The sequence below is a fragment of the Antechinus flavipes genome, chromosome 4 (genome assembly GCF_016432865.1).
Source record: "Antechinus flavipes isolate AdamAnt ecotype Samford, QLD, Australia chromosome 4, AdamAnt_v2, whole genome shotgun sequence".
In the NCBI taxonomy this organism is placed as follows: Eukaryota; Metazoa; Chordata; class Mammalia; order Dasyuromorphia; family Dasyuridae; genus Antechinus; species Antechinus flavipes.
In genome coordinates, this window is record NC_067401.1 from 181163002 (window position 1) to 181235090 (window position 72089).

At 33.7% G+C, this 72089-nt stretch overlaps 1 protein-coding gene across 1 annotated transcript; it reads right to left on the minus strand.

The window, feature by feature from the left end:
• Nucleotides 1–22760: 22760 nt before the first annotated feature.
• On the minus strand, nt 22761–43664 carry LOC127560796 (E3 ubiquitin-protein ligase TRIM58-like). The gene is given in 7 exon segments (XM_051995668.1): nt 22761–23365; nt 28521–28621; nt 28755–28777; nt 33352–33579; nt 34579–34674; nt 43166–43618; nt 43620–43664. Coding segments are annotated over 7 exon segments (1476 nt in total). The 3' UTR covers nt 22761–22835.
• Nucleotides 43665–72089: the final 28425 nt, after the last annotated feature.

Below are 72089 nucleotides of genomic sequence, written 5' to 3' on the forward strand. Positions count from 1 at the left end.
CAGATTCTAGGAGTGAAAGAATTCACTCATTCCTGAATATTAGTTGCAAAATGAAAGTTTATTGTTAGAAATCAATTTAACCAGAGACTGACTTCTATAGTGGCAGATCTATGGAAAATAGAGTTTTGCATTGAGAATTCAGTTCTCAGTGGACAGAAAACCCTGACAGCTGAGTGAGCCACCAAGGTCCATCTGCAAAGACTTTAGCTGATGGAAGCTCATTATATTGAGTGCCTTGGTAGGAGTTGGGAAGCCCTAATAGATCAGAACCAGTGGGGGCTGGACAACCAGAGAAGATCAGAATCAGGGGGGGTTGGGAGAGCCTAAGTTGGCTCAGATCCAGTGAGGGCTGGGACAAGTCCGGATCTCCTATTGAAATTCAAAGGGATGCTTTTGACCAGGATTTGTAATTGAATTAAAGGCCCTAGCATTCAAGAAAGACAACTTTGAGGAGGATGTGCCTCAGTCAGGAGGGGCTGGGAAACTGAAAGGAATCACAGATCAATAGGAAACACAGTTTCTTAAAGGGACCACAACCCGCTTCAATATTACTGAATGTATTCTAGTCAAGTGCACAAAACCAGTCAGTTTTACTGGTTGTTTACATAAATTAGAAAGTTCTTTGGCAACCTGCAGATAACAATAGAGATCTGCATTAGATTCCCTTTACAAGGATTCTATATCAGGTTCTGGAAACTAGGGAATTGGAAATGGTTGCTACCTCAGGAAGACTGATTCCAATTAGACAAGAGAAAGAATGATCCAAACTTTACAGAAAAAGAAATTGGGAAGTGTTCTTTATATTCTCAGTAGACTGATTAATGTTTCAATTAGTAAAATGAGTTGTGTGTTTTTGAATGCCCACAGGAAAAATAAAAATATAATAATCCACATAACATTCCTTTGTGATAGTCCAGTTAGGATAATTGTCATTTTACAAACTAAAAAACTGATGCTTAAATAAGTTAAACAAATTGCCCTGAAGAACAAAACTTACAAATGGTGAACTTGGGACTTAAAGGTCAGTGCTCTTTGCAACACACCTTTTAGGTTTAAGATTACAACATTAATCTGCCATCTGCAATGTAATTTTGCATTATGTCCTTGTCTTCAAATAATTTAGAATTGATAGGAATTAATTAGTTTAATTAATTAATTTAGAAATAATTAAGAAATAACAAAATAAAGAAATAAAAAAGTATAGAACAAATTAATTCAAAAAGGAAGACAATAAGTTAATTAAAATAATATATAGAAATAAAATGTCATTAAAGTTTAAAGGAGGGGAATAATCAGAAGAAGAATTATTATTTGGATAGCACTTTGTAGATTTTAAAGCTTTTTATGAACATAATCTCATCAGGTACTCAAAATTGTTCAGAAGTAGAAGTATGAATTTAGTAATTTCTTAAAGTCTCATCTCTGAAGGTACAAGGAGAAGGTTTATGTATTTAATTTTACTGTTATTAAGAGAGAAAAACTGAATATATAGGGAAACAATAGGCAACAGTAATAGAGAAGGGAAGAAATGGAGAGTGAGATAGGGAAAAGAAAAAAAGGAGAAGAGAAAGATGCAAAAGAAGAGGGATAGTGAAAGGAAAGCTAATGTGAGCTATAAGAAAAAAACACCAAACAAAAAGATTCAGGAAAGGTAAGTGTAACGTTCTTAGTTTGGTTTTTTGGAGGTCTTGGAGCAGCCTTTGTTTCAGTTTAGTAATCACCATAAGAATGGCCAGATGTTAAAGTCCAAATCCTTGTCTCCTTCAAGGTCTTGTCTCCTTACCAAAGGCTTCAGCTAGCTTTCTTAGAGGCCTTGGAGTCTTGGTTTCCGTGGAGACATAAAGAAAGAGAGCCTGCCACCAAGGCAGGGTGAGATGGAATGAATGAATCTGAGTCTCAGGGCTTGTCTTCTCTAGCTCTGAATGAATCTGGGTGAGGCTCCCAATTTATATGCTCTATACTGAGTATAAACCAATCATTATATCACTAGGATACCATTATTTGTTATATGATTAAATCAATCATACTGAACTTAGAGAACTATTAAGCACCATGCTAAATTAGATAACCATTGTTTCATCAATTCCACTGAACATCTTGTAAGAATCCTTGTTTCAGAGTTCTGGCCCATAACATCTCCCTCTTTCTTTTGTTTTAGAACAGAGGTGATCATACCCTCTCTTACTTCTCAAGGAGGTGAGAACCCCAAAAAGGAGGTGATCATGCCTTCCCATACTCCTCAAAAAAGGGGTGAAAACACCAAAAAAGGAGGTAATCACACCCTCCCTGACATCTCAGGAAGGGAGATGAAAACCAAAAGAAAATGGAGAATCAAATCAGATTAGCAGGTTTCTGAAGGATCTCACTTGAAACAGATATACATAAATCCATCAACATGGGAGTTATTACATAAGCACATAGCAATAGGTTAATAGTGATGTAACAAACAACATGAATCAACATGTGAAATTATATATGTCTATAAGTCCTAGAGATAGTCCAAAACCAATCTATTATGCATTAATTCATGTGTCAGAGAATCCAATGATTCCTGCAAATTTTGAAGTCCTGTAGCTATCACTATGAACTGTGTCAATATAAGATTTGTGTCATTGAGCCACTAACTCATATCCAACCAGAGACACTATGTCCTTCATACCAGAAATAACTCAAAGAAATCATACAGTAAAACAAGTCCTGGCTTTGGAGTCAGGAGTATCTGTGTTCAAATTCTACTTCTAATACAACCTATATAATCTTGGATAAATTGCTTTAACTCCCCTAGGCCAGTTTCCTTATCTATATAATATGGGGTTTGGCATAGCTGGTCTACATCTATGATACTGTCAGCATAACTGCACTATGATAAACTTAAGTGAAATATGAGAAACTAGGTGGAGCTTTCAAAATTTCGAGATGCCAAGAATCATGACAAATTCTTTGTGACAGAAAATAATTCTTAAAAATTCAGTTGCACATTGATAGCTAAAAGAACAAAAATATAAATTGTAATAATTTGATATAAATTAAATATAAATTACAATATAATTAATCATTAATGTTAGAATATAATACAAATATTAAATATTGGTATTAATTAAAATTATAAATTTTTAAAAAGGTAATATTTTAAAACAACTTACAGATACAAAGCAATGACAGAAGAAAAATTATTATACTTTGTCTTCTGGAGTTGGGAATTAAAAACTCTGTTCCCTCTTACACATCTCTGACTACATGTGCCACTGAAAAAGCATGGCTGTTAACCCAATGTGTATGACAATTGACTCATGAAAGTCAAAAAAATGTTAATGATACAGCTACAATCCTTAAAAATCTACAGGAATCATTGGATTCCCTGACGTGAAGTAATGGACAATAGATTGGTTTTGGACTACCTCTTGGCTGCTGAAGGAGGTGTATGTGTGATTGTTATTTATATACCCTCCTTCTAGAACTTATGGGCATGTATAATTCCTCATGTTGATTCACGTTGTTTGTTACATCACTACTAGTCTGTGTTATATTACTATATGCTTGTGTGATTACCTTCCATGATGATGGACTTATGTATACCTGTTTCAAGTAAGACCCTTTATCCAGAGGAAACCTACTAACAATATCTGGTTTGGTGTTCTCACCTCCTTGAGAAGTCAGAGAGGACATGATCACCTCTTTTTTATTTCTCTTCCTGAGAAATCAGGGAGGGTGTGAACCTGTGTTCTAAAACAAAAGAAAGTGAGAGATGTAGAGCCTGGAACTCTGGAGAAGTATACTTGAAATTCAATTTCAAATTTCAAATTCAAAAAAATACAAATTTAAACTTCAAATTCAATTTCAATCTAATTCAATTGAAATTTCAAGTATACTTGAAATAAGAATACTTACAACAAGATGTTAACTCAGTAAAATTAATGAGATAATGGTTCTCTAGTTTACATATACTTAGTATGGTGAGGTAATGGTTTCTCTAGTTCACACATACTCAGTATGCTGTAATGATGTAATTGTAATAGAGTATTTAAGGACTGAGAGAACTGGGGTCAGAATCAGTCAGTCAGAGTGAATAGACTGTGAAGGAGGCAGACTGTGAAGGAGACAAAGACTTTAGACTCTCTTTCTGACCATCCTCATGGTGACTATCCTGCCGAGACCAAGGCCTATCCAGAGAACCTCCAGAAAGCTAGCCAGGACATCACACATAAATCCTAGAAGGAGGGTATATAAATAAAATTCACACATACATCTCATTCAGCAGCCAAGAGATAGTCTAAAACCAATCTATGGTTCATTACTTCATTTGTCAGGGAATCCAATGATTCCTGCAGATTTTGAAGCCCTGCAAAGTCTTATCACGTCTCAGGGAATGCAATGATTCCTGTAGATTTTGAAGTCCTGAGACTTCCGATCAAGATGGTGGAGAGGACACACACACATCTAATCTAAGCCCTTCCTTGCCTTCCAACTACTTTTCTTCATGTTATGGCTTTGGAATTAGTGTTTGATTGAAAAAACCCATGAATACATTACCACCAGAAGATATCCTGGAAATTCACCAGATAAGGTCTGTTTTTGCTCCTGGGTGGGGACAGTTAGACCAAGCATAGACCATAGACAGGCAGCAAGAGCATGGAAGGCGGCTCACACTGAGCAGAGCAGAGGAAGGCATTGAAAAATTTGTGGGGAGAACTTTACCCAGTTTAAACTACTTTTCCCTGGCAGCAAGCCAGTAGATCAGCAGAGAAGTTATAAACACAGGAGGTAAAGGATTCAATCCCAAAACACTGGGGTCTCTTGCAACCTGACTACACCCACAACAACACCCAGAGTGACTCAGCACACTCTCAGTGCTTCAGAGAGTGGCTGCTGTGCAGGCAGTGCAGCCACTACTGTTCCACTGCTACCTCACTGTTACCTCCTGTAGTCTGTAGAAGAAGTTTGGTAACACCACATTGTCCCAAAAGCAGACCTCATTTGCTTGTTTTTGTTTGTTTTCTTTTATTCATTTTTGTCAACAGGAGTAAAAAAATTAAAGTGAATTCTAACTACAGACAGCTTTTATATGGATAGAGAGCAGACTTCAAACCCTGAGGAGACTAAAAACAGAGTGTCTCCAGATGAACCCCCAAAGAGGGTTTTGATCTGGTCCCTACCACAGAAGACTCTCATAGAAGAAATTAAAAAGACTCTTACAAGAGAGCTAGAATAAAAATGGGGAAAGGAAAGGGAAGCTTGGCAAGAGGGTCTGGATAAGTCATCCCACTCACTTAAAGATAGAGTGGATAAAGAAATCAAATTCCTGAAAAATAGAATTAGTGAATTGGAAAAGGTAAACAATTCCAAGGAAAACAGAATTAGTGAATTGGAAAAAGAAAACAGCTGTCTAAAAAGTAAAATTGGTGAAATGGAAAAAAATTCCATAGAACAAAATAACTCATTTAAAAACTCAATTGGACAATTACAAAAAGAAATAAAAAGGTAAATGAAGAAAATAATTCATTAAAAATCAGAATTGAACAAATGGAAATGAATGACTTGAGGAGACACCAAAAATCAGTCAAGCAAAACCAAAAAAAAATGAAACAATGGGAAAAAATGTTAAATACCCACTTGGGAAAACAACAGACCTGGAAAATAGATCTAGAAGAGATAATCTGAGAATTATTGTACTTCCTGAAAATTATGAAGAAAAAAAGAGCTTAGACACTATTTTTTAGGAAATCATCAAAGATGATTATAGATGTTATAGAAACAGAAGGTAAAATAAACATTGAAAAAATTCATCAGTCACCTAATAAAAGAGACCCTAAAATCAAAACTCTAAGAAATATTGTGGCTAAATTCCAGAACTATCAGACTAAGGGAAAAAATACTACAAGAAGCTAGAAAAAAATAATTCAAATATAGAGGAGCCATAATAAGGATTACTCAGGATTTAGCAGCATCCACATTAAAGGATCAAAGGGCCTGGAATCAGATATTCCTAAGGGATAAGGAACTTGGTTTGCAGCCAAGAATAACTTAGCCAGTCAAAATGAGCATTTTTTCCCAGGGAGGAAGATGAAATGAAATAGGTGAATTTCATGCATTTCTGATGAAAAAACCAGAACTAAACAAAAAGTTTGATATCCAAATATAGGACTCAAGAGAAATAAAAAGATAAAAAGAAATCTTGGTAATTACTTTTCTGTTATGAATATACATAAAGAACACATGTATCATTTGGTTTTATAGTTATAATATAAAAAAGAAACTAAAGGTGGAAAGGAAATTGTACCAGAAAAGGGATAAAGTGGGGGAAGTACCAAAGAGGCAATTATATCTGAGGGAAAGAAAGGCGAGGGATGAATAGAGTGTATATCTTACTCTCATCAGAACTGGCTTAAAGAGAAAAATATTAGACATATTCCACTTACAGAGAAACTTGTCCTACCTCCTTGAAAAGTAGGAAGGGAAAAGTGAAAATGGAAGGAGTAAGCTAAACAGAAGGAATACAAAAATTGTGAGGAAAAGGGGTAAGAAAAGGGGAAGAACTCTAAGGTGAGAGGAGGGACCCTAAAAAGGTAGGGCTGTGAGAGGCAAGTGGTGCTCACAAGTTTAATACTCGAGAGGCGGTAAGGAGAAAAATATAAGCAGGGGTTAACAAGATGGCAAGAAATACAGAATTAGTCATTTTAACCATAAATGTCAATAAGGTAAACTCCCCAATAACATGGAGGCAGAAAGCAGACTGGATTGAAAGCCAGAATCCTACAATATGCTGTTTACAGGAAACACACTTGAAGCAGGACGATACATACAGAATAAAGGTAAAAGGCTAGAGTAGAATCTCCTATGCTTCAGGTAAAGTCAAAAAAAGCAGGGGTAGCCATCCTGATCTCAGATCAAGCAAAAGCAAAATTTGATCTAATTAAAAGAGATAAGGAAGGTACTATATCTTGCTAAAGAATAGCATAGCTAATGAAGCAATATCAATATTAAACAGAAATGCACCAAGTGATGTAGCATCTAAATTCTGAAAAGAGAAATTAAGAGAGCTGTAAGAAGAAATAAGACAGCAAAACTATAATAGTGGGAAATCTCAACCTTGCACTCTCAGAATTAGATAAATCAAACCACAAAATAAATAAGAAAGAAGTCAAAGAAATAAATAGAATACTAGAAAAGTTAGGTATGATAGATTTTTGGAGAAAACTAAATGGAGACAGAAAGGAGTACACTTTCTTCTCAGCAGTTCATGGAACCTATACAAAAACTGACCATATATTAGGACATAAAAAACCTCAAATTCAAATGCAGAAAGGCAGAAATAGTAAATACATTCTTTTCAGATCACAATGCAATGAAAATTGCATTCAATAAAAAGCCAGGGGAAAATAGACCAAAAAATAATTGGAAACTAAATAATCTCATCCTAAAGAATGATTGGGTGAAACAGCAAATCATAGACATAACTTCACCCAAGAAAATGACAATGAGATGTCATACCAAAATGTATGGGATGCAGCCAAAGCCCTAAAAAGGGAAAATCTTATAACTCTAGAGGGCTACTTGCATAAAATAGAGAGAGAAGTCAATGAATTGGGCTTGCAACTAAAAATGCTAGAAAAGGAACAAATTAAAAACTTCCAGTCAAACCCTAAACTTGAAATTCTAAAAATAAAAGGAGAGATTAATAAAATTGAAAGTAAAAAAAAAATTATTGAATTAATTAATAAAATTAAGAGTTGGTTCTATGAAAAAATCAACAAAACAAATAAACCTTTAGTAAATCTGATTTTAAAGAGGAAAGAAAAAAATCAAATTGTTAGTCTTAAAAATGAAAAGGGAGAACTCACCACTAATGAAGAGGAAATTAGAGCAAAAAATAGAAGGTTCTTTGTCCAACTTTATGCCAATAAATTTGATAACTTAAATGAAATGGAAAAATATCTTCAAAAATATAGCTTGCCCAGATTAACAGAGGAAGAAGTAAATTGGTTAAACAGTCCCATCTTAGAAAAAGAAAGAAAACAAGCTATCAATTAACTCCCTAAGAAAAAATCCCCAAGACCAGATGGATTTACATGTTAATTCTACCAAACATTTAAAGAACAATTAACTCCAATGCTATATAAACTATTTGAAAAAATATGAATTGAAGGAGTACTAACAAATTCCTTTTATGACACAGATACGGTACTGATACCTTAAACCAGGTCGATTGAAAACAGAGAAAGAAATCTCTCTAATGAATATTGATACTAAAATCTTAAGTGAAATATTAGCAAAAAGATTACAGAAAATTATCCCCAGGATAATACACTATGATCAAGTAGGATTTGTACCAGGAATGCAGGGCTGGTTCAATATTAGGAAAACTATTAGCATAATTGACTATATCAATAACCAAATTAACAAAAATCATATGATCATCTCAATAGATGAAGAAAAAGTATTTCATGAAATCCAACATTTATTCCTAATAAAAACACTTGAGAGGACAGGAATAAATGGACTTTTCTTTAAAATAGTCAGGAGCGAGAAGTTAAAAGAGTTGCAAGAAGAAATAGATAGCAAAACTATAATAGTGGGAGATCTCAATCTTGCACTCTCAGATTTAGATAAATCAAATCACAAAACAAATAAGAAAGAAATTAAAGAGGTAAATAGAATATGAGAAAAATTAGGTATGATAGATCTCTGGAGAAAACTGAATGGTGACAGAAAGGAGTATACTTTCTTTTCAGCAGTTCATGGAACCTACACAAAAATTGACCATATATTAGGACATAAAGACCTCAAAATTAAATGCAGGAAGGCAGAAATAGTAAATGCTTTCTTTTCAGATCACAATGCAATAAAAACTACATTCAACAAAAAGTTAGGTGTAAATACACCAAAAAGTAATTGGAAACTAAATAATCTCATCTTAAAGAATGATTGGGTGAAACAGCAAATTATAGACACAATTAATAATTTCACTCAAGATAATGACAACAGTGAGACATCATACCAAAATTTATGGGATGCAGCCAAAGTGATAATAAGGGGAAATTTTATATCCTTAGAGGCTTACTTGAATAAAATAGAGAAAGAGAAGATCAATGAATTGGGCCTGCAATTTAAAAAGCTAGAAAAAGACCAAATTAAAAACCCCCAATCAATTGTTAAACTTGAAATTCTAAAATTAAAAGGAGAAATGAATAACATAGAAAGTAAAAAAAAAATTATTGAACTAATAAATAAAACTGAGAGTTGGTTTTATGAAAAAACCAATAAAATTGATAAACATTTGGTAAATCTGATTAGAAAAAGGAGAGAGGGAAATCAAATTAGTAGTCTTAAAAATGAAAAAGGAGAACTTTCCACAGATGAAGAGGAAATTAAAGAAATAATAAGGGGTTACTTTGCCCAACTTTATGCCAATAAATTTGATAACCTAAGCGAAATGGATGACTACCTCCAAAAATATAGGCTTCTCAGATTATCAGAGGAGAAAGTCAATTGCTTAAATAGTCCCATTTCAGAAAAAGAAATAGAAGAAGCTATTAATCAACTCCCTAAAAAAAAAATCCCTGGGACCAGATGGATTCACATGTGAATTCTACCAAACATTCAAAGAATAATTAGCCCCAATGCTTTATAAACTATTTGAAAAAATAGGGAATGAAGGAGTCCTACCAAATTCCTTTTATGACACAGACATGGTACTGATACCTAAACCAGGTAGGTTGAAAACAGAGAAAGAAAATTATAGACCAATCTCCCTAATGAATATTGATGTTAAAATCTTAAATAAGATATTAGCAAAAAACTACAGAAAATCATCCCCAGGATAATATACCATGATCAAGTAGGTTTTATGGAATGCAGGGCTGGTTCAATATTAGGAAAACTATCAGTATAATTGCCCATATTAATAATCAAATTAACAAAAATCATATGATCATCTCAATAGATGCAGAAAAAGCATTTGATAAAATCCAACATCCATTCCTATGAAAAACTCTTGAGAGTATAGGAATAAATGGACTTTTCCTTAAAATAACCAGTAGTATCTATTTAAAACCAGCAATAAGCATCATATGTAACAGGGACAAACTTCAACCATTCCCAATAAGATCAGGAGTGAAACAAGGTTGCCCACTATCACCATTACTATTTAATATTGTATTAGAAATGCTAGCTTTGGCAATAAGAGTTGAGAAAGAGATTAAAGGAATAAAAACAGGCAATGAAGAAACCAAATTATCACTCTGCTGATGATATGATGGTATACTTAGAGAACCCCAGAGACTCTTCTAAAAAGTTATTAGAAACAATCCACACCTTCAGCAAAGTTGCAGGATACAAAATAAACCCACATAAGTCATCAGCATTCTTATATATCACTAACAAAACCAACAGTTAGAGTTACAAAAAGAAATTCCATTTAAAGTAACTACTGATTGTCTAAAATATTTAGGAATCTATCTGCCAAGGGAAAATCAGAAACTTTATGAGCAAAACTACAAAACACTTTACACACAAATTAAATCTGATTTAACCACCTGGAAAAATATTAAATGCTCTTGGATTGGGTGAGCAAATATAATAAAGATGACAATAATCTATTTATTTAGCCCTATACCAATCAGACTCCCAAAAAACTACTTTGATGACCTAGAAAAAATAGCAACAAAGTTCATATGGAAAAAGAAAAAGGTCAAGAATTTCAAGGGAATTAATGAAAAAAAAAATCAAATGAAGGTGGCTTCGCTGTACCAGATCTAAAATTATATTATAAAGCAGCAGTTACTAAAACTATCTGGTATTGGCTAAGAAATAGACTAGTTGATCAATGAAATAGGTTAGGTTCAAAGGACAAAACAGCCAATAACTTTAATAATCTAGTGTTTGACAAACCCAAAGACCCCAGTTTTTGGGATAAGAATGCATTATTTGACAAAAATTGCTGGGAAAATTGGAAATTAGTATGGCAGAAACTAGACATTGACCCACACTTAACACCGTACACCAAGATAAGGTCAAAATGGGTACATGACCTAGGCATAAAGAATGAGATAATAAATAAATTGGAAGAGCATAGCATAGTTTACCTCTCAGACCTGTGGAAGAGGGAAGAATTTATGACCAAAGAAGAACTAGAGATCACTATTGAACACAAAATAGAAAATTTTGTTTATATCAAATTGAAAAGTTTTTGTACAAACAAAACAAATGCAGACAAGGTTAGAAGGGAAACAATAAACTGGGAAAACATTTTTACAATCAAAGGTTCTGATAAAGGCTTCCTTTCCAAATATATAGAGAATTGACTCTAATTTATTCTCCAATTGATAAATGGTCAAAGGATATGAACAGACAATTCTCAGATGAAGAAATTGAAACTATTTATAGCCATATGAAAATATGCTCCAAATCATTACTAATCAGAGAAATGCAAATTAAGACAACTCTGAGATACACTTCATACCTGTCAGATTGGCTAGAGTGACAGGGAAAGATAATGCACAATGTTGGAGGGGATGTGGGAAAACAAGGATACTGATACATTGTTGGTGGAATTGTGAACACATCCAGCCATTCTGGAGAGCAATTTGGAACTATGCTCAAAAAGTTATCAAACTGTGCATACCTTTTGATCCAGCAGTGTTTCTACTGGGCTTATACCCAAAGAGATATTAAAGAAGGGAAAGGGACCTGTATGTGCCAAAATGTTTGTGGAAGCCCTGTTTGTAGTGGCTAGAAGCTGGAAAATGAAAGGATGTCCATGAATTGGAGAATGGTTGAGTAAATTGTGGTATATGAATGTTATGGAATATTATTGTTCTGTAAGGAATGACCAGCAGGATGAATACAGAGAGGACTGGCGAGACTTACATGAACTGATGCTGAGTGAAATGAGCAGAACCAGGAAATCATTATATACCTCAACAACAATACTGTTTGAGGATGTATTCTGATGGAAGTGGATCTGGCATGTGTTCTATCAATAAAAAAGTTATTAAAAAAAGAAAAAAGGAATGACCAGCAGGATGAATACAGAGAGGACTGGAGAGACTTACATGAACTGATTCTAAATAAAATGAGCAGAACCAGGAGATCATTATATACCTCAACAAGGATCCTGTTTGAGGATGTAGTCTGATGGAAGTGGATCTCTTAGTAAAGAGAGGTAATTCAGTTTCAATTGATCAAAGATGGACAGAAGCAGCTACACCCAAAGAAAGGACACTGGGAAATGAATATAAACTGCTTGCATTTTTGTTTTTCTTCCCGGGTTATTTATACCTTCTGAATCCAATTCTCCCTGTGCAACAAGAAAACTCTGCACACAGTTCTGCACACATATATTGTATCTAGGATATATTGTAACCTATTCAACATGTAAAGGACTGCTTGCCATCTGGGGGAGGGGGTGAAGGGAGGGAAGGGAAAAATTGGAACAGAAGTGAGTGCAAAGGATAATGCTGTAAAAAATTACCCTGGTATGGGTTCTGTCAATAAAAAGTTATTTAAAGAATAAAAAAAAAATAGTCAGGAGCATCTATTTAAAACTGTCAGTAAGCATCATATGTAATGGGCATAAACTGGAATTATTCCCAGTCAGATCAGGAGTGAAACAAGGTGGCCCACTATCACTATTATTATTCAATATTGTATTAGAAATGTTAGCTTTGACAATAAGAGTTGAGAAAGAGATTAAAGGAATTAGAGTAGGTAATGAGGAAACCCCAAATTATCACTCTTTGCAGATGATATGATGGTATGTTTAGAGAATCCCAGAGATTCTACTGAAAAGCTATTAGAAATAATCCACAAGTTTAACAAGTTTGCAGGATACAAAATAAATCCACATAAATCATCATCATTTCTATGTACCACTAACAAAATCCAACAAGAGATACAAAGAGAAATGCCATTTAAAATAATTGTCAATAGTATAAAATATTTGGGAATTGATCTTCCAAATGAAAGTCAGAAATTATATGCGCAAAACTACAAAACACTTTTCACACAAGTAAAATCAGATTTAAATAATTGGAAAAATAATAAGTACTGTTGGATAGGCTGAGAGAATATAATAAAGATGACAATACTCCCTAAACTAATCTACTTATTTAGTGCTATACCAATCAGACTCCCAAGAAACTATTTTAATGACCTAGAAAAAATAACAACAAAATTCATCTGGAAGAACAAAAGGTCGAGAATTTCAAGTAATTAATGAAAAAAAAATCAAATGAAGGCGGCCTAGCTATACCTGATCTAAAACTATATTATAAAGCAGCAGTCACCAAAACCATTTGGTATTGGCTAACAACTAGACTAGTTGATCAATGGAATAGGTTAGGTTCATAGGACTAAATAGTCAATAAGTACAGCAATCTAGTATGTGACAAGCCCAAAGATCCCAACTCTGGGGATAAGAATTCACTATTGGACAAAAACTGCAGGGAAAACTGGAAATTAGTATGGCAGAAACTAGGCACAGACCCACACTTAAAACCATACACCAAAAAAAGATCAAAATGGGCCCATGATTTTGGCATAAAGAATGATATTATAAATAAAAATAGAGGATCATAGGATAATTTACCTCTCAGATGTGTGGAGGAGGAAGGAATTTGTGACCAAAGAAGAAGTAGAGATCATTGTTGATTACAAAATAGAAAATTTTGATATTAAGTTAAAAAGTCTTTGTATAAACAAAACTAATGCAAACAAAAAATAGAAGGGAAGCAATAAACTGAGAAAACATTTTTACAGTTAAAAGCTCTGATAAAGGCCTCATTTCCAAAATGTATAGAGATTTGACTCCAATTTATAAGAAATCAAGCCATTTTTCCAACTGGTAAATGGTCAAAGGATATGAACAATTTTCAGATGATGAAATTGAAACTATTTCTCTTCATATGTTCCAAATCACTATTGATCAGAGAAATGCAAATTAAGACAACTCTGAGATAACACTACATACCTGTCAAATTGGCTAAGATGACAGGAAAAGATAATGACAAATCTTGGAGGGGATGTGGGAAAAATGGCACACTGATGCATTGTTGGTAGAGTTATGAACAAATCCATCCATTCTGGAGAGCAATAGAGCAGTTTGGAATTATGTTTAAAACATTATCAAACTTGTGCATACCCTTTCATCCAGCAGTGTTACTACTGGACTTATATCCCAAAGAAATATTAAAGAAGGGAAAAGGACCTGTATGTGCCAAAATACTTGTGGAAGCCCTTTTTGTAGTGGCTAGAAACTGTAAAATAAATGGATGCCATCAATTGGAGAATGGTTGGGTAAATTGTGATTTATGAATGTTATGGAATATTATTGTTCTGTAAGAAATGACCAGTAGGATAAATACAGAGAGGCTTGGAGAGACTTACATGAATTGATGCTGAGTGAAATGAGCAGAACCAGGAGAACATTATACACTTCAACAACAATATACTATATGAAGATGTATTCTGGTGGAAGTGGATAGATTTGATAAAGAGAAGATCTAATTCAGTTCCAATTGATCAATGATGGACAGAATCAGCTACACTTAGAGAAGGAACACTGGGAAATGAATGTGGACTATTTGCATTTTTGTTTTTCTTCCCAGGTTTTTACCTTCTGAATCCAATTTTTCTTCTGTAACGGATCTGCACACATATATTGCATCTAAGATCTGCTTTAACATGTTCAACATGTATGAAACTGCCTGCCATCTAGGGGAGGGGATGAAGGGAGGAAAGGGAAAAGTTGGAACAGAAGTGAGTGCAAGGGACAATGTTGAAAAATTACCCATGCATATATTCTGTCAATAAAAAGCTAGATATAATAATAATTTTTTTAAAAAACAGATTTTGAAGTCCTTCAGAAGTCTCATTGATAATTTTTGATGTTCAGGAATCAATTGCCATAATTGCCATATTTTTTCAGTGATAGGCACAGTCAGCAATGGAACCATCTCATATTTCCTGGGTCTTTCCCTTTGTTTCAAAGGTCTTTTTCATCTCTCTATGATGGACAAGGCAAATATGGCTCATTGGCACCCATCTGATTCCTTCTCTATTTGTAGAGACACAAGTAAATCCTCTCCCCCAAGCAGTTAGCCTATCTGATCCCTTCCAGTCACCACTTTCTGGATCTCTCCACATCACCTGGCAATTATCTAAAGATAATGGAGCTGCTCCCACTGGACACTGCCCTTCCAGCAGGTTACAAAACCTGTCTGGTAGAGCCAGTTCATCTTTATCAAAAATCAAAAAATAATAGTAATAAAGAGCTAAATTTAAAAGTTCTCTAGGGTTACTTGTGGCTCCCCCATTCTCTATCTCTTTTTTTTTTTTTTTTTTTTTTGGAGGAGTGTCTTGAAGTCTTTGTTTTTCCTCTGTACTATTGCCTGTTCTTGAGGATTAAAAAGTATGCCAGTGGTGTGTAAAATCTGATATTGTGCACAAAAGTGTGCAAAATGTTTAGAGGTATATACAGATCCATTATCTGTTTTTATTGCTTGTGGCACACCCATAATTACAAAAGCTTGTATGAGGAATTTGGTAACCATTCAGGTTGTCTCGTTTGCTGCTGGTATTGCAAAAGTAAATCCTGAAAAGGTGTCTGCTACAACATGGACAAAAGACAGACTACCAAAAGATTTACAATGGGTCACATTCATTTACCAAATTTCAGAAGGTCTGAAACCACGGAGGTTCTTCCCTGGAGGGACATAGGAGCATGGAAAGGAAGGCAAGCTGTACAGCTTTTTACTATGCTCCTAGCTTCCTCTTTTGTTATCCCAAATTACAAATATAAATTGCAAATAGCAGCCTGATGATATTTATAATGAGATTCTTGGGCTGCCTCAAATAAAAGAGTATTGGCTAACATGGTAAGAAGGCTATCTGCCTTTGAATTTCCATAAAAAGTAGGACTTGGAAGTCCACTATGAGAGTGGACATGCAAGATATAAATCTTACCATGATGCTTTCTTACTTGCTCTTGAAATTCCTTAAAGAGCTGATATATATTGGAAGCTACACATTTTATTTGGGCTGTGGCAATTCTTTGTACCACACCTGCTGAATAGATCGAATCAGATATTATATTTACATCTCTTGGATAATAAATAAGAGCTAGCATGATTGCAAACAATTCATTTTGCTGAGTGGACTGAAAAGGAGTTCTGACTACTCTTTTTATAGTTGTCATGAGAGTATACATCACAACTGTTATGTTTGGATGCATCTGTAAAGATAGTTGGTCCTTTAAGATGAAGGAACCTTAGAAACCTTTTCTTCAAAAATCCATTATTAAATATGTAATAGCCAGGTTATCATTAATGGAGACCTGTGTATAAAATTTGGAGCTGTGGCCAATAAAATTTGTCACTCTGGTATGGTTTCACAGCATTCATTAATTTGTGCATTGGCATAAAAGGTATATATCTTGTCAGGACTTATCCCAAATAATTATACTACTCGCTTAATGGCCTTTAATAAAATTCTAGCCACAAGCACTGGGTAAGGAGTAAGGTGTTGTTCTGGTTGTGCTGGGAGGTTTACCCATTCTATCACACTGTGTCCTTGATGAAGGACTGCTACGTATGCCTCTTTTGAAGCAAAAACTGATATTTCCAGGGTTTTTGAGTAACTTTTTCAACCACACTTGATAAAACCAGTTCAACTTCTCTCAAAGCCTCTTGAGCTTGTTTTGTAAGCTGGCAGGATGAGTTTAAAGCGGTGTCTCCCCTTAAAATGTCATATAATGGTTATAATTGATATATAGATAAGCCTAAGACTGAACACATCCACTGGATATCTCCTATCAATTTCTTAAAGTCATTTAAGGTGTTCAACTTCTCTATTCTTAAAGTTTTTGTACTGTGAACATCTTAGGATATACTTCATATGCTAAATATTGAAAAGGAGTGTGTCTGAATTTTTTCTGGAGCAATATGCAATTTGTAGTCCCTTAGTGCTTCTATGATTTTTTATAGACATGCTTCTAACATTTGCTCCTCAGGTGCACACCCCAAGATATCATCCATGTAATGTAACACATAACTTTTTGAAATGTTTTTCTTACTGGAATAAGAGCAGCAGCAACATACATTTGACACATAGTAAGGCTATTTTTCATTCCCTGTGGCAAAACTATCCATTCATATCTTTTGTAAGGCTCAGCTAAATTAATGTTAGATACTGAAAAGGCAAATATTTTCATATCCTCCTTATCCAGAGGGATAAGATATTCTAGAGTAGAAACAATCCTTAATATCTACAACCCAAAGTGTCTATTCTCTAGGTAGTTGAGTAAGAACTGGAAGTCCAGTCTGAAGAGTTCCCATAGTTTCCATCTGTTCATTTACTTTTTAAAAATCAGTCAACACCCTCCATTTTCCAGATTTCCTTTTTACAACAAATACAGGGGAATTCTAAGGACTTAGAGAAAGTTGGAAGTGTCCTTGGTCAAGTTGCTCTTGTAATATATCTAATAAGGCCTGAATTTTTTCACTTTCTAAGGGTCACTGTTCTACCCATACCTGTGTACCAATTTTCCATTGAATGGGAACAGGTGAAAGTGCAGGCAGGCCTTCAACAGCAGCCCTGCCTAAAAAGCCAAAGTACTCAATTGTAATCCTAACTGTTGTAAGATGCTTCTTCTCCATAGATTGCTAGGGATTTTTTTCTACTACAAAAGGAGTAAAAAACTCCTGTTTCACCTTCAAATATCCATCTCAAAGGTGGTAGCACTAATTTCAGCTGCTATTGATTCTCCTATGCCAGACATATAGGTGTCTGCCTTAATCTGTGGCCAATGACTGGGCCATTGTCACCTCTAATGACTATGATCTGCACCTGTGTCTACCTATCCTTTCAGTATGCCATTTACATAGATAGTGAGCATAGGATGGTCAGTTCCAGAATATTCCTGGATTCTGTTGCTAGGAGTCAAAATCTGGGTAAATATCACCAGATTGCTTATTAGGTGTAGGCATCAGTAAACCTGATGGTACTACTTCTCTTGGGTGATAAATCACACATTGTCTACCTGTATTAGTGACTGGAAGATTAGCTACACATTCCCCAGTTTCCCAAATCAGTATATGGATAGACACTGTTTTGTAAGCACTCTCAGGAGGTGAAATGGTGAAGCCTACTGTCCCTAGAGGAAAGGGATCCATAGGCTGGACAGGGACAGATCTCACCTCTCCAGGGGATCTATTCTTGCCAATTGTAATCTCTTTCTCACATCAGGTTGCTTCTCAGCTGATTGATCCTGTTGGAGTACTGAACTTCTAAAGATTCTCTAGGTGTAATATCAGCAGTCATTATGTCCTAAGTATTTTTTGCCTGAGGTCTAATTTCCTTTTCCCTGAGTCAATCTACATTCTGATGCCCAATGGAAGTCTCTGTTGAATTTTAGACATAAGGTCTTGGGTCTTGTTCTCCCACCCTATCTTCTATGCCAACATAGAGCTTTCAGATACCCTACTTTACCACATTGAAAGCATTGATGAGTCTCTCTGGAAGTCCCTTGCCAAACGAGACTTTGTCTTCCTATGTTCATCATAGTCTGGTATTTGTGCCCACATGTGGCACAACGTCTTATGATTTCCTCTAAAGAAGCATCCTTGTGTACTCCTAGTATAATTATTTTACAAACCTCATTAAGCATTTTCTCTAACAAGTTGTCTTATAATTTCTCTTGCTGCATTTTCACCACTATTGGTGAACTATTTCTTATGACAGCTGTGAAATCAGCAAACGGTTCATTTGGATCTTGTGCTATTTTCGTGAAGGTTTCCCTTCTATCTTGTCATCCTGGGAGGGTGCCCCATGCTTTGATAGCAGCACAAGCAATTTGCTTATATGCTGCTACAGGGTAATTAATTTGTGCTAAAGCGTCTGCATAAGAACTTAAATCTGTTAGTTGATCAAAGGTGACTGGTATATTAACTCCAGGTTGTCTATTTTGTTGGGCTTGAAACAGAGTTCACTATACTCAGAAAGTCACAAGTTTTGTCCAGGTTCTAAACATGTATTTACTATAGATTTCTGATCCCTAGGGGTTAAAATTTCATAAACCAAATTCTCTAATACCATCTTAACATAAGATGATGTAGACCCATAAAAAATGCAAGACTTTTTCAGATCTTTGATAATTTCCACCTTAAAAGGAGTGTATCTTCTGATTTAACCAGAAGAGTCAAGCTTTTCAATGACAGTGTATGCTTGTATTTTTAAATCAGATATATCCTGTCCTTCTTCCTTAGCTTTAATTAATGACTCTTGTAATGGTGACATGGGGGGGTGGGCAAAACTGCTTTATGGGTGGTACTCCCACTCCTCCTTCTCCCTCCACATGCAAAGGCAAAATTGAAGGGAAAGGGTCATGAAATGGGCAATGCTTTAAGGGCATCTGCTGAGAAGCACCACACCCCTTAAGTTCATCAGCACTGTACTTAACTCCTTTCTTGTCTAATTCTTCATGCTTTTCAGCTGCTTTATCAGTACCATCTCCCTCCTGCTCTTTCTCCTTTTTCCTTATTTTAAAACTTGTGAGATTCCTTAAAGCCAATTGTATTATGTTGATGTTTCCTTAGGAATTGAATCAGGAGCATTATCATTGTAATATTCAATTAGTAGCTCTCCCATCAATTTCCACTTATCTGGCTTTAAATTTTTCTTCCTTAGAGAACCAAGGAGATGTGTACTCTAATATTTCTAAGAGTCCAATAATCTGCTTCTTTATTACCCTAACTAAGCTTGCTACACACTTCACTTGGGGTGAAGAAGGCTCTTTTCTTAGTATTTGCCCCATTTCATCTGAGAAAAAAATCAAAGTGACTAGTTTAGCCCTTACCAAAGTTTCCTGCTTGTCTATTTTTGTACTCACACTAATTCCAGGTCACCGGGACTTCTCCACTGAGTTTATGATCTGTCAGTCAAACTGCTGAGTGTGGGTTCTTACATCCAGAACCTCAAAATGTAGTGTGCTTTTTTCTGCCCCACATTGGACACCAAAATGTAATGTCCGGGCTAGCTTTCTGGAGTTCCTCCAGATGGGCCTTGGTCTCAACAGGATAGTCACCATGAGAATGGTCAGGAATAGAATCTAATGTCTTTATTGTTTCCTTCACAGTCTGTTCACTCTGACTGTGTCCCTAGTTCTCTCAGCCCTTAAATATCCTCTTACAATTACATCGTTATAGCATACTGATTACATCCCCATACTAAGTACTAAGTATATGTAAACTAGAGAACCATTATCTCATCAATTCCACTCAATTAAGACCTTGTTGTAAATATCCTTGGTTCAAGAATACTTCTCCAGCGTTCTGGTCCTCTACACTTACAAACATGTATAATTCCTCCTGTTGATTCATATTGTTTGTTACTAGCTTCTGTTATATTACTATATGCTTGTGTAATACCTTCCATGCTGATGGATTTATGTATACCTGTTTCAAGTAAGACCCTTTATCCAGAGGAGACCTTCTGGTTTGGTGTTCTCACCTCCTTGAGAAGTCAGGGAGGGAGTGATCACCTTCTTTTTGATGTTTTCACTTCTCTTCCTGAGAAGTCAGGGAGATTGTGATCACCTATGTTCTAAAACAAAAGAAAGTGAGAGAGGTAGAGGGCTGGAACTCTGGAGAGGTATATTTGAAACAAGGACACTTACAACAAGGTGTTAACTCAGTGTGATTGATGAAATGATGGCTCTCTAGTTTACATATAGTTACTACTTAATATAATTATGTAATGGTTCTCTAGCTCACACATAGTATGCTGTAATGATATAATTGGAATAGGGTGGAGACACAGTCAGTCAGAGTGAACAGACTGTGAAGGAGACAATAAAGACTTTAGACTCTATTCCTAACCATCCTCGTGGTGACTATCCTGCTGAGACCAATGCCTGTATGGAAGACTTCCAGAAAGCTAGCCCAGACATTACATTTCTTGAAATGTGATATTTGGGTTCTTGTTTAGTCATGTTTTTCAAGTAATCTAATGACTTGTGAACTTTTTCTTATCAAACTGGTTTCCATGTAAGTTGTTTTTATGACTTATTCTTAAGCAGACTTTTGAATATATATACAATGTGCATATACATGTATATGCATAGATTTATATATGTAGACATACAAATACATATAAGTAGGCAGAGAGACATAGAGGTATATGTGTGTATGTGTGTGTGTGTGTGTGTGTGTGTGTGTGCATGCATGTATAAAATTCTCACTATTTCATAGCGTCATTTGTTTCAATTTGATCCATTGTAAGTTTCAGGGAGTTTGCTCTTTTTTTAAAGTTATTAATTCCGTTCTCAATTGTTTCTTCCATAACTTTCACATTTTTCATTTTTTCTCTAGCACTCTAATTTCATTTATAAATAAAATGTATTTATAATTTTTTAAAGTGCTAATTTCCTTTCTTTTAGGAATTCTAGTTGAATTTATGCCCAAATTGTTTTTCTTTGAAGTTTTGCTTGTAACTATTTTGGACTTAATCTCTGTTTTGAGTGTATATCTTGATCATCCCTTGAAGTTTTTATGACAAGATTATTCTTTTATTTGCTCATTTTTTCCAACCTTTTTTCTGACTTTAGATTTAATATTAGGATCAGTTTCTACACAGTTCTGGAGAAAAGATCTGGGCTAGTTCTTTTGTTAGTTTCTTTGCTAATTGCTGAGTTTCAGGAATAATACAGGCCTGAGGATCTGGACAAGCTTTTAGTGCTTCCAAAATGATTAGATTTTGGGGGAAGTGTGATTGCTATACTCCTAGTCTCAGTTCTGAAAATTCTTTAGTTGCTTTTGGCTCAGATCAAAAATAAGCTGATACTTAACTCACCTACTATCTATAATCTTGGAACCTCTATTTGTTCTAAGTGAAAAACTACTGTCTTTCCTTCAATCCAAGATTCATCCCTTACTCATTCTTCTATGGTTCATTTTTCTCCCGTTCTGTTTCTTCATTTGGAGTCTTACTACTAATGTTTCTGAACTTGTTTCTTAGTTTTGTCTATGACTGTTTCCTACTCTGGAATACCATTTAGGGGTGCAAGGCTTCTTTTTGCGAGCTAACAAGTGATTAGTTTGTAATGAAGCTGCAAGTTTGCACCTCTTAGCTCAGTCAACAAATGCTGCTCACACTTTTATTTGTCTAAATCCTATCCCTCCTGACCATAGAGCTGTCTTTTTCCTTCTGCTAACATGGTTAGGAAAAATCACACACTAATTTTTCTTTTCTTGAATTTCCCCAGAAGCATTTGCTTTGGTGTGTTTTCTAGTTCTACAGTCTGGGAGTATGGAATTCTTTGCATTACTATGATGCTTTCTTGACTTAAACTACAATTTCACAACAAATTAGAAACCTTTTGCAAAATTATAAGTCCTCTCCTTTAGCTAAAGGAATCTTTCAATGACTAATAAATTAACTTATACACAATTAGAGCAAATTGCCTTTCAGACAATACAAAAAGAAGCTGTTTTTTTCCTCCAACATGTTTTTAAGGAAATATCAGTAAATAAATCACATACCTAAGTAGCTTCTCTTTATAAAGATGAAACAAAGTGCTTTCCCAATGCAGACATTTCAAATTTGTCCTTCTTTCTCAGTAAGAGGAATCTAAATGGAACTTTAATATGAAGCTAGCTTAGAGGATCTTTTTCATAATATTAAGGTCAGAGACCAGCTGACTGCCCTCCCAAGCATTAGAACTTAGTTTTCATCTCCATTTCTATGAAAAAAAAATCTTAGGCGAGTAGTTTTTCCTCTATGATGATTTAGATAGCATTCTTGGAGACAGATCATATACAAAAGGATTCCTGGGAGGAAAGAAACTAATTCCTCCTTTCTATTACTGCAGTTAAAGTTAAAGGAGCTGAGTCACAAATGAAGAAATAGGGTCGGATGATTCCAGATAATACTTGAGTGAATGTATAAATGTGACTTTCTTCTGTGATGTTGTAAAAAGACACTTCCCCAGCTTCACAGTCTAAGAAAACTCCAATTCCTTCTGGCCGTTTCTCTTGGTGGATTGGAACTGATGGGGATGTAAGAACCATGTAATCCTTCCCTTCTAGCATCCATAGTGCCCAGATTCCATTTTCAGGGGCTGGTGTGGCCTCCCCCTTTCGTGGGGCTGACTCCAGACAAACTCCCAACCCCCACTCTGTCCTGTCTTCCATAGTCACTACCCAATAATGTTTTCCCGAGGTGAAACTCTCCATACCCAGGACACAAGGCCATGTGTCAAATCGTTCTGAGTTGTTGGGAACGTCTTGCCACACATTTCCATCCCAAATGCTTTGTTGATCCTCAGTCAGGTGAAGGCTGGGGTGAGCTGTGGCAGGATCCAACCGCACATTAACTGTAAGGAAAAATATAGAAGTGATAGAATGGGACATCTTTTTTTCAGAACACAAAGGCAAGGGGGCCCAGTGTCTCTTTCTCCCTTTCTCTTCATACAGGAAAAAAATACAAAAAGGGGAGGTTTATTCCAAAGGTCATTTGGCAAATTCTAGATCCATTAGATTCTTAATTTGCAATCCTTTCCTCCTCTCCAAAACTACTGATGTTACCATAGGTATCTTTCGCTCCCTCTATATTCCTTTTATAATGCTTCTGATCAACAATTATATTGTACAAATATTCTAATTCCTTTAGAAGTTGATGTTTTTAATAAAACTGTACAGTAAAACTTCATTAGTTTTGGTCCAGTTAATTTAGAATTTATCATTTAACAATTTCTCTTAACTTTATTTTCCTAAAATGGATTGTTAGATGACTTCAAAGGTCCCTTCTAAGAAGAAATCTGATACTACTATGACTTGACAAGTGAGAAAGTGAAATTTACCTGTTAACTATAAAAAATATAGTCTGCTGTCCTAATGTCTAAGGTAAATATAATCATAGTGAAATGTTTAGTTTTTTCAATTCTTAAACATTTGAAAAATATATGAATATATATATTCACATATGTATATGAATATATATGTAACTAAATATATGAAATTGTGATTGTCCATTATTCTGATCAGAGTTCCTAAGTGTATTATATTTGTTTGCTTTTACAATATTATTGTTATTGTGCAAATTGTTTTTCTGGTTCCTTTTTAGTTCACTCTACATCAGTTCATTAGTTTTCCTAGGTTTTTTTGAAAATATCCCCTTCACCATTTTTTTATATTCATAATATTCTATTACATTTCTATCCCATAATTTGTTCACTCACTCTCCAGTTCAAATGTACCCTTAGATTCCTATTCCTTGAAACTCTCTAAAGAGCTATATTTTTTGTATATCTTTAGTTTATTTGAGAGTCCTTCCTCCTATAATTTGTGATCCCTCATATTTTCCTTTCTTCTTTTTATTTTTCTCTTGAATGAAATGTATTTCTGTATCCAATGGTGTATGTTTCTTTCTGTGTGTATATTCTTCTCTTCTTTGCCCAGTTCATAAAAGAATGTATAAGCTTCTCTTCCCTTTCTCCTTTCTTTCCCTTTCTTCTTGAATATGTAAGATACATTTTTAAACCTTTCTTTTCTTTTCCCATCCCCACTATATCCTCTTCCCCTTCCCTTCCATTCTTCTTTTAAGATTTTTAAGACATAAGAGCCATTCTTAGGCCTTCTAGTTGTTTTTCTCTGTAATCCCTAATGATGTTAAGGTTCATAGAGGACACAACTACTGATTTTAGAGCATTAGCAGTTTATTATCCTTGTTTAGTCCCTTAAAATTATTTGTTTCCCTTTACATTTTCATGGGTTTTTTTCCTTTTAAACTTATATGTTTGAGCTCTTTTCTTGTCTTTTTTTTTTTTATAAGAATGCTTGGAAGTGTTTTATTTCATTAAAATTCCATCCCTTTTCTGTGTCTTTCTAAATCAAATTTAGTTTTGCTTGGCAAACTATTCTTATCTATAAGCATAATATCTTTTGCCTTCTGAAATATTATATTCCAAACTGTTTCACCTCGTGATGACTGCTAAGTTTTGTGTCATTCTGATTGTGGCTCTTTGGTGCTTGAAGTCCTTCAGGCTATTTGTCATATTTTTTCTTTGAAATAGAAATACAGGATTTGGGGTATAATGATCTTGAACATTTTGATCTTGAGATTTCTTAGGTAACTGGTAAGTTCTATTTCCACTTTGTCTTAAGAAATTTTGACAGTCTTTCTTGAAATACTAAATTTAAGCTTTTTTCCCCCTTGATCATAGCTTTCAGATATGACTTAACACTTTTCTCTTCAATCAGTTTTCAAGGCCATGTGTATTTGCTATGATACACCTTATTTTTTGGTCTTACATAGACTTTTCACCATGTAAAATATTTGACAACATAAAATATTTCTTGTTGACTCATGGAATCATTGGTTTGGTCTATTCTAAGTTTCAGGGAGTTTGTAGTTTAAGTAAAGTTTGACCTCTTGTGCCAAAGCATTTATTCCTTTTCTAATTCTTTCTTTTATAACTCTTATTTCAGCCAGAGTAACTAGGTAGCCCAGTAGATTGGATTGGGATTGGAGTCAGGATAATCTGAGTTCAAATCCAGTAGTTCTTGGCTAGGTTTTTCCTGTTTTCTTATGCTATTGAATATTTCATTGTTTTAGGATGTCAAGGACACCTCAGGCTAGGTACCTATACAAACTTTCAGTGCTTCCAAATTGATCACTTGAAAGGAAAAGTATGACTGATGTCTCACTAGTCTGAGTTTTGTGAATTTCTTACCTGGGTTTGGGTCTTAATAACAATAGACTTCTGGTAGACTCAGCCACTATCTTTCTGCCCTAGTTTCCCTATCTATCAAATGAGTTAGAGAAGACAATGACAATGACAAACTATTTCACTATCTTTCCTAAGACACCTCCAAATGGGGTTTCAAAGAGTCAGACATGATTGAACAACAACAAGGGGAGCTTTAAGTAGTATGTTTTTGTTGGAAGGAAAGACAAGTTTAATTTCCCAGGTATTCCTGGGACTCGGTAGAATGAAATCCATTACTGGAATATAACTCTAAATAGATATACTTTATTAAAATTTTAATGAAATAATCTAAAAGGGATTAGGAATATAGCATTTTGTATTGATAAAAATATAAGTATAATCATGTAAGGAAATCCAGGAATGAGTGGAGAGCATGAAAAATAGAATTTGTATGAAGGTTAAAAAAGAGAAGTGATTTATTCATTGTTCTAGTGAGCACCTAGAGAGAAAAAAGGAAATAGATGAGAAAGTTGGGAAATAGATCACAAGTCTGAAAGAGAGACATGATATAGTAATGGTCCCCACCAATAGAAAGTGATTATTCCAGTGGAAATAATTAAACAAAAAATGATGAACATGGAGTTCATATATAATAAAAGTAAGTAGATAGAGAGAATCTAGGTGCCATTGATAAATTTAAGTCACCTGACCTAGATGAATTACAAGTGCAAGTGGCTAAAAGAATGGGAGATGTTTTTGCTCAACTATTGTCACATAGTTGAAAGCTGGGAGAGATGCCACAGCTTTGAATAAGGTAAATATTCTTTCAAGTTTCAAAAGAAGAAAGAGAAGAAAGTCTGTAAATTATGAGCTAGTGAGCTTAGCTTCAATTCCTGGAAAAAAATCTACAATAAAGAGCTATTTTGCAAACATCTGGAAAGGGAAATGGTGATCTCAAAGAGACAGGATGATTGTTAAAACAAGTAATTCCCGATTAACCTGATTTTTGTTTTTGAGAGGATTGCTAAGAGGTAATAAGGAAGTTGAAGACAGAGTTTTCTTCTATTTTAACAAAGCTTTGAAAAGCTATCTCATAATATTGTTGAGAAGATGGAAAAATATGAAATAGACAATAATGCCATCAGAAGGATCTAGAATTGGTTGAATAGTAGGGCTCAAAGTACAGATATTAATATTATAATGTCATTGATGTTAATGTATAAATGGCAAGCTTGTCAAACTTTCAGATAATACAAATATTGAAGATATATATATATATATATATATATATATATATATATATAATCTGAATGATCCAAAATGCAAGCTAGAACAATTATCATGTTCTAAGTTTGGTTTGGTGTCATAAATTATCTCATGAGTTGAATCCAAGTAGATGAAGTTCTAATGAATATAAGAGAATCTTGCCCATGAGTCTAGAAAGCAATTTTACAAATATTATAAGGATAGACAACTGCTGTTCTATAAAAGTTTAGTATGAATAATCAATATAATATCAAAGACAAAAAAAAAAAACATGCCAATGAAAGCTTGGACTACAAGAATGGAAAAATTTCCAGGAAATAATAGGAAGACATTGTTCTATTGTACTATGTGCTAATCAGACCTGGAGTACTGTATTCAGTTCTGACAGCCATGATTTAAAGAACTCTCATAAGCTCGAATGTATTCATAAGGGAATAAAGAATATGGCAAAGGATTTTGAGTTCATATTATATGAGGATCAGTTGTAGTAATTAGCTATGTTTAGCTGTGATATGACTCAGGGCAATACGAGAGCTGCCTTCAGGTATATGAAGAAGTCTCATGAAGACGAGAAACTAGATTTATTTTGTTGGCTCACAGAAGACAGAACCAAGAATAATTAGTGAAGTTACAAAGAGATAAAATTAATCTAGGTATGAAAAAGTTACTGATAACTAGAGCTATCCCAAAGTATAATGGGCTGCTTAGAGACAGTGGTAAGTTTCTCTTCACTAATGATCTTAAAGTAGAAGATACATCATTATTGGGTATATCATAGTTTAGATTCTTTTCATGTAAATGTTGCTTGAGATGATTACTGAGGTCCCTTCCAACTACCAAAATTTTCATTTGTGTAGGAAAATCCTAACCAGTGAGAAAAATGGAATATCTGAGATATTGCTCCAATTCTGCCTCTAACTAATTAAGTGACATTGGTCAAGACATATCTTCCATGAGAGTTAGCTTTTTTATAGAATTAAAAAATGATTGAATTTCTAAGGCTTTTTAAATCTCTAAATTAATAAACTTTCATTATTATATGTTTGTATGTTAATTGGCTGGCTAGTTCAAACAATTAGTCAATGATTTATAGAATATTAGAATGATTATCTATCTGGCCTATGTATTTTCCAAAACAGAAAAGAAAGGTCTAGAAAGGTAAAATGAATTACCCACAGTTATATAGTTATTTATCAGAAGAACCAGGAGTCCATAGAACCAAAGTTTCCTGACTCAAGTCCAATATCTTTTCCACTACAACATATCTGATTAGAAGGACTTTTTTTTTCTTTTCTTCTACCTAGTGTTGTGTTGATCCTGTGATTCCCACTTGTATATACTTAGGGCCATTACAAGTCATTATTATTATTGTTTTACATATATATTTATTATTATTATGTTTTACAGTTCAAACACATCTCTAATTCTAAATAATCTGATCCAATTTGGCTATGTGAGATTTGACTGTTCAAAATTCCAAGCAGATGATAGTAATCTTGCATGACTTCAAAAATCCAGCACCCTCCACACTCAAAAAGCACAAGCTACAATATACCTTGGAATCTCTTGAGCATTGTCATCATTCCAGGGACAGAACACATCATCTTCAGGTCTATGGAAATGAATTCTGGCTCCTGAAATTTTATATTCTCACTCCTAAAAAGAAACAGTTTCTCATGACTCTTCTCAGCACAATCTCCTCACCCACCTTCTTGTTATCTCTTTCCAGATTCATCCATGTATTATCTAACCCTCATGTACTCTGAATAAAAACAGAATGAAGACTTACCTTCTCAAGACGTCTTTAACATGCTGGAGGGGAAAGGAAGACAAAATATGGTTAGAGGAAAACCTACCAGTTATGTTGCAGCAAGAGAGATAGGGTTAAATTTATCTGAAAAGCTTTCAAATTTTCCTGAAAGGTGAAATCCTGATATATAGAAACAAGAGAAGTTATAAAAGTTACTTCTATGAATATTTATACACAAGAGGTATTCCAATTTCATATTTTTCCTTGTCCTTTCATAATATGTGGTCCAGTTCTATTACATTAGAATTGTAATAGCCTTCCTCTGAGCAAAAGTTCATGCAATTTTCTATGCTTTCAGATCAACCAACACAATTTCTGAAGAAGATGGAAAGAATGACACTTCTATCAAGCAGTCATTAGAAGAGGAGATGACTTCCTAAGAGTCACAGCTGAAAGAGACAACTTAAGCAAGTAAAATCAAAGCTCTATACTGGGTCAAACTATTAATAAATATGCATATATTTTACATATGATCAGGAATTTCAATGGTTCTATATTGTTTGTAGAATCAAGTAGAAATTCTCTATCTTGATAGTTAATGCCTTTTTTTATTCTGATTTTAGTGCAACCTTCTATTCTTATTTGATACTACTCCTTTTCAGGCACTCTATAGTTCAATTAGAATAGTCTTATTTATTCTCTATGTCTTATTATGTCTCTATGGATTCACACAGGGACATGCTATACCACGCATATTTCTGCTCATTGAAGTCTTTTTCTTTCTTCAAGGTTCATCTTGGTAGCTACCTTCATCATAACCATTATAATCTACATTTAAATGGCATTTTGTGAACATTATCTCTATTTGACAGTTGAGGAAAATACACACACACACACACACACGCACACACACACACACACACACAGCTTTGCTGTTGTTCATTTGTTTCAGTCATGTCTGCTTCCTTTTGAACCCATTTGGTATTGGCAAAAATACTGGAATTGTTTACCATTTTCTTCTCTAACTCATTTTACAGATGAAGAAACTCAGAAAAATAAGATTGGATGACTTGCCCAGGGTCACATAGCTAGTGTCTGAGATCAAATTTGAACTCAGGTCTTCCTGATTCTAGAACTAGCATTCTATATGCTTGTTGTTCAGTCATGTGGTTAATAAATGTCAAAACTGGAACCTAAACCCAGGTATTGAGATTATTGTACTAGAGCTCTTTTTATCAGATTCTTCCAAGCCATGTGAAAGAATAATAGATACAACATTTGTCAATTTCTTACATATATTTGTTTTAGGTATATTTGTAAGTTCTTGCAATCTAAATTTCCTCCTGTATAATTCAATAAGTCCAGTATTTTGTAACTAGGACAATTCTAGTTGCCCCTGAAAGTCTTTTTTCTTTTGAATTCTTGAGCAAATTTGCTTTATCCTCTATTATAGTACATCTCCAAAGATATATCATAGTTCAAAACTGATAGTTTACAATTGTGTCCTTTGCTGTGTCCTTTGCTCTTCCCATACTTAGTAATGTTATAATTGACAGATGATATTCTCTGAATAAGTGAGATTACAATTGAAAAACATACTAATCAGTGGAGGTAGTCCTCAAATGAAATGAGGGGGTGATATGAAAATGGGCAGCAAAACCTTTATTCAAAAATATACATTAGGAGTTTTCTATCATCAGTCAGATGGAAAAATGTCAATTGGTATTTCATCACTCCTAAGAGCAGGGCTGAAGAAACAATTTGACTATACTCATATGACTTAATTTGACTGTAATAGCAGAGATTCTTGAGTTTTTGTCCACTTGATCTCAATTTTACTCTTCTTGATAAGAAGGATTTTGTGCCATATACATTATTGCTAAGAACTGTATTTTTATTTTGCAGAAATAGTTTATGATATAGATCTGTATGTTCATCAGCTAAGCATTCTACATATATAAGTATATATATTTTATAAATCATAGTTTCATTAAGTAAATCTTGTGGAATCAGCTTTATACTTGTGTTAAGATCAAACACAAAATATCCCAGGAGTTCTGAGTTTCTGTGTCCTGATTTTGGATACAAAAGACTTAACAGGTGGTGGAAGTAAGGTAAATTCCTTCTTTTAGGAATTATATTAAGACTCTCCAACTGCTGACAGTAATCTCTTACTTACTGAATTTTCTTCAAGATGAGTTTCTCCTTTATTTCTTTCATATTCCTCATTGAATTATGCTTATCTATCTATATTCAATTAAAGAAAGCTTTTACTGAACCTATATTATGATAAGACTCCTGGAATATGACAAAAATGAAACATTTCCTGCCCTCAAAGTGTTTATATTTTTCTTCAGGGACACAACATATATAAATATAAGTAAGTACAAAATAGAAACAAAGCAGATTCAAGGCAGTCTTGGTGGAGAGTGAGAATAATATCTAAGGCATCTTGATGGAAGGAACATTTTATCTAATTCTTGAAGGGAGCTAGAAGCCACAAGAAAAGGCTATAAAGAGAAAAAAAAAATTCCAGAATGATGCAAATGGAGAATACAAAGTAGACCTGTTTGGTGGGACTAAAGTCTGCAAAAGAGAGAATTATATGTGATAAATCTGGGGAAAGACCCTGAAATCAAATTGTGAAAGGTATTGAATATTTATGATTGTATTTTATTCTAGAGACAATAGAAAACCACTTCTTGAACAAAAAGAGTTATATGGTTGGGTTTACACTTTAGAAATAACAATTCTGAAACTATAGATAATGGGTTAAATAAAAGAGAGATGGTGCAGAGGGATCAATTACTGAAATAGTCTAAGAAAAAGGTGATAAAGATCTGAATTAGTATGGTAACTATTAATGAAAAGAAGGGGAAAGAGAAGTTGTTATCAAAATTGAATATAATAAAACATGGCAATAGATTGAATATGGGAAATGAGAAAAATTGAGGAGCTGAGGTTAACTTTGTGGTCACCTTTCATGAAAGAGCTGAATTATATTGATTTGGAAGTCATCTGCACAGGGATAATTGTTGTACTTCTAGGAGTTCACCTAGTAAGAGAGTCTGAAGAGAGAAGAGAACCCGGGACAGAATCCATAGGGATACTATGGGCTTGACATGTAGATGATGATCAAGATAAAGAGATTGAAAAGATTTCAGTGGTCAGACATTTAGTAGTAAGGAAGAGAAAGTGTTTATGAAGAGGGGGCTGATTAATACTGTCATAGATTACAAAAAGATCAAGAAAATTAATAATTGAAATAAGATCACTGGATTTAGTAATTAAATGAATTCCATAAAACAATAAAGAATGAATGTTAAAAATTACAGAGAAAATATTTATACACAATGGAGAGATATGAAAAAACCTACCTTTACTCCTTTTCAGAGATTAGGGACTCACAGTTTTAATGTGTTGCATATATTTTCTGGGTTATTTTAGTTTTGTTTTTATGTATTGTTTGGTTTTACAGCTTCTTTCTTCTTCTTCTTTTTTTTTTTTTACTTTCTTTAAAAATATTCTTAAAAAATTTAAGGATGTATGAGAAAAGACTAGGGACTAGTAAATCAGACAGAGAAGATGATAGGAGAGGTAGGAAAAAGCTAAAAATAATGTGATATTTTTAAAGACTAGCAGAGAAGAAGAAAATGGTTAACAGGGTCAAAAGGTAGTTCAAGGAAGACAAGGACTAAAAAGCATCCTCACATATGACAATAGGAGCTAAAATATCTATGAAGCCTACCCTTTGCAGACATAAGAATGGTAGAATTCAGTGAGAATGTCATAGTGGCATACTTAGTGGGCTAGCTAAAACCATGTCATTGATATAACTGTTGTCATGTCCCATCACTACTTAATGATGGACGAAGTACTAAGATTTGGAAATATTTATAGTGGTACTGAAAATATCTCTGACTCATGTTCTTTTCCTCTTTATTCTCCTCTCCTAGGTCTGAGCTCACATTTCTACTTCTTTGCTCCATATTTTACTTGCCCATATAGATTACAAGTCTCTCAAACTGGGGATTATGACCTCCATTTTTATATCCTCACCACATAGCATCTCCTGAATGTGTTACAGTTTAATGTCAAGGAGAGAGGGGAAAAGGAAGTTTAAATTGTTATATAAGAAAATCAGACTGTCATGAAAAAAAACTTCCTCAGATTAAGGACTGCTGAAAATAAAATGAATGATGAGACCCGGACAGAATACTTTTATCTGATGGGAAATGAGGATTATTGATATCTGGTGTGATGTTTTACTAGATAATGTAGTATAGTAGGAATGTCACTGAATATATAGCCAGTACACTTGGTTTCTAGTTTTGACTCTGCCTTTAACTGGCTGAGTGATTATAGACAAATTACTTTTCCTTCTGAACCTCAATTTCTTCAGCTAGAAAAAAAGAGGACTTTTGAAGAATGATGTATTGTATTTATTAAGTGGGTATGAGTCACTGAAGTATGTATTTTAAGAGCTACAACTTTTTTATGGATTTGGCAGAGTAAAATAGGGCTCCAGCACGTTATGAAAGATAAATGATAGGTATCTTTGCTCCCTTTAGCCCTAAGATTCCATATTCATGCTTTTCCCTCATTCCTTCTTCTAACTCTCTCTAGAATTCACCACCTGCAGGTCCTGAGCTGTACAATGACTATATTCCTCCAACTCGACAGATAAGTTCCTCAGGGTTTGGATCTGCTGAGCCAATTTGGCCTTGCTAGCCTTCAATTTTTGTATGGTTGCTCTCTCCTCCTCTTCTAGCCTCCGCAGTTGCTGCTGCTCCTCCTGAACCAGAAATCCATGTTGTTTCTGAAACTCCAACATGAATTGCTGTCTCCATAGCTCCACCTTTTCCTGTTGGAATAAAAATGACAGAGGCTAAGCAATTACCAGGTGTTAAAAGGATATGGAGAAAAATGAATACACTCAGAGAAGAGCCACAGATGAAAAGATGAGTCCAATTGAACTGAGAGGAAAAATTAAAGGAATTAATCTATATCAATTTGAATAAGAAAAATTTATATTATGGTATCATACAAGAATCTTTAACTTTTAAAATGTCATAAAGGATATCATATGTTCTCCTCTAATGAGGAGAGAACAAGAAAGAAAGAATATAAACTACAGCATGAAAACAAGAAAGATTTTCTGAAATTAGTCATTGATTTTGACAAGAAGAAATTGAGAATGGATATCTTTGAAGAGTAAAGAAATCTGAATATTATTCTTATGTATCAAGTATTTTAAGGATGTTAATGTGAAGCAAAATAAGGATAAAAATGACTTTTCATTATCCCATGTACTCATGTTTTCATATTCAATATTAAACATTTTTAACAATGATGAAAGAGGCATTTAACAGTCTGCTTTGCACTCAATGCTTTCCTTTTGGGAAGGATATGGATTGGATATTTAGCGCCTCTCTGACCTTGGACAAGCCATTTAAACTCTCCAGACCTCATATGCAAAGATTTATAACTGGAAGGGATTTTTAGAGGTCATCTAGAACAAATTCCTTTTATTTTATTGATAAACAAACAGGTCCAGAAAAGTTAACTTGCTCAGTGTCATACAGAAAATGGCAGAGACAAGATTAAAACCAGTTACTGGGACTTTAAAATTCTTTCTCTTTCTGCAAGACTAGGATGAATTTCATTAAAATTCAACAGTTCAGCATTAATTAAGCACTCATTATGTGCTAAGTATTATTCTAGCCAATGGTAAACAAAGACAAAAGTGAATTACTCTTTGTGTTCTAAATACCACTCCCATAGGCATCAGTAAGGACCACACCATTATAATAGAATATTAAAATTCACTCTCTCAGAAAGACTCATGTAAAATTCTTCTTACCTTCCAAATCATTATTTTCTTTCCCACATTGGTTTCCTCGTTCAGCACTTCTTCCATCTCCTTCTTTACATGTTCCAAACCCAATTGAACCTTTACCTGAAGTAGAAAATCAACTGATAACTCCTTTGGCAAAACCCAGGAGCCAGGTTGGAATTCTAAATCAGGAAGTGGTTCCCAAGGACAGCTTACAGTCCCTTGGGGAGTTTTCAGGGTTTGAAAAAGATCTACTAATTGACATGAAAACTATAAATAAGCAAACACATTTTCTGTATAGAAAAGTATTAATCAATCCATCAAAAAACATTCATTACATTTCTACTGTGTGTCAGAACCTGTGCTTATTATTGGGGTTACAAGGAAAGCTAAAAGATGGTCTCTGCCCTTGAGCTCATAATGTGATAGGGAAGACAATTTGAAAATAGCTATGCACAAATAAGTTCTATTCAGAATAAATAGGAAATAATTATCAGAAGAAAAGGCCCTAGAATTAGAATTAAGAGATATTGGGAAAAGCTTCCTATAGAAAATGGGATTTTTTTCTGGAACTTGATGGAAACCAGAGAATTCAGAAGTTGGAGATGAGGAGGAACATCCATTCATGGGAGACAGAAGGAGAATTACTCAAATTTGAAAGATGGAGTATTTAGAAAGCAAGCCACTGTCAATGGATCAAATAGCATATATGAGTGTGTAAGGTATAAGAAGAATGGAAAGTTAGGAAAAACAGGTTATGAATAATTTTGAATATTACACAAAAGATTTTATATTAGATCCTAGAAGTGATGAGATTAGTGGCAGTCAGAGAGTTGTTAAAATCCCTTCATGGTCGGTGCAAAGGTTCTTCATGAAAGAATTCATGAAACCCCAAATTATTAATTGGCAAAAATGAAAGTTTTGCTGAGAGACTGACTTCTATACCAGCAAAGTACTATTAGGTAAATGGAGTTTAACACTGAGAAGAGAATGCCTTGTCAATGGGCAGAGTCCTAGCAGGCCTTCTGCAAAGAGTTGAGTTTAAGGAAACCTATTACATAAGTAGCTCTTGGTGAGGGCTGGGACAGTCTCAGATGATCAGACCAGGATTTCTCAATTGAATGAAAATTTAGAATTTTAAAAAAAATCAATGGGAGTTGATTTGCCCTTGAATAGTATTGCTACTCTCATCCTGGGAAGATGGGCCCTCTCTCTAGACTCCTTGGAGCCTGGGAGATCCTGATCTCTCAGATCAAAAAAGGGACACAATTTAATTTTAAAGGGAACAGTTTCCCTCCCCTTTCATCAAGGAGTTATTACAGTTTACTGAATAGAAGAATGACATTGGAAGATCTGCATTTTAGGAAAATCACTTTGACAAATGAATCTGGACTGGAGTGGGGAGAGATTTGTGACAGGTAGACCAAGCAACAGCTTACTGCACTAATGGCATGATGTGAGGAAAGCCAGTACTACATTAGTTGTCACTCTTACTCTGCCTGAGGTTTTCATTTTCTAACAACTTCAGTTTCATCATCTGTAAACTAAAATTGATAATTTGTTCAGAAGGTTGTGAGAAAGTGCTTTGTTAAACTACAAACTGTAAATTTGATTTATTATTATTACTATTTGCTATCTTAGACTTTTTTTGATTAAGCAAAAAAACAGAAACAAAAAACCAAACAAACCCAAAACTGCAACACTATGGACAAATAATGTAAACATAGAGAACAATCCCTATGAAAATATAAACATTTCCACAAGGAGTTTATAATCTATTTGGGGAAACAAAGAAAACACAAGAAACAACTAGAAAATAAGACAATATACAATTAAATGTTTAACATATGTTAGAGAATATAAAAATTAGAGAAGAGAATTATTTCCTCCTGATACCTTTTCCATGCCAAAAATTAAACAAAACTAACTGGCTAGAAAGTAGATATAGTATTTACATTTGTGGTACGTGGGAACTTTTTTTTTTAAGAGGAGTGAGGGATATTTTTGGTTTTTACCTCTCTATCATTTCTTTCATCTAATTTTTAGATGAAATTAAATTAAAAATTTTCCCTTTAATTCCACTTGCAACATTTCTCACATTTAATCTTTTCCCTTTCTTTTCACTGATGCTTCATATTCAATCCATATCAACTACTACAATATTTTTCCTTCTCTACACTTTCTCTTTTTCAGTCTATACTTAGAGATATTTGCAGAATTTTTTCCTATATACATATGTTTGATCAAAAGTGACTCAAATAAGTTTCTATTACCTCAAAAATAAAATTCAGACTTTTAGTTAAATGGGGTTGCTTGTTATTCTTGGCTACTTCAATATATGAACATAATACCGAAGATGGAACATTTTTCTTAAGGAGTAATTGGCAAGTTCCCAGGATACTAGACTTTAAAGCAGAAATTTCTGGAACTCTCACCACTGTTCCTATCCCTTCTTCTTCTCAACTATTCCTCAATACATTTGGCCAAAGTAATTTTATTCAAGTGAATAACTCAAGATACAAGATACAAAAAATAAATGGTAATTCCAGTTCATGCTCATGAAAAATAGGGAACTAGCTTGTAATCCATAGATGGGAATATAGAACTAGCTTGAGGGATCTGATGTATAAAAAGTGACATAAGCCAGCAGCAATAATGCTGCCAAAGTTATAAGCAAGAATTAGAAGAGGAAAATATCAATTTTACAATTAATCTGACAGAGGGGAATTACAAAATCATAGAACTTTAGGAATGAAATAGCAAACATTTTTAGACTACTTTGAAATTTCCAAGGCATTTTCTTCACAAAAAAGTCCTGAAATATAATTTAAGATGAAAATCACCTTCACTTTATAGATAAGAAAATTGAGAATGAAAAAGATTAAAATTATTTTTAAATTAATAAACATAAGAAATGGAACTTGAACCCAGGTTTTCTTGTTTCCAGACTTAAGACTTTATTTTTCTTTCCTATCATAACAAATTGTCTGTTAGGAACAGATCTAACATGTCCCTTTTTATAAGAGAAAGTAGGAATAGGTTTTTATCAATGTCAGTAATATTCTGCTTATCTGGAGGCCAGAATTTGGGTGGCCTCAACCATTTGGAATACATCCAAGAATCAAGATATACAAAGTTCTCCTTTAAACCAAAATAGAGGGAAGCCAATAATATTTTTTGAACTTTACATAAAGTGAAGCCCCTTGAGACTTCACTGAAAAAAATGGTTACTTATTTTATATACAATTCTAATCTTTGAGGTCAAAGATTCACAAATTATAGAGCCAAGAAGATGGAGGATGACACAATGGTTAAAACCATTCTTGGACTGGAATCAGAAAGAAGCAAAAATTAAACATAAGGAAAGTAAAAGAAGGAAAAAAATACTAAAAGCAGATAAAAGTCAGGAATAATTTATGGTAGATTAAAAAAAAATCCTGTACACTTCATAGATACTGAAGACATAATTATAAAATATCAAATTTTAAAAATTGTACACATTGATGGCAATAGTCACTAAGAAAAGATTGATATTCAAAACCTATGTGAGAATGAAGGGGACAAAATAGAATAAATTTTAGAAAGATTTTTTTCAAAATGGTTATAATAAAATCAATCCATTAATAACATTATATACCAATTACTAGGTTGGTGCTAAAGATTTGACACAAAAGTGAGGAACAACTGAGGGTAAAGAGAGAAAATATTTTAGAAAAAGGGATGACTACACAAAGGCAAACTGGAAAGTCAGGAATAGAAATAGATTAGTCTGTCTAGAGTGTAGAATACCTGATGAAGAATGATGTATAATCAGCCTAAAACAAATAGTCTGGAGCCAGATGGAGAAAGCCTTTAAATATCAAACAGTCAAGATCCTTTTTTTTCCCTTACGGGAAAAGGGGAGGCACTGAAGATTTTTTTTAAAGAGAGAAATTATATGATTAGACATATGTCTTAGAAATATCAACTTTGTTTTGATATATACTTTGCGGTCAAAGAAGAAGAAACTCTAATACAATTAGTTGAAACAAGATCTGGTTCTGACTGGGGCTTAGACCATGAGCTTCTTATTGGAAAATTCAGAATTAAATTGAAGAAAATGGGGAACAGCATCATACTATATAGGTATGACCCAATTTAACATCCTTTATGAATAAAAAGTGAAGTTGATGAATAGATTTAAGAAATTAGAACTGGTAGATAAAATGCCAAAAGAATTATGGACAGATGTTCACAATATTGTACAAGAAACAGCAACAAAAATTATTCCAAAGGGGAAAAAAAAAACAAGAAATAAAAATGGTTATCTGATAAAGCTTTACAAATAGTTGAGGAAAGAAGGAAAATTTAAAAGAAAAAAGAAAGAGGGAAATAGAATCAACTAAATGCAGAACTTCAGAGAAGCAAAGAGAGGTTTTTATCTTTATCACTTTTATCACTTTATCTAAGTGTTTCTTAAATGAGCAATGTAAAGAAATGGGGGGGGGGGAAGGATAGGAAAGAGAAGAGATCTCTTCAAGAAAAGCAGAGATAGCAAAGAAATGTTTCATGAAAAACTGAGCTTGATAAAAGACAAAAACAGTAGGTATTGAACAGAAGTAAAAGAGATTAAGAAGAGGTGACAGGATTATACTGATGAACTACACAAGAAAGATTTCAATATCACCAAAAGACATGATGGCATGGTTACTGATGTAGACTCAGACATCCTGAGAATAAATTTAAATGGAACATAGGAAGCTTAGCCAATGAGAAGATTAATGGAAGTAATGAAATTCCAATTGAGCTATGTAAAGCTCTGAAAGATGATGCTGTTAAAGTGCTGCTCTCAATATCCAGCAAATTTGGAAACTCAGCAATGGTCAGTAGATTGGAAAAGATGAGTTTATATTTCAATCCTAAAGAAGGACAATGCTAAAGAACATTCAATTTACCAAACAACTGTATTCTTTCACACACCAGCAGGATTATGCTTAAGATTCTGCAAGGCAGGTTTCAGCAATATGTAAATCAAGAATTAGCAAAAGAATAGTCTAATTTTTTCCCTTTGAGGCAATTGAGGTTAAGTGACTTGCCCAGGGTCACATAGCTAGGATATGTTTAGTATTTGAGGTCAAATTTGAACTCAGGTCTTCTTGACTTCAGGTCTGGTGCTCTATCCACTTGCACCAACTAGCTGCCCCAAGAGTAGTCTTGTTTTCAAAGAGGCAGAAGAATCAGAGACCAAATTGCCAACATTTGCTGAATTATGGAGAAAGCAAGGGAATTACAGAAAACATCTAATTCTGCTTCATTGACTACTCTCAAGCCTTTAATTATGTGAATCACAACAAAATGTGACAAATTCTCAAAGAAATGGGAGTACCAGATCATCTTATTTGGCTGCTGAGCAAGCTGTATGCCACTCAAGAAGCAACAGTTAGAATAGAGCATGGAACAACTCCTTGGTTTAAGATTGGAAAAGAAGTATGACAATGCTGTATGCTGTTATCTTATTTATTTAATTCACATGCAAAGTATATAATGCAAAATGCTAGGATGTATGAATTAAAAATCAGAATTAAAGTCAGGAGAAATATCAACAATCTCAGATATGCAGATGATGCCTCTCTTATAGCAGAAAATGAAGAAGAATTAAGACTATTGATGAAGGTGAAAGACAAGAGTGCAAAAACTAGCTCATAGTTTCACATTAAAAAAAATAAGATCATGACCGCTGGTCCTATAAATTTCTGGCAAATAGAGAGAGAAGAAATGTAGAACATATAAGATTTTATATTCTTGGTCTAAAAGATGACTGGGGATAGCAACTGCAGTCATGAAACTAAAAGATATTGCTCCTTGGAAGGAAAACGATGGCAAAGCTAGATAGTATCCTGAAAAGCAGAGCTATAACCATGCCAATAAAGTTCTATGTAATCAAGGCTACAGTTTTCCCAGTAGCAGTGTATGGCTGTGCGAGCTGGACTATATGGAAAGCTAAGTACCACTGAAATGACACTGAAAGTGTCTTATGGTGCTGGAGAAAACTTTTGAAGATCTCTTGCACAGCAGGAAGATCAAATCAGTCAATATTTAAATATATTATTTAACTAATTAATTTAGGCTACTAATTAATTAGGCTACTAAGGTGAACCTTATATATTTTGGTCACATAATAAGACCAGATTCATTTGAAAAATCCCTGATGTTTGAAAAGCATGAAGGCAAAGGGGAGAAGGAAGGGAACAGCAGAGGATGAGATAGATGGATAAGGGAAGCAATGAACATGAGCTTAGACAGTCTTTGGGAAATGGTAGAGAATACAAGAGTCTGGCATTTTATAGTTCATGGGGGACTATAAATTGGGTCACAAAGAATTGGACATAACTGAATGACTAAACAGAGATGCTATAAGCCGAGCTAGAGTGATTGTGGTTTGAATAGAGAGAAGAGAAAAGTTGTGAGAGACATTGAAAAAATAGAATTGGCAACATTTAGAAACTGACTGAATGTATAGTTGGAGGAAGAAGTTATGAGAAAATGAAGCACTAAAGATAACTTCTAGATTGCAAATATGTGAAAAATGGTGATGATTTCAATGAAAACAAAGTTATAAGGAGAGATGGATTGAAGGGGGAAGATAATGAATTCTATTTTAGACATGTTGAGTTTTAGATACTTGTAGAAGATCTAGAAATAGATTTTCAGGAGTTCAGAGATAAGTAAGACCAGAAAATATAGTTATATGCATATATACCCATATGTGTGTGCATAAAGAGTGAAACATGGATAATATGTGTATTGAGAAGGAATGATTCGACAGCTAATAAGAGAATCAAAACAAAACAATATCACAAAAAACCAAGCAGATAAGAGTGTTTGAAAGCAGGGATTGATCAAAAGTGTAAAATGTAGCATAGAGATTAAGAAGGATGAATGCTTTAAAAAATGTTATTGTATTTAGCAATGAGGAAATCATTGCTTATCTTGCAGAAAGCAGTTTCAGTGAAATAAAGGAATTGGATCAGAATGAAAGGTCTTGAAAGATTAGTGAAAGTGAAAAAGTAAAAGGGATGATTGTCGACAGCATTTTTATCCCCTAAAAGTTTGTGAATAAAAGGAAGAAGTGATGTGAGATGATAGTTTAAGGAGTTGGTAATGTCAAGTGAAGGATATTTCTTTCTTATAAATATGGGAGAATTCTGAGCATGTGTGAAAGCATCAAGCCAGAATAAAAAAAGGTTGAAAATTAGAGCAAGACAGATGAATGAAGGGGTAAGTTCCTGAAGATAGGAGGGAATGGGATCAAGAGCAAAAGGAAAAGTATAGAGAGCCAGGAGGTAAGAATCCATTTTTTAATCTTATAGTAATTTGGCTCACCAAAACTCCCCTATTGAAATAGCCTGCTAATCTAGCAACGAAGTAACTCCAAACACTACTCTTTGGATTAAAGGCAAACCTTTGAATTTAAGACAGGGAAAATAGCCCACAAAAAGAAACTAAAGGCATTTGGGAGAAAGATACTTGAGACAGTGTTATGATAAACTTTATCCTGATGTGTATTTCAACCATTTGCATCTCTGTCTAATTAATAAAGATCCCTGGCTTAATCATTTACATCTCAGTAGATCTTGTTTGTTAGAGAAAACTATAGGAACTTCAAAGAGTGTACTTTGTATCAATCCTATGAGCATTTGAGACATATATGTATTTGTCTCTCTGATCAATAAACTTTGAAGAGCCTATAATCCAGACTTTTCCTCCTGGCCCCGGTATGTTTCCACACCATTCCTCTCATTACAGGAGTTGAACTCCAACAGAAAAGAAGAAGAAAAAATAAAGAATGAGTGCAAATAAGAGAAGTGGATTACAGGTGGAAACTAATATATAACTACAATATGTATTGAAGAAACATGTTGATGAACAAATTGGAAATTAATTGGACTATTCTCTGGAGAGACAGCATGGTGGTATACTCATTCAGATACTTAGGTTTTAATCATTAAACATCTTCAAATCTGTTTTATCATCTATAAATTATGAATAATTATAATCTATTTATTAATCTAGTGTTGAGAAAAATAGTTTATAATCTTGATTTTCAGATGTGATTATGAAAAAAATTAACCACTCAAAAAATTATCCTGGCATGGATTCTGTCAATATAAAGTAATTATTAAATAAAAATTAAAAAATTAAAAAAAAAAGAAAAAAATTAACCACTCTCACCAAAAGTAATGCTGAAGTTACATTGAAACCTTTATCTATAAGAAATCTATTTGTGTGAATTATAAACCACTTCAAAATACTAATTTTATTTCTAGAAAATAATAATAATATAGTACATACACTTTATCCTCTAGTAAGCCTTTCCTTATTTCCAGAGTAACAAACTTCACCTTTGTATCTTATATAGCATTTTGTATTGTATATAATAAGCATCTATATCTTACGTTACTAACATAACTTCAAGGTCCATGAGGACAAATGATACCATATCTAAAAATTTTTCTTTAGCATATAAAACTATGCTTTGCACTCATCTAGGCATCAAAAAAGGAGGGGATTGTTATATTAAACTGAACTCTTCTTTCCAAACTCTGATTATATTTGAAGAAGAGAGATTTCTTACCTTATAACTTCTGATGGCTTCCTCTAAAGGAATGGTTTTGTGGGTTCTGTGCTTTGGGGAAGTGTCACAGATCCAACACAATGGGATTTGGTCTTCTTCACAAAAGTAGTTGAGCTCCTCCTTATGAATCTCACATAACCAGATTTTCTTTGTACTGGAGCTTAAAGCTAATTGCTTGATGCTTTCTACCATGCTAGCCAGCTGTCTATTTGGACGGAAGTTGTTCTGATGAAATTGACTCCGACACTGGGGGCAGGAATAGACACTCCCTTGAGAACTGTCTGATTTCTCACAAAATTCAGTGATACACTGGAAGCAGAAACTGTGGCCACAGTCCACACTAACTGGATCCTGTAAAAAATCCAGGCAGATAGGACATTTTGCTTCTTCCTTCAGCCTCTCTACAGAAAAACCTGTAGCCATGGCTGCTGCTTTCTTCAGCATCAACACACCCCACTGCCTGACTTTTCTGATAGCAGTTGCTATTTCTTACCAACATGACTGTACTGATCTCTCCCTTATTTTGAATAAAAGAGGGGTGTGACCTCAATAAGTAAGGATAAAGACATCTGGAAATTTGGTTTCAGATACTTCTTGGTTATGTGACCCTGTTATTTACCTCAATTTCCTCAATGGTAAAATGAGCTAGAGAAAAAAAAATGGTAATTCCTCCAGTATGTGTGCCAAGAAAACCTCAAATAGGGTTATATAGACAGATATGACTGAAATGACTAAAGAACAACAACAAATTTGCTTCTGGAATTGACAGAAATATGCTGGAGTATATTGAATGAGATGAATGATTTAGAGCTACAATTTAGGAAAATCAATTTGTTGGCTACACTCTGAAATAGATTGAAGTAGGAAGATTCTTATAGTAAGGAAACCATTAGGATTAATTGTTAATCATATTATGGCAGTCCATGTGAGAAGTGATGAAGCTCTGAATTAGGCTGAAAGCTGAAGATATGGAGAAGGGAATAAATATAAAAATTGTTGATTAAGATAAAAATGACAAGACTATGCAAATGGCTATGTCCATATGGGGTGAGTGACAGTAAGGAGTAAATCTAGGTGACTGGAAGGATGGTACATTTTTTAGTAATGAGAAAGTTCAGAAAAGGATTAAATTATGGGAGAGGGAGAAGAAAATTGGTTCTGTTTTAGAAATATTGAATTTGAGGTGTCAATGGACATCTAATCCAAAATGTCCACAAAGTAGAAGGTAATATAGGATTGGAGTGTCATCTACATAGAAATCTCCTAGGAGATGATGTAATCTACAAGTAAGCGAATGTTTAATTTTGTGATAGAGAAATGTTGGACTGAAAATGCTTAGTACATTTTTGCAAATAGCCAATGTGGGAATGTCTTGTCACCCACATATTTGTTACAAAAATTTTTTTTTCATTTGGAGAGAATAGGAGAGAAAAGGTAAATATAGAAATTATGTAAGGAATTTCATTGGTATTATTTCATTAATATAGGGAATTTTCTGGAGAGGAAACTCCTTTCACCACTGCAGGTCAGTGTCTTCTCTGCAATTTATAGTCTTAGAGAGTTTGATTACTTAAGAATTCTGAGAAGGTAACTTGCTTAGGGACACAGACTCACATTGTGTCGGATGCAAGACTTGAATCCTGATGTGAGATCAGCTCACTGTCTACTGTGTGACACTACCATAGAAATAAAAGAGGATTAAATAATTATAACAATATTCAATCTTCATACCCCCCCAAAGAATAGCTACATAATTGGAAAGATAATTACAGAAAACTCATGATTAAACATGCTATCTCCTGACAGAGAAATGATGGACTCAAAGAACATATTCAGACTTTTTAAAAAACATGATCAATTCAGGAATTTGTTTTACTTGAATATATGCAGTTATAATAGTTTTGTGTGTGTGTGTGTGTGTGTGTGTGTGTGTGTGTGTGTGTGTGTTTGTTGTTCTTTGCTTGGCTGCAGGCAGTGGAGGTGGAAGGGAGAAAAGGAAGATTTTAGTTGATTTGAAAAATAAATTTAATTTAAAGTAAATAATTAGAAAGATGCTCAATGCATATGCCTGGAGGCATATAAAGGTAAAAATTTTGACATTACAAATTTATTTTACAGATTTAGAGTGATATGGCCTTAGGAAAGATGCAGTAATAATCCCAAGGTTACCTGAATTTGGGAATAATGTAGTTAGGAATGATATATTTCTTCCCTTAAGTTAATCAGTTCAGCATACAATCAGTATGCTGAGTCCAAAAATTTGATGGCTATCAGATAACAGCTTGCTGGTAGTGATAATAGGGTTTCTGAAACTAATGAGAAACAATAATGTGGTGACTAATGTTAATGCAGGTTTAATGCAGGAACATAACAAAATTGGATGCCAACCACTTGTTCTAGTGATGTTTCAGGTTTAAAAACACATCTCTGGAAGGTTCTCCTCTTCACACTCCTCTCTGCAAGCTTTGCCCACGGAACCAAAGAAACCGTACTTGCTCACAAAGTAAGAACTTGACCACTCCTCAACTCCACCTCTAAGCTATAAAAGTTAGCATCTCTGTGATATGAAGCATCTGATTTCTCTTATTTTTCCCTATGAATTTATCTTTTAAACTCTAGCTCTTTGCTGATTTCTTTTGGAACTTAACCTCCTGTCAATAGTACTTTGCCCTTTAACTTAGAAATTATTTGAGTTTCTGAATTCTTTCACTATACCTGTAACTCTGATCCAGATATTTGGGGTGTTTCTGACCCCATCAAGAGTAACAAATACTTTAGAAAAGACGATAAAATAGTAAAATTCATTTGAAAGAAAATAGTCATGAATATTATGAGATATAATAATAAAAAATTTTTAAATGTGGAAAAGAAAGGGGCTTACCACTAGATTTTAAATTATTCTATAGAAAAGTACATAGCAGGGGACTTCCAAACAAGATGGCAGACAGGACACACACATCTATCTAAGCTCCTTCTTGCTCTCAGAATACGGTTTTTCATGACAAGGTCTCAGAATTAGGGTTTACTGAAAAAAAAACACAAATACATTACCAACAGAAGATATCCTTGAAATTCGCCAGAAAGATCTGTTTTAAAGCAAAAGCTTGCGGGTGAGGACGGTTAGATCAGACGCAGACTGCAAGCAGGCAGGGAAGCACAAGAGGCAGCGAGAGCACGACAGGCAGCTCACACTGAGCAGACCTGGGGGTGGGGGGTGGGGTATGATCTCAGCCGTTTCAACTTTATCACAGTGTGGCTACTTTGCCCTGACCACAAGCCAGTAGCTCGGCAGAGAAGCTATACACACAGAGGGTAAAGATTATAACTCCAAAAAGCTAGGGTCTCTCATGACCTGGCCACACCCACCTGGAGTGATTCAGCCCGCTCTGACTCTCAGAGTGCAGATGAAGCCCAGCCATTGCTGTCCTCACTGCTGCCGGTAGCTGCAGAGAAAGCTTAGTAATATCATCCAGCCCCTCCTACTCCCTCCCTCCCAAAAAAAAGCAGACTGCATTTGCTTTTTTTTCTTAGATTGTTTTCTTTGATTCTTCTTTGACAAAATGAGCAAAAAATCAAACCAAGCTCTAATAGGAGCTTCTATATGGATAGAGAGCAGATGTTAAACCCTGAGAAAGCTAAAAACAGACTGTCTCTACATGAATCCCCAAAGGCCGATATGATCTGGCCCTCAACACACAAGACTCTCAAATTAACAAGGCTCTTACAAGAGAGCTAGAAGGAAAATGGACAAAAGGGAAGGGAAGCTTGGCAAGAGGGGCTGGATAAGTCATCCCACTCATTTAAAGATAGAGTGGATAAAGAAATCAAATCCTTGAAAAACAGAATTAGTGAATTGGAAAAGGTAAACAATTCCAAGGAAAACAGAATTAGTGAATTGGAAAAAGAAAATAGCTCTCTAAAAAAATAAAATTGGTGAAATGAAAAAAATTCCATAGAACAAAACAATTCACTTAAAAACTAAATTGCACAAATACAAAAAGAAATTTAAAAAGTAGTGAAGAAAATAATTCATTAAAAATCATAATTGAACAAATGGAATTGAATGACTTGAGGAGACCCCAAGAATCAGTCAAGCAAAACTAAAAAAATGAAAAAATGGGAGAAAAACTGTCAAATACCTTCTTGGGAAGACAACAGACCTGGAAAATAGATCTAGGACAGATAATCTGAGAATTATTGGATTTCCTGAAAAATATGGTGAAAAAAAGAGCCTGGATACTATTTTCCAGGAAATTATCAAAGAAAACTGCCCAAATGTTATAGAAACAGAGGGTAAAATAGACATTGAAAGAATTCATCAATCACTTACTGAAAAGGACGTTAAAATCAAAACTCCAAGAAATATTGTGGCTAAATTCCAGAACTATCAGACCAAGGCAAAAATACTGCAAGCTGCTAAGGAAAAAAAACAAAAACAATTCATATATAAAGGAACCACAATAAGGATTACTCAGGATCTAGCAGTGTTCACATTGAAGAACCGAAGGGCCTGGAATCTGATATTCCAAAAGGCTAAGGAACTTGGTATGCAGCCAAAAATAAGTTGCCCAGTCAAAATGAGCATTTTTTCCCCAGGGGAGAAAATGGACATTCAATGAAATAGGTGAATTTCATCTATTTTTGAAGAAAAAAAAGAGATAAACAAATACTTTGATCTCCAAATATAGGACTCAAGAGAAATATAAAAAGGTAACAAGAAATCTTGGGAACTATATTTCTGTTATAAAGATACATAAAGAATACATGTATAATTTAACTAAAGGTGGAAAGGAAATTGTACCAGAAAAAGGGTAAAGTGGGGGTACTATATCTCATGAAGAGGCCAAGGAAACCTATTATATTTAAGAGAAAGACAGGGGAGTGGACATAATGTGTATCTTACTCTCATCAGAATTGGCTTAAAGAGAAAAATATTAGACATATTCCATTTACAAAGAAACTTCCCCCACCTCATTGAAAAGTGGGAGGGGAAAAGTAAGAAGGTAAGGAATGAGCTAAGCAGAAGGGAATACAAAAATTGTGAGCAAAGGGGATAAGAAAGGGGGACGAACTCTAAGGTGGAGGGAGGGATCCTAAAAAGGTAGGGCTGTAACAGGCAAGTGGTGCTCACAAGTTTAATACTGGGGAGAGGGGTAAGGAGAAAGAAAGGAGAAAAGCATAAGCAGGAGTTAACAAGATGGCAAGTAATACAGAATTAGTAATTTTAACCATAAATGTGAATGGGGTAAACTCCCCCTTAAAGAGGAAGCGATTAGCAGACTGAATTAAAAGCCAGAATCCTACAATATGTTATTGACAGGAAACACACTTGAAGCAGGGCGATACATACAGAGTAAAGGTAAAAGGCTAGAGCAGAATCTCCTATGCTTCAGATGAAGTCAAAAAAGCAGGGGTAAACCATCCTGATCTCAAATCAAGCAAAAGCAAAAATTGATCTAATTAAAAGAAATAAGGAAGGACACTGTATCTTGCTAAAGAATAGCATAGATAACGAAGTAATATCAGTATTAAACAGATATGTACCAAGTGGTGTAGCATCTAAATTCTGAAAAGAGTAATTAAGAGAGCTGTAAGAAGAACTATGACAGCAAAACTATAATAGTGGAAAATCTCAGAATTAGATAAATCAAACCACAAAATAAATAAGAAAGAAGTCAAAGAAATAAATAGAATACTAGAAAAGTTAGGTATGATAGATCTTTGGAGAAAACTAAATGGAGACAGAAAGAAGTACACTTTCTTCTCAGCAGTTCATGGAACCTATACAAAAACTGACCATATATTAGGACATAAAAACCTCAAATTCAAATGCAGAAAGGCAGAAATAGTAAATACATCCTTTTCAGATCACAATGCAATGAAAATTGCATTCAATAAAAAGCCAGGGGAAAATAGACCAAAAAATAATTGGAAACTAAATAATCTCATCCTAAAGAATGATTGGGTGAAACAGCAAATCATAGACATAACTTCACCCAAGAAAATGACAATGAGATGGGATGCAGCCAAAGCCTTAATAAGGGGAAATTTTATAACTCTAGAGAGCTACTTGCATAAAATAGAGAAAAAGAAGTCAATGAATTGGGCTTGCAACTAAAAATGCTAGAAAAGGAATAAATTAAAAACCTCCAGTCAAACACTAAACTTGAAATTCTAAAAATAAAAGGAGAGATTAATAAAATTGAAAGGAAAAAGAAAAACTATTGAATTAATTAATAAAACTAAGAGTTGGTTCTATGAAAAAATCAACAAAACAGATAAACTCTTAGTAAATCTAATTTTAAAAAGCAAAGAGGAAAATCAAATTGTTAGTCTTAAAAATGAAAAGGGAGAACTCACCACTAACAAGAAGGAAATTAGAGCAATAATTAGGAGTTACTTTGCCCCAAATTTGCGCCAATAAATTCGATAACTTACATGAAATGGAAGAATAGCTTCAAAAATATAGCTTGCCCAGATTAACAGAGGAAGAAGTAAATTGGTTAAACAGTCCCATCTTAGAAAAAGAAATAGAACAAGCTATTAATCAACTCCCTAAGAAAAAATCCCCCAAACAGATGGATTTACATGTGAATTCTACCAAACATTTAAAGATTAACTCCAATGCTATATAAATTATTTGAATTATTTGAAAAATTATTTGAAAAAATAGGGATTGAAGGAGTCCTACAAAATTCTTTTTATGACACAGACATTCCTGATTCCTAAACCAGGTAGGTTGAAAACAGAAAGAAAATCATAGACCAATCTCCCTAACGAATATTGATGCAAAAATCTTTAAAAATATATTAGCAAAAAGATTACAGAAAACCATTCCCAGAAAATACACCATGACCAAGTAGGATTTATATGAGGAATGCAAGGAGGGTTCAATATTAGGACAACTATTAACATAATTGATGATATTAATAACCAAATTAATGAAAACCATATGATCATCTCAATAGAAGAAGAAAAAGCATCTGATAAAATCCAACATCCATTCCTAATAAAAACACTTGAGAGTATAGGAATAAATGGACTTTTCTTTAAAAATAGTCAGGAGCATTTATTTAAAACTGTCAGTAAGCATCATTTGTAATGGGGATAAACTGGAACCATTCCCAGTCAGATCAGGAGTGAGGAACTTAACAGAGGAAGAAGGAAATTGGTTAAACAGTCCCATCTTAGAAAAAGAAATAGAACAAGCTATTAATCAACTCCCTAAGAAATTACAGATCAGGAGTGAAACAAGGTGGCCCACTATCACCATTATTATTCAATATTGTATTAGAAATGCTAGCCTTGGCAATAAGAGTTGAGAAAGAGATTAAAGGAATTGGAATAGGTAATGAGGAAACCAAATTATCACTCTTTGTAGATGATATGGTATACTTAGAAAACCCCAGATATTACTAAAACGCTATTAGAAATAATCCACAACTTGAGCTAAGTTGCAGAATACAAAATAAATCCCCATAAATCCTCAGCATTTTTATACATCACCAACAAAATCCAACAGCAAGAGATACAAAGAGAAATTCCATTCAAAATAACTGTTGATACTATAAAATATTTGGGGATCTATCTACCAAAGGAATTATATGAGCGTCAGGAATTATATGAGCAAAATTATAAAACACTTTTCACACAAATAAAATCAGTTTTCTTTACCCCAATCTGTCATAACTGAATTTAGGGTCCTTTCTTGGAACTTCCTGCTCACCAGTGCTCTACCCCACCCCTTTGTCTTTGTTTTCCAGATCGTTGGAGTCCTAAAAGAGTCTCAGAAATCCCTTGCTCGGGACTTGATACTTTGAGACAAAAGTCTGATCAAGCCAGCTCAATATTGGATCCTGTTTTGCCCCCCATCCAAACTCTCCCTCTAATAAAATATTAAAAACTCTCTATTTTGCCTCAGTTTCTCCAGCATTACATTAGATTCAAACAGTAGATTACTATGAAAATTTGTTTATTTTTCATTGGTATTTAATTTATTCCACTTTTCTATTATTCAGTAACTGATAATTCTGCTATGCGCTTTTCTTTTTTTTTTTTAATTTTTTTTGATTATAACTTTTTATTGACAGAACATATGCATGCGTAATTTTTTACAACATTATTCCTTGCACTTGCTTCTGCTCCAACTTTTCCCTTCCCTCCCTCCATCCTCTCCCCTACATAGCAGGCAGTCTTATACATGTTAAATATGTTATAGTATATCCTAGATACAATATATCTATACACATATGTGTGCAGAACTGTGCAGTTCTCTTGTTGCACAAGAAGAATTGGATTTCAGAAAGTAAAAATAACCTGAGAAGAAAAACAAAAATGCAAGTAGTCCACATTCATTTCCCAGTGTTCCTTCTCTGGGTGTGGCTGATTCTGTCCATCATTGATCAATTGGAATTGAATTAAATCTTCTCTTTGTCGAAGATATCCACTTCCACCAGAATACATCTTCATACAATATTATTGTTGAAGTGTATAATGTTCTCCTGGTTCTGCTCATTTCACTCAGCATCAGTTCATGTAGTCTATCCAAAGCTCTTAGTATTCATCCTGCTGGTCATTTCTTACAGAACAATAATATTCCATAACATTTATATACCACAATTTACCTTACCATTCTGCATCATTTTCCAGTCTCTAGCCACTACAAAAACATTTTGGCACATGCAGGTCCCTTTCCCTTTTTTAGTATTTTTTTTTTTTTATATAAGCCCAATAGTAACACTGCTGGATGAAAGGGTATGCACAGTTGATAACCTTTTGGGCATAATTCCAAATTGCTCTCCAGAATAATTGGATTTATTCACAACTCCACCAACAATGCATCAGTGTCCCAGTTTTCCCACATTCCCTCCAACATTCATCATTATCTTTTCCTGTCTTCTTAGCCAATCTGACAGGTGTGTAGTGATATCTCAGACTTGTTTTAATTTGCATTTTTTTGATCAATAGTGATTTGGAACACCCTTTCATGTGAATAGAAATAGTTTCAATTTCATCATCTGAAAATTGTCTATTCATATCCTTTGACCATTTATCAATTGGAAAATGACTTGATTTCATATAAATTACTCAATTCTCTCTATATTTTGGAAATGAGGCCTTTATCAGAATCTTTAACTGTAAAGATGTTTTCCCAGTTTATTGCTTCCCTTCTAATCTTGTCTGCATTAGTTTTGTTTGTTACAAAGGCTATTTAATATATTCAAAATTATCTATTTTGTGATAAACAATGATCTCTAGTTCCTCTTTGGTCACAAATTCTTCCTCCTCCACAAGTCTGAGAGGTAAATTATTCTATGTTCTTCTAATTTATTTATAATCTCATTCTTTATGCCAAAATCATGGACACATTTTGATCCTATCTTGGTATATGGTGTTAAGTGTGGGTCCATGCCTAGTTTCTGCCATGCTAATTTCCAATTTTCCCAGCACTTTTTGTCAAATAGTGCATTCTTATCCCCAAAGCTGGGGTCTTTGGGTTTGTCAAACATTAGACTGCTATAATTATTGACTATTTTGTCCTGTGAACCTAACCTATTCCACTGATCAACTAGTCTATTTGTTAGCCAATACCAAATGGTTTTGGTGACCAATGCGTTATAATATAGTTTTAGATCAGCTACAGCTAGGCCATCTTCATTTGATTTGTTTTTCATTAGTTCCCTTGAAATTCTTGACCCTTTGTTCTTCCAGATGAATTTTGTTGCTATTTTTTCTAGGTCATTAAAATATTTTCTTGGGAGTCTGATTAGTATAGTATTAAATAAATAGATTAGCTTAGATAGTATTGTCATCTTTATTATATTCGCTCAGCCTATCCAAAAGCACTTAATATATTTCCAGTTATTTACAACTGATTTTATTTGTGTGGAAAGTGTTTTATAATTTTGCTCATATAATTCCTGACGCTCATATAATTCCTTTGGTAGATAGATCCCCAAATATTTTATAGTATCAACAGTTATTTTGAATGCAATTTCTCTTTGTATCTCTTGCTGTTGGATTTTATTGGTGATGTATAAAAATGCTGAGGATTTATGGGGATTTATTTTGTATTCTGCAACTTAGCTCAAGTTGTGGATTATTTCTAATAGCGTTTTAGTAATATCTGGGGTTTTCTAAGTATACCATCATATCATCTGCAAAGAGTGATAATTTGGTTTCCTCATTACCTATTCCAATTCCTTTAATCTCTTTCTCAACCCTTATTGCCAAAGCTAGCATTTCTAATACAATATTGAATAATAATGGTGATATGGGCCATCTTGTTTCACTCCTGATCTGTAATTTCTTAGGGAGTTGATTAATAGCTTGTTCTATTTCTTTTTCTAAGATGGGACTGTTTAACCAATTTCCTTCTTCCTCTGTTAAGTTCCTCACTCCTGATCTGACTGGGAATGGTTCCAGTTTATCCCCATTACAAATATGCTTATTGACAGTTTTAAATAAATGCTCCTGGCTATTTTTAAAGAAAAGTCCATTTATTCCTATACTCTCAAGTGTTTTTATTAGGAATAGATGTTGGATTTTATCAGATGCTTTTTCTTCTTCTATTGAGATGATCATATGGTTTTCATTAATTTGGTTATTAATACCATCAATTATGTTAATAGTTTTCCTAATATTGAACCCTCCTTGCATTCCTCATATAAATCCTACTTGGTCATGGTGTATTGTCCTGGGAATGATTTTCTGTAATCTTTCTGCTAATATTTTGTTTAAGATTTTTGTATCAATGTTAATTAGGAAGATTGGTCTATAAATTTCTTTTTCTCTTTTTGTCCTACCTGTTTAGGTTTCAATACCATGTCTGTGTCATAAAAGGAATTTGGTAGGACTACTCCATTCCCTATTTTTTCAAATAGTTTATATAGCTTTGGAGTTAATTCTTCTTTAAATTTAGAATTTACATGTAAATTCATCTGGTCCTGGGGATTTTTTTTTTATGGAGTTGATTAATTGTTTTTTCTTTTTCTAAAGTGAGACTATTTAACCAATTTACTTCTTCCTCTATTAATCTGAGCAACCTATATTTTTGAAGATATTTATCCATTTCATTTAAATTATCAAATTTATTGGCATAGAGTTGGGCAAAGTAACTTAATTTTTGCTCTAATTTCCTTTTCCTTAGTGGAAAGTTCTCCCTTTTTGTTTTTAAGACTAACAATTTGATTTTCCTATTTCCTTTTTCTAATCAAATGTACCGAGGGTTTATCTATTTTGTTAGTTTTTCCATAGAACCAACTCTTAGTTTTATTTATTAATTCAATAGTTTTTTTTTTTTTTTTACTTTCAATTTTATTAATCTCTTCTTTTAGTTTTAGAATTTCAAGTTTAGTTTTTCATTGGGGGTTTTTAATTTGCTCTTTTTTTAGCTTTCTTTAGGTGCAAGCCTAATTTATTGATTTTCTCTTTCTCTATTTTATGCAAGTAGGCCTCTAGAGATATAAAATTTCCCCTTATTACCATTTTGGCTATATCCCACACATTTTGGTATGTACTCTCATTATTGTCATTCTCTTGGGTGAAATTATTAATTATGTCTATGATTTGCTGTTTCACCCATTCATTCTTTAGAATGACACTGTTTTGTTTTCAATTACTTTTTAGTCTATTTTCCCCTGGCTTTTTAATGAATGTAATTTTTATTGCATTGTGATCTGAAAAGGATGCATTTACTATTTCTGCCTTTCTGCATTTGAATTTGAGGTTTTTATGTCCTAATATATGGTCAGTTTTTGTATAGGTTCCATGAACTGCTGAGAAGAAAGTGTACTCCTTTCTGTCTCCATTTAGTTTTCTCCAAAGATTTATCATACCTAACTTTTCTAGTATTCTATTTATTTCTTTGACTTCTTTCTTATTTATTTGGTATTTTGATTTATCTAATTCTGAGAGTACAAGGTTGAGATCTCCCACTATTATAGTTTTGCTGTCTTAGTTCTTCTTATAGCTCTCTTAATTTCTCTTTTCAGAATTTAGATGCTACACCACTTGGTGCATATCTGTTTAATATTGATATTGCTTCATTATCTATGCTATTCTTTAGTAAGATACAGTGTCCTTCCTTATCTCTTTTAATTAGATCAATTTTTGCTTTCGCTTGATTTGAGATCAGGATAGTTTATCCCTGCTATTTTGACTTCACCTGAAGCATAGGAGATTCTGCTCTAGCCTTTTACCTTTACTCTGTATGTATCGCCCTGCTTCAAGTATGTTTCCTGTAAACAACATATTGTAGGATTCTGGCTTTTAATTCAGTCTGCTATCTGCCTCTGCTTTATGGGGAAGTTTATCCCATTCACATTTATGGTTAAGGTTACTAATTCTGTATTTCCTGCCATCTTGTTAACCCCAGATTATGCTTTTCTCTTTTCTTTTCCCCTTACCCCCTTCCCCAGTATTAAACTCATGAGCACCACTTGCCACAAGAAGCTGTCTCTCTTTAGAATCCCTCCCTCCCCTTAGACTCCCTTCCCTTTTCTTAAATCTTTCCTTTTCAATTTCTGTATTTTCTTCTATTTTTCCTACATCTTCCCTTTTTGCTTTTCCCTTCCACTTTTCAATGAAGTGGGAGAAGTTTCTCTGTAAACCAAATATGTCTAATATTTTTTCTTTGAGCCAATTCTGATGAGAGTAAGATTCACACTCTGATTCACACTATGATCATCCCCCTCCCTTCTTTCCCTCAGATATAATAGGTTTCCTTTGCCTCTTCGTGAGATGTAGTTTCCCTCTTTTTACTTCCACTTTTTCCTTTTTCTGATACAATTTTCTTTCCACTTCTAGATTCTTTCTTATATTATAACAGTAAAACAAATTATACATGTACCCTTTATGTATACCCATAACAGACATACAGTTCTCAAGAGTTCTTTTTACCTTTTTATGCTTCTCTTGAGTCCTATATTTGGAAGTTAAACTTTTTGTTTAGCTCTGGTTTTTTCATCAGAAATATATGGAATTCACCTATTTCATTGAATGTCCATCTTCTTCCCTGGAAGAAAATGCTCACTTTAGCAGGGTCGTTAATTCTTGATTGTATACCAAGTTCCTTTGCCTTTCGGAACATCAGAATCCAGGCCCTTCAATCCTTTAATGTGGAAGCTGCTAGATCCTGAGTGATACTTATTGTGGCTCCTGGTATTTGACTTATTTCTTTCTGACTGCTTGTAATAATTTTTCTTTGGTCTGATAGTTCTGGAATTTAGCCACAATATTTCTTGGAGTTTTAATTTTGGGATCTCTTTCTGTAGGTGATTGATGAATTCTTTCAATGTTTATTTTACCTTCTGTTTCTATATCTGGGCAGTTCTCTTTGATGAGTTCCTGAAAAATAGTGTAATAGGCTTTTTTTTCATCATGTATTTCAGGGAGTTCAATAATCCTTAGATTGTCTCTTCTAGATCTATTTTCCAGGTTTGTTGAAGACAACAGACAAATACGCCAAGATGGTATTTGGCATTTTTTCCCATTGTTTCATTTTTTTTGGTTTTGCTTGACTGATTCTTGTTGCCTTATTAAGTCATTCATTTCCATTTGTTCAATTCTGAATTCTAGCATGTTATTTTCTTCATTTACTTTTTTTTACTTCTTTTTGTATTTGTCCAATCAAATTTTTGAATGAGTTGTTTTGTTCTATGGAATTTTTTTTCCATTTCATAACTTTTGTTTTTCAGGAAGTTATTTTCTTTTTGCATTTCATAAATTTTGTTTTTTAGGACATTATTTTCTTTTTTTGTTTCACAAATTCTGTTTTTCTGGGAGTTGTTTTCATTTTTCAGTTTATCAAACCTATCTTTTAATGAATTATATGCTTTTTCCATTTCACCATGTCTATTTTGTGTTGCCTTTTCCAGACTCTTGCAACGCTTTCATTTTCTTTCCCCATTTTTCCTCTATCTCTCTTTTAAGATCCTTTCTAAGTTCTTCTAGAAGAGCCTTGTTTGATGGGGACCAGTTTATTTCATCCCTTGGAGCTTCATCTGGAGACAATCTGTTTTTAGTCTTCTCAGGGTTTGAAATATCTTCTTCTCTTTTGCCATAAAAGCTGTCAATTGTTACAATCCTCTTTACTTTTTTACTCATTCTTTTTATGTTAAGGTCTGCCTTTAGGGCAGGAGAGATTTCCAGGCCCCCACAGCTGCACTGGGTCAGTACTGATTCACTTTGCCATGTGGAGTCATTAGCAATGCCCTGGGGCTCTCTGCTGTCTACCTGGTGTTTGTGGTCAGCTGCCTGGGCCTACCTGTCTCTCTCCCACTTCTAATTGAAGCAGACCTTCTCTGATCAGCTTCCTTCTGCAAACTCTCTGTCTCATGAAAGTTGCACCAATACCCTGAGACTTTTCTGCCTTGGGTTTCTGCTCTGTCTAAGCTAGTGTTTATGGTCAGCTGTTTGTGCTTTGCTGCCACTGTCCCTTTTCAGATTGAAACATATCTTTTCTGGTCTCTTTCTTTCCAGAAATTCTCTGCCCCAGTACACTGAGTTATCTGTGGTGGCATTTGTACTGGTTGCCCTGGCTGCCTTCCTCCCATTTCCAATTGAAATAGACATTTTTTGTCAATCTTTGAAGTTATCTTCTTCTGATAATTTGGAGCACTCCCAATATTTGTGGGTTCTGCCTGTCCAGAGCTAATTCAGAGGCTGGGTTTCATAGTTATTGTGAAGATTGTAAAGAAGGTCAGAGAGAAATGTGTGTCATCTTGTTTCTGCCCCCCAAAATAAGACTTTTATCAGAAAAAATAATTGCCACAAAGATATATCCCAAAACTATTTAGTTGTACAGCCACATCCAGCTCTGTCACTCCATCTGGGATTTTCCTAGCAAAGATATTACTGTGGTTTGCCATTATCTTCTCTAACTCATTTTATAGATGAGAAACTAAGACAAACAGGGTGAAGTGACTTCTGTAGGGTTGATATAATAGTATTTTGCAGTTCCCTGATCTTGGGGGATTTATGTTCCAACAATAAGTCAATAGTTCTAAATCTTCTAGCTTTGGAATCTGCCTCAGGAAACTCCCACACCCATTGTCTGATTCTGATCACTTCTGGCTTCAGAAAACTCCCACAGATCAATTTCCTGAAGCAATAGTAAATAGACCACTCCCCAATTCATTGCTGACTGGTAATTTTGTCAGTAATAATCTGGTCAACCAAGAACCACCCCTTCCTATTGGTGAGCCATAGAGTTAGCATATCTATGATTGAAAGCTGTATAAATGTATCTCTTTGCTTCTGTTTCTTTGCTGAATTCCCTTACAATTCAGTATACTTTTTAATGATGTTACTTACAATAAAACTTTGTTGTAACAACAAAGGATATGGGTTCAAGCCTGCAAATTTTTTTGAGACACCTTGCAATACCAGTTGGGGACTCCAAACTTTTGGGGTCCCCTCTTCCCAACCTCAACATTTGGTGGCCTGTTACAGGGAGAGTCTGACCTCCTCTGGCTTGATTCCCTCCTTGACAAGGTAAGCCTCCTATTATTTTCTCCCATAATCCTATAATGGGACACCCCAAGTCAGTGGCAGAAGGCTTGTCTGGGTCATCATGAACTCCACACTCAGCAAGTTTTCCTTAACTGGGGATGCCCAGACTTGGAAATTCTTTCAATTTTTGGTTCCCTAGGGAACTTTTGCCACCCTTTCACCTTTTCTGGAATACCAAAGAAGACGGAAGTGCTACTGGATAGCTTTTGGTAAAACATTAAGAGGAAATGGTTATAACCTGAGGCAGAGTAATTAAATAGGACAATTAGGGAAACTGGGTCAGGACATTAAAAGAGAACTGTGGCACAACAGTTGGACAAACATTTTTTGAGGCAATTGGGGTTAAGTGAAGTTGTTGAGGAGTGTCTGAGGTCAGATGCGAACTCAGGTCCTCCTGATTCCAAGGCTAGTACCAGTAGCCCTACTACTCAACAAATTATGAAGGAAACTGCCCAGATATCTTAGAACCAGGTGATAAAGTAGAAATTGTAAAATTCCACTATTCATCTCATGAAAGAGATATCAAATGATAATTTCAAAAATGTTATAGCCAAATTCCAGAGCTCTGTAAAGGAGAATATATCACAAGCAGAAAAGAAGAAACAGTTCAAATACTATAGAGCCACAGTCAGAATCAACCAAGTTTAGCAAAGAAATAGAGGGATTAAATATAACATTCTGGAAGAAAAAGAAGTTAGGATTACAAAAAACAAAAATACCCTGCCCAACAAAATTAAATATGACTTTGTAGGAGGAAATTTTGATTTCTAATGACATAGAGGACTTTCAAGCATTCCTAATTAAAAAAATTATAATGACAAAGCTGAGTAGAAAGTATGACTTACCAACACAAACTCAAGAGATGCAAATAAAAATAAATATAAGTGAGAAATCATAAGGAACTAGACAAAATTAAATTACATTTATATATCAGGGATATTATACATGCAGCCCTTTAAAATTTTATCATCACCAGACTTCTGTTTTATTAGACAGAGAGTATTGACATGAATTTATTATGGTGAGATGGTCTAAAAAAGGAGAATGGAAAAGTAAGAGAAAGGTATTGGAAAAAAAGAGGAAGGGAGAGGAAGATTGGGCAAAATAATCTCAAATAAAGGAGGTTAAAAAGGAAGTATTTTAACAATAAAGGAGAAAATGGGAGAAAGGGATGCAGGCAATGCTTGAATTTCTCTCTCATCTGAATCATTTCTAAGAGAAAAAAATATATGTACACACAGTTAAGTGTAGAAATTCATCTTATTCCACTGGAAAGTAGAAAGGGGAAGAACCTAAGATAAAGATGGGAAGGTGATAAGAGGGAAGAATAGATTAAGGAAAGGAATGATCAGAAAGAAAATACAATGAATAAACATAGCTGTGAATATAAATGGGATTAACTCAGTCATAAAACAAATAGTAAAATGAATTAGAAACCAGATTCCAACAATATATTACTTATAAGAGACACACTTGAAACAGAAAAATATACACAGATTAAAAGGGAAGGGGGTGGCTGGAGCATGCTTCATCTGAAGACAAAAAAGGCATGTGTAAGCAATCTGAAGCAAAAGCTAAAACAGAGGTAATTAAAAGAAATAATAAGGGAAATTACATCTTCCTAAAAGGTAGTATGTATGATGAATTAATATGGAATATATATGCAATAAGTGGAAAAGCATATACATTCTTGAAAGAAAATTAATTGAGTTATAGGAGAAAATAAGTACAACTATAATAGTGGAAGATCTCAATTTATCTCTCTTGGATCTAGAAAAATCTAACTACAAAATAAACAAAAAATAGAGTTAAGAAGATGAATGAAATTTTAGAAAATTTAGATAATAAGCATTTCCAAAGTGTTGAATGAGAACAGAAAGGAGTATACGTTTATCTCAATGATTTATGTCACCTTCACAGAAATTAGCCATATAGTAGGGAATATAAAACACAAACAAATGCAGAAAAGCAGAAGTATTGAATTCATTCCTTTTTGGATTATAATGCAATAAAATTATTGTCATTAATTGGTCTTTGAAATATAAATTAAAAATTAATTAGAAATTAATCCAATCTTCGATTTTTTATTATATCTATTTATTTACAAAACATGCATTTTTCAACATTGACCCTTGCAAAACCTGTTCCAAATTTTTCCCTCCTTCCCCCCACCCTCTCCCCTAGATGGCAGGTAGTCCAATATATCTTAAATATGTTAAAATATATGTTAAATCCAGTATATGTATACATATTTATACAGTTATCTTGCTGCACAAGAAAAATCAGATATAGAAAGAAAAAAACCAGAGAAAGAAAATAAAAATGCAAGCAATCAATAACAGAAAGAGTGAAAATGTTATGTTGTAGTCCAAACTCAGTTCCCATAGTCCTCTCTCTGGGTGTAGATGGCTTTCTTCATTACTGAATAATTGAAACTGGTTTGAACACCACATTGTTGAAGAGAGCCCAGGCTATAAGAATTGATCATTGTTTAGTCTTGTTGCCATTTATAATGATCTCCCAGTTCTGTTCATTTCACTTAGAATCAATTCATGTCTTTCCAGACCTCTCTGAAACCATCCTGCTGGTTGTTTCTTAATATTCCATAACATTCATATACTATAGTATATTCAGCCATTCTCCAATTGATGGGCATCTATTCCGTTTCCAGTTTCTTGCCACTACAAAAAGGATTGTCACAAACATTTTTGCACATATGGGTCCCTTTTCTTCCTTGAAAATCTCTTTGTGATATAAGCCCAGTGGAAACACTGCTTGGTCAAAAGGTATGCACAGTTTGACAACTTTTTGAGCATAATTCCAAATTGCTCTCCAGAATGGCTGGATGTATTCACAATTCCACCAACAATGTATTAGTGTCCCAGTTTTCCCACATGTTCTCCAACATTTGTCATTATCTTTTCCTGTCATCCTAGCCAATCTGAGAGATATGTAGTGATATCTCAGAGTTGTCTTTATTTGCATTTCTCTGCTCAATAATGATTTAGAGCACCTTTTTATATGACTACAAATAGTTTCAGTTTTTTCACCTAAAATTTGTTCATACTCTTTGACCATTTATCAATTGGAGAATGGCTTGATTTCTTATAAATTTGAGTCAATTCTCTATATACTTTGAAAATGAGGCCTTTATCAGAACCTTTGAAGGTAAAAATATTTTCCCAGTTTATTGCTTCCCTTCTAATTTTTTCTGCATTAGTTTTGTTTGTATAAAACCTTTTTAATTTAATATAATCAAAATTATCTATTTTGTGATAAATAATGATCTCTAGTTCTTCTTTGATCACAAATTCTTCCTCCTCCACAAGTCTGAAAGGTAAACTATCTTATGTTCTTCTAATTTATTTATAATATCATATTTTATATCTAGATCATGAACCCATTTCAACCTCATTTTTGTATATGGTGTTAGGTATGGATCAATGCTTAGTTTCTGCCATACTAGTTTCCAATTTTCCCAGAAGTTTTTGTCAAATAGTGAATTCTTATTCTCAAAGTTGGGGTTTTTGGGTTTGTCAAACACTAGATTAGTAAAGTTATTGACTATTTTGTCCTGTGAACCTAACATATTCCACTGATCAACTAGTCTATTCCTTAGCCAATATCAAATATTTTTGATAACCCCTGCTTTATAATATAGTTTTAGATCTGGTACAGCTAAGCCATCTTCATTTGATTTTTTAAAATTATTAATTCCCTTGAAATTCTTGATTTTTTGTTCTTCCAGATGAATTTTGTTGTTATTTTTTTCTAGGTCAGTAAAATAGCTTCTTGGGATTTTGATTGGTATAGCACTAAATAAATAGATTAGTTTAGGTAGTATTGTCATCTTTATTATATTTGCTTGACCTTGATATTTTTCCATTGTATAGATCTGACTTTATTTGTGTGCAAAGTTTTTTGTAGTTTTGCTCATATACTTCCTGATTTTTCCTTGGCAGATAGATTCCCAAATATTTTATACTATCAACAGTTATTTTAAATGGGATTTCTCTTTGTATCTCTTGCTGTTTAATTTTGTTAGTGATGTATAAAAATGTTGATGATTTATGCGGATTTATTTTGTATCCTGCAACTTTGCTAAGTTGGGGATTATTTCTAATAGCTTTTTAGTTAATTCATCATATCATTTGCAAAGAGTGATAATTTGGTTTCCTCGTCACCAACTCTAATTCTTTTAATCTCTTTTTCTTCTCTTATTGCCAAAGCTAGCATTTCTAATACAATATTGAATAGTAATAGTAATAGTGGCAGCCTTATTTCACTCTTGATCTTATTGGGAATGGTTCTAATTTGTCCCCATTACATATGATTCTTACTGATGGTTTTAAATAGATGCTACTCAATAAACTGGGAAAACATTTTTGCAGCCAAAGATTCTGATAAAGGCCTCATATCCAAAATATATAGAGAATTGACTCTAATTCATAAAAAATCAAGCTATTCTCCAATTGATAAAGGGTCAAAGGATATGAACAGACAATTCTCAGATGAAGAAATTGAAATTATATCTAGCCATATGAAAAAATGCTCCAAGTCATTATTAATCAGAGAAATGCAAATTAAGACAACTCTGAGATACCACTACACACCGTCAGATTGGCTAGAATGACAGGGAAAGATAATGCGGAATGTTGGAGGGGATGTGGGAAAACAGTGACACTAATACATTGTTGGTGGAATTGTGAATACATCCAGCCATTCTGGAGAGCAATTTGGAACTATGCTCAAAAAGTTATCAAACTGTGCATACCCTTTGACCCAGCTGTGTTACTACTGGGCTTGTAACCCAAAGAGATCTCAAAGAAGGGAAAGAGACCTGTATGTGCAAGAATGTTTGTGGCAGCCCTCTTTGTAGTGGCCAGAAACTGGAAACTGAGTAGATGTCCATCAATTGGAGAATGGCTGAATAAATTGTGGTATATGAATAATATGGAATATTATTGTTGGTAAGAAACACCCAAAAGGATGATTTCAGAAAGGCCTGGAGAGACTTACATGAACTGATGCTGAGTGAAATAAGCAGGACCAGGAGATCATTATATACTTCAACAACAATACTATATGATGATCAATTCTGATGGACCTGGTCATCTTCAGCAATAAGAAGAACCAAATCAGTTCTAATGGAGCAGTCATGAACTGAACCAGCTACACCCAGCAAAAGAACTCTTGGAGATGACTAAGAACCATTATATCGAATTCCCAATCCCTATATTTTTGCCCATCTGCATTTTTGATTTCCTTCACAGGCTAACTGTACAATATTTCGGAGTCCAATTCTTTTTGTACAGCAAAATAATGGTTTGGACATGTATACTTATTTTGTATTTAATTTATACTCTAATATATTTAACATGTATTGGTCATCCTGCCATTCAGGGGAGGGGGTCAGGGCACTGAGGGGAAAAAATGGAACAAAAGATTTGGCAATTGTCAGTGCTGTAAAATTACCCATGCATATAACTTGTAAATAAAAAGCTATGAAAATAAAAAAATAAAACAAATAGATGCTACTGACTATTTTAAGGAAAGGTCCATTTATTCCCATATTCTCTAGTGTTTCTAATAGGAATGGCTGTTGGATTTTATCAAAATTTATTAATTTTATCAAGTTAATTAATTAATCCAATCTTAAAGAATGCATGGGTCAAAGAGCAGTCATTGAAAAAATTAATTTCATTAAAGAAAATGATAGTAATGAAACACCATACAAAAATCTGTGGCATACAGTCAAAGCAGTACTTAGGAGAAATTGTATATTTTTAGATACTTATCTCAATAAAAATCAGAAAGAACACATCAACAAGTAGGGAATGCAATAAAAAAAAAAGCTAGAAAGAGAACACATTTAAAATCCTAAATTAAACTGCTAAACAAATTCTAAAAATCAAAAAAAAAAAAATTAGTAAAATTGAAAATTAAAAAAAAAAAACATTGAACTAATAAATAACAATAGATACTCGTCTTATGAAAAAAATAAACAATAAAACAATTATACCATAAGAAAATTGGAAAACCAAATTGCCAGGATCAAAAATGAAAAAATAGTAATGCATTATCAATTGGTTGAAATTAAAGCAATTATTAGGAGATATTTTGCCAAACTATATGCCAATAAAACCTATAATCTAAATGAAATAACTGAATATTTGTAAAAATTAAATTGTCCAGATTAATGGAACATAAAAAATTGAACAAGCAATAGTCCCAAGGACTACATGGATTTACAAATGAATTCAACCAACCATTTAAAGAATAATTAATTCTATGGTTTTAATACCTAAACTAGGGAGAAAAACTAAAAAAAAAAACTATTGACCAACAAATATATTTCCCTATAAATGGTCATACAAAATACTAAATTACAGCAATATGTCACAGAAATTTTATACTATTGCTAAGTAAAATTTATATCAGGTTCAGTACTAGGAAAACTAAAAACAAAACTGGCCATATCATAAAATCAACAAAAACTACAGGATTAGATCAATGATTTGGCCTGATTTTTCTTGTACAACATGACATATATGGAATTATGTATTGCAAAATTGTACATGTTTAACGTATATTACATTGCTTACTGTCTTGGAGAGGAGGAGAGGTAAAGAAGGGAGGGAGAATAAAGTTGGTGCATACAATCTTACAAAAATGAATGTTGAGCAGACTTCCGGGGCGGAGCCAAGATGGTGGAGCAGGCACACACGACTCTCTAAGCTCCTCTCATCACCCTCATAACCAACTATTTAATCCAGCCTCAAAAATAACTCTTCACTGCTTAAATTCATGAAGATAAGAAGCACTACAACTTACCAGCCGATACTGATTGTATAAAATATTTAGGAATCTATCTGCCAAGGGAAAATCAGAAACTTTATGAGCAAAACTACAAAACACTTTCCACACAAATTAAGTCTGATCTAACCAACTGGAAAAATATTAAATGCTCTTGGATTGGGCGAGCAAATATAATAAAGATGACAATACTACCTAAATTAATCTATTTACTTAGCGCTATACCAATCAGACTCCCAAAAAACTACTTTGATGACCTAGAAAAAATAACAACAAAGTTCATATGGAAAAACAAAAGGTCAAGAATTTCAAGGGAATTAATGAAAAAAAAATCAAATGAAGGTGGCCTAGCTGTACCAGATCTAAAATTATATTATAAACCAGCAGTTATAAAACCATCTGGTATTGGCTAAGAAATAGACTAGTTGATCAATGGAATAGGTTAGGTTCAAAGGACAAAACAGCCAATAACTTTAATAATATAGTGTTTGAGAAACCCAAAGACACCAGTTTCTGGGATAAGAATGCATTATTTGACAAAAATTGCCGGGAAAATTGGAAATCAGTATGGCAGAAAGCAGGCATTGACCCACATTTAACACCATACACCAAGATAAGGTCAAAATGGGTTCATGACCTAGGCATAAAGAATGAGATGATAAATAAATTGGAAGAGCATAGGATAGTTTACCTCGCAGACCTGTGGAAGAGGGAGGAATTTATGACCAAAGAAGAACTAGCGATCACTATTGACCACAACATAGAAAATTTTGATTATATCAAATTGAAAAGTTTTTGTACAAACGAAACAAATGCAAACACGATTAGAAGGGAAACAATAAACTGGGAAAACATTTTTACAATCAAAGGTTCTGATAAAGGCCTCATTTCCAAAATATATAGAGAATTGACTCTAATCTATAAGAAATCAAACCATTCTCCAATTGATAAATGGTCAAAGGATATGAACAGACAATTCTCAGATGAAGAAATTGAAAGTATTTATAGACATATGAAAATATGCTCCAAATCATTATTAATCAGAGAAATGCAAATTAAGACAACTCTGAGATACCACTACACACCGTCAGATTGGCTAGAATGACAGGGAAAGATAATGCGGAATGTTGGAGGGGATGTGGGAAAACAGGGACACTGATACATTGTTGGTGGAATTGTGAACACATCCAGCCATTCTGGAGAGCAATTTGGAACTATGCTCAAAAAGTTATCAAACTATGCATACCTTTTGATCCATCAGTGTTTCTACTGGGCTTATGCCCCAAAGAGATACTAAAGAAAGGAAAGGGACCTGTATGTGCCAAAATGTTTGTGGCAGCCCTGTTTGTAGTGGTTAGAAGCTGGAAAATGAAAGGATGTCCATGAATTGGAGAATGGTTGAGTAAATTGTGGTATATGAATGCTATGGAATATTATTGTTCTGTAAGGAATGACCAGCAGGATGAATACAGTGAGGACTGGAGAGACTTACATGAATTGATGCTAAGTGAAATGAGCAGAACCAGGAGATCATTATATACCTCAACAACGATACTGTTTGAGGATATATTCTGATGGAAGTAGATCTCTTCGATAAAGAGAGCCTTAATTGATCAAAGATGGACAGAAGCAGCTACACCCAGAGAAAGAACACTGGGAAATGAATATAAACTGCTTGCATTTTTGTTTTTCTTCCCGGGTTATTTATACCTTCTGAATTCAATTCTCCCTGTGCAACAAGAAAACTGTTTGGTTCTGCACACATATATTGTATCTAGGATATACTGCAACCCATTCAACATGTAAAGGACTGCTTGCCATCTGGCGGAGGGGGTGAAGGGAGAGAGGGGAAAAATCGGAACAGAAGTGAATGCAAAGGATAATGCTGTAAAAAATTACCCTGGCATGCGTTCTATCAATAAAAAGTTATTTAAAAAAATGAATGTTGAAAATTATCTTTACATGTTTTTGGAGAAATAAAATGCTATTGAGAAAAAATAAAGACGTTACCTGTCAGTTCTATAGATAGGAGAAGAATTCAAATGGAATGACAAACATACAAAAGTTAGGGGTTCAAAGGAAATAAAATAGATAATTTTTATATTAAAAGTTTCTGCATAAACAAAACCAATACAGCTAAAATTTAACGAGAAGCAAACAAATAGGGAACAATTTTGCAGCAAATTTCTCTGATAAAACTTTCATTTTTCAAATATAAAGAGAACTGAGTTAAATTTATAAAAAAATAAATTTATTAAAAAACCGAGTTATATTTATTAAAAAAATAAAATTTATAAAAAATTTTTTATAAAAATAGGTATAATTCCCAAGTTGTTAAATGGTTCAAGCATATTATCAGGCAGCTTTTAGAGGAAGAAATCTAAGTCATATAAAAATATAAAAGTCTTTCAAAGCACTAATAGAGAAATTCCAATTCAAACAACTCTGTGGTATAAGTTCAAATCTATCAGAATGGCTAAGTTGACAAAAAAAGGAAATGACAGATGGTAGTAGGGATGTGGCAAAATATGTGTGTTAATGAAAGATGAATGAATTGTGAACTAGTCCAACCATTCTGGAATATAATTTAGAACTATATTCAAAGATCTATAAAACTGTACATGGCCTTTTACCTAGCAATACTTGCTAGGTATATCCCTAAGGAGATTAAAGAAAAAAAGAAAAGGACATCTAAAAATAAAAATATTTACAGCAACTCTTTTATGGTAAAAAAAAGAACTGGAGAACAAGTTGTAATATATAATTCTGATGCCTTGCCTATCATATGGGAAGTACTTTTAAAATGCTTGTCATTGATAAAATAAAGAAATCCAGACTTAGGGAAAAGGAAAATAATAAAATTCTTATACATTAGAGTTATAGTCTTTATACTTTTCTCATTCTCCAAGGCACTCATCAATTCCATATTTACAATCTGTGTGCCTTCATTTCCAAACATAAAAGATTTCTATAGCAATTAAGTCACCATGGAGATAGGAATAGTATAATCTATTGGGATAGTGTCTCTAAACCACTGTCTTTAGACACTAATTATTTTTCTGTCTTCCCATATTCACTGAATGCTAAACATGAAATTCCAGGAGTGAATACTTAAAAAAAAAAAAAAGAATTATGCTCTTAGAGACTTATTAAAATGATAAATCAATGACTAATTTTGCCTTTTTAGCTTTCGTTTTTCTTAAATGGTATGTATAATGGTTTCTTAGAAGGTTGTTTATCAATCATCTGTAACTAGTTATTTCTGTTCAATGCTAAATTTAATCCCAAATGGTTTAGTAGAACTTGCTTCTTTCCTTCTTGAAATTATTAATTCATGTATTCATTATACAAAGCTTTTCTTTGTTCTCTGAAAGTAGATCACAAACACCATCCTGAAAATACAATTGTTTGTATTGGGCTAAAGGGAGAGCCGGCCAGAGAATATAAATGGCAGTGTGATCCATGAACCTTGCTTAAAAGACTACTCAAAGTATATCCTATTAAGTAATCAATCAATCAACAAGCATTTATTATATCTATTATATATTCTATTATTATCTATTATAATCTATTATAAAGGTTATCCAATTGGAACTTCTCTACTATGATATCTCATCAGCCTCTTTTACAAAATAAATAGATGATTTTTCTTTTTATTGCTGTTTGGAAACTGTAGTTTCTTTGGTCAGGAAATCTACCAGTAAGGAAGCTTCTCTACAAATGCAGAGTAAAAAGTGTTTTACCATTTAGTTTTAAACAATTGTTTGGAGTGGCTAGGAGATTAAGGGATTTGCTCAATTGCCTTGGGATTTATATGTGGGGACTTGAACCCATGTTTTCCTTTCTCTAAAGTCATCATTTATTCTATCTACCATTGCTCACTATTTCTCACCTCTTGTTAGCAGTGCTATACATTTACAAAATAGTTGATCAAAACTAAAATTTTGATTTTATTTGCCATTACTTGCTATGCATAATCAAAAATGTTATCAGAGTTCAGTTTTTTGTGTGAAATTAAAACTAATTAATATGGAGATTCAAGCTGACCATCTTTATCTCAGTAAAAAATATTTCATGTTGTATTAGTAAACCTTACAGTTAGTGAACTCTCACTTTTTTTGCAATAAAAGGAATATTTTTGTATCATCTACAGATCATTTATTTATACCTTCTCATTTTCCTCCTATGACAAAAACACTGCCTTGATTGCTAATTTGCTCATGGTAATAACTTAATAAAGTTGTCAGAGACTACACTTGAATCCTTGTCTCCTCAATTAACTCTTCAATGATCTTTGTACATCACAGTTCCTCCCCTAGTTAAATGCTTAACTAGACTTGTACCTCAAAGATTCTATTATACTAGTTGTTGAAACACCCAATTCATTGAAGCAATTAATTTAACATTGATTAAACATAATTTGTTTATTTCCATTAAAATGATTAGTCTTATGACTGAATTTCCAGAATTGTCATAAGATCATAGGATCATGGTTCTAGAACTAGAAAGGATTTCAGAGAGTTTGACCATGTCTAAGTTTAAGAACATCAAACTTGGAAGGACAATCACCAGCAACTTAATCATCTTCTGGGTATTATGTTAGTTTTTTATAACATGATTTTTATTGGGCAATGTTGTCTTTGGGGAACATTGTCTTAATGATATATAGATTTCCTTTGTATTTTTTTCAAGAATTATGGGGGGGGGGAAGGATACGTAATAAGGGAGGGGTACCAATTCTTCAAGAAATGCTAGCTGCTAAAAAGGAAATTCTAGCTTGATCTGACTTGCTCCTCCCCCTACTTTCAGGCATCAGCAGATAATATTCAATTCTCCTCCTCCTCAAAGCAATATATCTCTGGTGTGGGAAAGATAAAGATGTTACAAAGTTCACAGGACTGGAAATGCAGAGTTGTAATGCAATATTTCCTCTTCAGATTGGCCCTGAATTTCTTGGATGAAAATATTTTCTGCTTTTTCAAGTCTTTTTACAACTGGTGGAGAATGAGGTCAATTAAGCAGGTAAAGGAAAGGAATTTGTTTTCATGATTGGTATTATAAATGAAGAGAAAAGAGTTATGGTTGTTAAAGAAATGATCCATAGATTTTTCCAATGATAACTTTGAATCCTAAGAGATGGAAGGAATCATTTTCCTGACTCCAGATAGGACAATATCCACAGAATCATAGGATCATAATTTGAAATAGACCTTAAAGATCTTTCACTCTCCAGCAACACCTTCTATAATATGCTAGTCAAATGGTTACTTAGATGCAGTATAAATATTACCAGAGATAAAAAAAAAGATCACTATCTCACAAAGCATCCCACTTTGTTTTAGGAAAGCTAAAATTGTTAGAAATATTTTGTCATTCTGTGCTACAATTTGTCTTCTGCAATTTTCAACTTTTCTCTAAATATGCTGTAGATTGTCAATAGCTCTCTTGAAAATGTGGAAATCTAAAAGTAAACATAGCACTTATAGGTCATAAAATCTATCTCGTGAGCCCAGAAGCTATGCACTATATTCTTATTACTGGAATCCGAAGTTTTGTTTTGTTTTGTTTGGGCTTTTGTTGATTCATATTGAAGTTGCAGTACACAATAGCCCATTAATCATTTTCTTAGGAATTGTTTTTTAAGTACTTTTCTTCCATTTGGTATATGTGAAATTCATTTTTTGAACCCAAGGGTATTTCTTCAACTTTATCCCAATTAAATCTTATTTTATAAATTAACACTGTATCATTTTAGCATGCTAAGAACTTTTGTACTAGAATTTTATCAACAAAATGTTAATTATTCTCAGTTTTGTGGTTTTTGTGTTTGTGTGTATGGTCATACAGTCAATTGCAAATCCACCACATTGCAGTAACAGCCAACCCAAATTGTTCTATTTTGTCCAAAATGATAATATAAGAACTGTCAAATACCTTGACAAAATCTAGATATTATGTATTGACAAATTTTATTTTATTTATTAATCCCAAATTTCCACCCAATATCTTCCTGAATGGCAATCATATTGAAATTATATTTATGCTTTTCTATTCAATATTAATGTTATCTGTCTTTTTTTTAATATTGAAAGGAAAGTTTTGGGAATGGGATCCTGTGACATACTACTATAGACTTTTTCCCACTATTATGTTTATGCACTAGTCGATACTCTAGATATGGCCATTTAAAACATTTATAAATCTTCTTTAATGAACCCATTACAATAACCCATGTTTCTCCATCTTTTCCAAAGGAATATTTTAAGAGACTATGTTTGCTGAATTCATAAAAATTATGTTGATGAAATAACTGTTTGCAAACTTTTTTCTTAATGAAGTTGCATTGGCTTTCAGAGATCAATATGTATCTTTCTAAGAAAGTATTTATTTAAAAACTCATTTTAGAAAAATATCCATTCTAGAATTTGTTTTCATGGTCTTAATGTCGATATTATTGTTCTATAATTTCTAAAATGTATACATTTGATGTGGCTGATATAGTAAATATTGTGGCACCAAGTGATGTGTTTTAGGAGAGGTACCAAATGTTGAGGTTTAGTCATATGAAACTTCATAATAGCCATTCTCTTTTGGC